This window comes from Castor canadensis, chromosome 1, assembly GCF_047511655.1.
Source record: "Castor canadensis chromosome 1, mCasCan1.hap1v2, whole genome shotgun sequence".
Taxonomy (NCBI): domain Eukaryota; kingdom Metazoa; phylum Chordata; class Mammalia; order Rodentia; family Castoridae; genus Castor; species Castor canadensis.
The window spans coordinates 144,667,539-144,739,627 of NC_133386.1; the positions used below are offsets into that span (position 1 = coordinate 144,667,539).

The 72,089-nt window shown below is 39.1% G+C and overlaps 2 long non-coding RNA genes across 2 annotated transcripts; one reads left to right on the top strand and one right to left on the bottom strand.

The window, feature by feature from the left end:
* The first annotated feature begins 19,566 nt into the window (after positions 1-19,566).
* Positions 19,567-44,093, top strand: LOC141421389 (uncharacterized). The gene is made up of 3 exons (XR_012445978.1): positions 19,567-19,687; positions 20,670-20,826; positions 43,281-44,093. It is a non-coding gene; the product is annotated as an uncharacterized lncRNA (long non-coding RNA).
* LOC141421391 (uncharacterized) lies at positions 20,509-21,512 on the bottom strand. Its single transcript, XR_012445979.1, has 3 exons — positions 21,454-21,512; positions 21,207-21,257; positions 20,509-20,867 (listed from the first exon to the last, which is right to left on the bottom strand). It is a non-coding gene; the product is annotated as an uncharacterized lncRNA (long non-coding RNA).
* Positions 44,094-72,089: the final 27,996 nt, after the last annotated feature.

A 72,089-nucleotide genomic window follows, 5' to 3' on the forward strand; every position in this document is an offset into this window, starting at 1 on the left:
GACTTTCTCTACTTTATTTTAGGACTCAACAAACCAGCACCCTCTTCAATCAGTTGCCAAATTTACCCAGAATCAATGACAGTGCTGGACTGATGAGTCAGGTCCCAGGAATTCACCTTACTGGCTTAGGACCTATTTCCCCTAATGCCAGACTTGATCCTAGAACAGACTGCCTTTCTTCCTTTCATCTACAGACACAGTCAAACATCAAAAGTCCAGGAGACTTATAGGGGAACTTCTCCCCTGAGAGTCTCAAACTCATAATCAATCTCTGTGGATTCACGTCTTGGTGAGTGCAAAGCCAAAACAAGTGCTGCCAAGAAATAAAAGAGCAGAGAAAGATTTAAGACAGGTTAGAAGAACAGAGGAGTGATTTGCAGAGCAATGTATTCCCTAAACAAAGGACGTTTGGGAAATTTATTTAAGGGGCCTTTACATATTCATATGGGAAATCACTGAGAAATAAGCACATCCTTGCGTATACTCAGTAAGGAGTATGCTCAGTTTAAAGCTATAATTTAAGAAAGAAAGATGGTAGACATATTTGAGCATGCTTAGCTCAAGGTATGGAGCATATTTTCAAAAGTTTATAATGTGGAAAGGAATGCTTCTGAGCATTTTCAGCTTGTTCTATCAAATGTTAGCTGTAAATATAGGAAATGACACTTTGACGGTGTGTTAATGTAGGGGTTCCCCTGACAGTTCTTAACTCACTTTGTGGCTCATAAGATCACTGATTCTCTCTGGCCTGGGCTTCACCTTTAAGTCTTCCTTTAAGCTGGCTCAAAGGTTGACTAAGAAGACATGTCATTTAAAGAACTTGGTTAAGTTCTGAAATCTTGCCAAAAACAAAAATAGCAGAAGGAAGAAAAAAAATGTGATAACCAGGAAAAGACACAGACCACTAGTTGTTCTTTTGTGAGCTTCTCTCCCTACCTCTCAAGGAAGTGCTAGCTGCATTTGCTAGGGCTGTGCCTGCTAGAGGAAGTAGGAGTATCCTTTTTCTTCTTGGAACCTTGAATATTTCCTGATTCAACTGTCTGTTCATATTTCCACACTGCTCATTTAAAAACACATGAATTTCTGAGTGAATATCCAGGTGGCATTATCTTAACAGAGTACAGGAAATGAGAATTTGTGGTGATTTGGCTAGTTAAGAGAGAGCTATTGTCATTAGTTCCCATCAAGTAATGAATTTACATGGAAAGGGACTTAGAGTCCGTTCTCCTTATTCTTTTGTATCTGCCTACTCTTAATCCACCATGGCAATCACTTTTATCCTTCTTAAATAATGATGTTACTGAACCAGGCCTGTTTTCTAGCTGTGCAGTATACCAATACCTGAAACAATGAGTTTTGTAAGAGAAAACAGTCTATTACTGAGTCAGGAAATTCTGTGGAGATAGAAATGTAGTCAGAAACCTGCTTTCTGAAGATATTTGCTCCCTAGGTTTTAGGGGTATTTATGGGATAAGGGTTGGGGATATGGAGCAATGTGATTAGAAGTAAGGAAATACAAAGTAATTGGTAGTGATCACCTGGCTAACCACATTTCCTGGATCTTCATAGGATGCCTGTTCAGAAAATGGCAGTTTTGTCATACTCTAAGGAAGGACTTGTGGCCCTCTGAGGTTAGAGATCACCTGTTGCACATTATGGGTGTCAGGTCTCTATGAGCACTACAGATAGGCCAAAGGAAACTAAAATGGAAAATTGCTCAAGGTCCCTGAGACAAAAGCACTGTAATGAAACTTCCCAGCCTTAGTTAATAACAAAATAGCTCACCAAGGCCATGTGATAGCACAAGATGCTTCTGAGTCTGCTGCTCACCTTAAGGTGGATCAACTACAAACAGTTCCTGGAACAATAGATCTTTAGCTTAACAAAACTCAGGATCCTAAACCTACCCTCTGGGTCAGGTGGACTCACTAATCATTTGTACTTGCCCTATCCACCTGATCTTCACCATGATTGGGAGGGACTTAATGTTCTAAACCCCTTATTCTTCAATAAAACTTATGCCAGGACAAAAAATACTTGTCATTTTCACCTTAGAAATGAACTTCTTTCAGTCTTTTCCAAGTGTATTCCTAGCCTAATAAACTTTGTTATACTTTACCCACATTTCTGTGTCTTGCCTAAGTTTTTCTCTCACCAGACTCAAGAACCTAGATAGTTGCACTGACCCTTCCAGTAACAGAAACATGCACAAGCCAAAGTGAAGGGTCAGTGGTATCAACTGGTTTAACATACCTCCAAATTCCTGGAAAACAATTTTAGTCTTAGCATTGTGATCCATATGTCAGAAGTATTATCTGTAGTAAAGCTAATAGAAGTATATTGTTTAGCTATATGATCTGCAGAGCTAGAAGCAATAGAAAATCTCTAAGAGCAAGTGAAAATGGATGATTTATTCAGGTTTTTCATCAGTTTCATTGATCAAGTGACAGTATTCACTGGCAAGCCTGAATTAGCAGCTCAAAAATTAATTATTTTTATTTCTTCTTGCCAATCAAAAAAGTGGACCCTCTACTCTTAATTCCATCCCTTCTCTTTGTGCATATTTTGAAACTATTTTGCAAAATGAAAGCTGGACCTGAAGCTAGCTTCCACCACCAAGTCATGGGGAGAGCCTCCTATACTTCTTTAGATATATGGCACTTCTTATAAACTATCATAATAACCATTCTAAAATATAGAATAAATATCCACTAGTGTATATCTGGAATAGAAAGTGTAGAGAATTAGTATATAAAGAAAAGTAGATAGTGTGTGTGGATTCAGGATAAGTTCCCTTGCTGAGAGTCCTGAGAGACTTTGGACATGGTAAGCTTCAATATACTTGGCTACCTTGAAAGTGTTATACAACATGCAAACATCAAAACAATGAAAGTCAAAATGAAAAACAGGTTATGCTAAGGAGAGACAGGATGGTGTGGTTAAATGAAAGAAGTAAAGAAGGTAAATATGGGTTATGTACTTTCTATACAAGAATGGATATAGAATTTTTAAACATGTTAAAATCACCTCAAGAATAGGACTAATGTAGAAAGTAGAAAAATGGAGGGGGATAACCAATTTGGGATACAATACATATATACATGGAAATGTTATAATGAAACTCTATAGATATCTTAAACAAAAAGTCTCTTCTTTTGCAAAAATAGAGGACAAGAAGGTAAAACATTCTGTGTGGAGGTTAGTAACTATGTGGGGGAAGGATATAAGAAAAGTTTGTAGGAGAGTGAATAGTGTGGAAATATAATATACTTATATACTTATGTATGAAAATGAAAAAATTAGAAATGTTGAAACTATTCTAAAATGGGGGACAGAGGATAAATGAGAATGATGAGGGGGAGGTAAATTTAAGATATATTGTAAGCACTTTTGTAAATGTCACAATGTACTCCCAGTACCACAATAATATGATAATAAAAAAATTTTAAAAAGTGGCATAAATATGCTTGATGAGAAAATGTAGTGACATGGCAGCAGCTATGGATTTTGCTGGCCCTCCAGGGTAGTAAATTGATTTCTGACAGTTGGTGATTATTGAAAGCATGAGAAGATATTAATAAAACCCCAATATCCCCTGGAATTTGAGGAGGAAGCTAATACAGAGTTGGTTCATTTGGTCAAAGAAGATTTGTAGGTGACATAATGTGGGATACTAGTTTGTAAAATACTCTGATCTTTCAAACTATAAATGTACATATTTGATCATATTTCAGCTTAAGCATATCTTGTTGAACCCATAATCAAAACAGTGCCACATTATATTAATATTCTGCATCACAATATATCCAGATTCAGACAACTTGTACAATTGTAAGAAAAATGATCTTTTTTATCAAAGTATTTGTTACCCCCTTAGATTACTTAAAAATTCCTCAGGTCACCATCTTAGGTGACTTACATGTTTAAGGGGTCCTTGCTTCTTCTTCCCGATTCCTGTATGACTCCATTGCCCGCCAAACTGCATGCCCTAACCCATCCCCCAAGCCTTTCAGCCAATCAGGAAAGACTGTGAATCTTTGACCTGGACAAATCCCAAGTGAGGGGCAGGTACAACTGTGTCAGGGATATAAGGAGGAGCCACTGTCATCCATTTTGTGCTTGTGTGTCTGCTTAGCTGGAGTGGGCACATATTTGCAGCTTTTTAATCAAAAAAATTGCCTTGACAAGATTTTCTGTCTCTTGTGTGTCTGTTTTCAGCACCAGAGGGTCTTTAATTCCAACACCATGTACAGCAGTGATACTATCCTCACCCAAACTGTTATAGTACCTTTCCTGGCTTATATTCATATTTTCTTTCTCAATTTTCTATTTTTTCCATTCTTCTATACCCTACTCCACTGTCACTTTATTCTTCACACAGCAGCCAAAGTGATTTTTTTAAATTGGAAGTAGGATGTCATTCTGGTTAGACACAGCTCCAAGATCTTTCCAACTCACTCTGAGCTAAAGTAATAATCCTAATAATGTCCCAGATGGCCTAACTACCCTGAGGAAGGAAGATCAGAGGATCCCAAAAGGCACCAATGGGGTCCCATAACCAGCAAGAAATAAAACCCTATTCAAATCCATAAATAGAGAACAAACTAAACACAAAAAGAATGGGAAGAGCTACTTGCAGCTCAACACTCCCGATCCCCTGTGCCTGAAGGCACACGTGGGAACTCAGGGCTCCACACTCCAACCAAATACATGACCTGCTACCTTCACCCCAACGCCAGGGAAACTGGCAAACCTGTATAAGCAGGACCCAGTGCTCCTGCTGCTCCAAGGGTAACAGAAGGCACAGACCAGCAGGCTTTGTTCCTGGTGCTAGCAGCAGCTGCTATTAACCAGCTAATAGAAAAGACAGAAAAAAACCCCAATGTATCAGATAAACTCCATCTACTTCAGGAATGAAAGAATAAAAGGAAGAGACAGTAATGATTAAAACTAAGGGGTCTGTGAATTTCTGAGGACTGTACCACAGAGGTGACAGGTGAATGGCATTGTATGTAAGTGGAGCATAATGAGGCTGGTCTGAGGCTCTCAGGGAAACTGACTTCATTCAGCAGGACTTCCCAAACACTAGACCACTAAAAACTCTTAATGGAGTATGGGCATATTTACTTAAAATAAACTAATAAAGATAAACACTGTGATTTTGTATGCCAATGTTTCTTTAATTTAAAATGTTATCTATGTCTTTTATATCATGTCTATATTTTCTTTTTACTAGTCTGTTTTGTCACTAAAGAAACCATTTTGATAACTGATGCTATTTTCAATGTGCTCCCTTGGTAAAACTAAAAAGTTGGGCTGTATGATCATCCTTAGCATTTTTTCCCAGGATTATAAAATAAAAATTAAAAAGTCTGAGAAACAGCAAAAAGTTTTCAGTTTCCTAACTTAGTACCACTTGAAACAATCTGACCTTATATAATACATTGAAGAAAAAGACTTACTCAAGGATACTGAGAGAAAGTGAAAAGCCCAGACACCAACCAGGGTTGGCAATAGAATGGGACAAGAGAGGTACTATGGCTCAAGGTTCCATCCATCTACCTGCAAACAACATAATTTCATTCTTCTTTATGGCTGAATAAAACTCCATTGTGTATATATACCATATTTTCTTAATCCATTCATCAGTTGTGGGGCATCTGGACTGCTTCTGAAGCCTGGCTATTATAATTAGTGCTGCAATAAACATGGGTGTGAAAGTGGTTCTATAATATCCTGGAGTACTTCTTTCAGATATATGTCCAGGAATGGTATCATTGCATTGGGTGGTAGCTCTACTTTTAGTTTTTTGAGAAACCTCCATTTTGCTTTCCATAGCAGTTGCACAAATTTACATTCCCACAACAGTGTTGAAGTATTCCTTTTCCCCCACATTCTCGCCACCATTTGTTGTTGTTTGTGTTATTGATAACAGCCATTCTGATTGGGTGAGGTAGAATCTAAATGTTGTTTGTTTTGTATTTCCTTTTTGTCCAAAGATCTTGAACATTTCTTCATGTTTTTATTGGCCATTTGCACTTCTTCTTTTGAAAACTGTCTCTTCAGCTCATTTGCCCATTTATTCAGTGAGTTGTTGATTCTTTGAGAGGTTAGTTTTTTAGCTCTTTATATATTCTGGTTATTAATCCCTTGCCAAATGTATAGCTTGCAAAGATTTTCTTCTATTCTGTAAACTGTTTATTCAGTCTAGTGACTGTCTCCTTTGCTGTGCAGAAGATTTTTAGTTTTATGCAGTCCCATGTGTCAATACTTTCTCTTAATTGCTGAGCTATGGGAGTTTCATTCATAAAGTTATTACTTACTCCTCTGTGGCCCAATGCACTCCTTATTTTTTCCTGGATTAATTTCATTGTTTCAGAGCTTACATTAAGATCTTTAATCCATTTTAAATTGATGTTTGTACAAGATGAGAGGCTGGGATCTAGTTTCAGTCTTCTACAGGTGGAAATCCAGCATTACCAGCAACATTTGTTGAAGTTTCTGTTTTCTCTTCAGTGAATATTTTGGGCACCTTTGTCAAAATTCAATGACTGGAGGTGATTCTAAGATGGTGGCTAGAGGGAGGAAGCAGAAAGCATGCCTCCTACAGTGAAATCTTGGAGAAATGCTGGAGACACACCTTGCAGGCAAGGCCACTAAGAAGAGGCAAAACTTTGACTCCTCCACACCTCCAGCCTGCGCAGAGCATCTCACTTCATGTTAAACAGTTGCCCGTGCCCACACGGCTTGGGAAGACGCGGACAAGTTTATGGTTGATTAGTACACTGTCTCTCCCTGTTTATATCTTTGAAACTTTATTTGTTTGTTTCTTTGTTTTTTTCTACTTGATTATTTGTTTTTCCCTTTTCCTTTGACTTCTTTGCTTTCTATCCCCTCTCACCCTTACATTCTAAATATCAAAGTGCTATTATTACAAGCCAGAAAATACTTAATTGCACACAGTACAGGGACAATAACAATATCAAGGGCAATGATGGGAAGACAGATAAAACAGAGAAACCAGTTTCCCCACAGCAAAAAATTAGTACAGGAAACAGAGGAAAATGAAGAAAACATAAACTATACCAAAGAACCCAATGAAACCCACAAGAATAATTTAAAAGAAGACATACTGCAGGTACTCAATGAGAATTTTATAGAGATGATACTGGATATGGTCAACCAAAATGTACAGGAGACACTCAAGAAACTCCAAGGCAAGGATGCAGGGAAAAAGGAACCCTCTTACACTGTTGGTGGGAATGTAAACTAGTACAATCACTCTGGAAAAAAATTTGGAGGCTACTTAAAAAGCTAAACATTGATCTACCATATGATCCAGCAATACCACTCTTGGGGATATACCCAAAAGACTGTGACACAGGTTACTCCAGAGGCACCTGCACACCCATGTTTATTGCAGCACTATTCACAATAGCCAAGTTATGGAAACAGCCAAGATGCCCCACCACTGATGAATGGATTAAGAAAATGTGGTATCTATATACAATGGAATTTTATGCAGCCATGAAGAAGAATGAAATGTTATCATTCGCTGGTAATGGATGGAATTGGAGAACATCATTCTGAGTGAGGTTAGCCTGGCTCAAAAGACCAAAAATCATATGTTCTCCCTCATATGTGGACATTAGATCAAGGGCAAGCATAACAAGGGGATTGGACTTTGAGCACATGATAAAAGCGAGAGCACACAAGGGAGGGATGAGGATAGGTAAGACACCTAAAAAATTAGCTAGCATTTGTTGCCCTTAATGCAGAGAAAGTAAAGCAGATACCTTAAAAGCAACTGAGGCCAATAGGAGAAGGGGACCAGGAACTAGAGAAAAGGTGAGATCAAAAAGAATTAACCTAGAAGGTAACACACACGCATAGGAAATTAATGTGAGCCAACTCCCTGTATAGTTATCCTTATCTCAACCAGCAAAAACACTTTTTCCGTCCTATTATTGCTTATACTCGCTCTTCAACAAAACTAGAGATAAGGGCAAAATAGTTTCTGCTGGGTATTGAGGGGATGGGGGAGAGGGAGGGGCAGAGTGGGTGGTAAGGAAGGGGGTGGGGGCAGGGGGGAGAAATGACCCAAGGATTGTATGCACATATGAATAATAAAACAATAAAAATTTTAAAAAATCAATGACTATAGTTGTATGGGTTTGTGTCAGGGTCTTCTATTCTATTCCACTGGTCTTCATGTCTGTTTTTTTGTGCCAGTTCTGTACTGTTTTTATTACTATGGATCTGTAGTATAGTTTGAAGTAAGGTATTGTTACCTCCAGAGTTCCTCATTTGGCTCATTGCTTTGACTATTCAAGGTGTTTTGTGCTTCCATATGAACTTTAAGATTGACTTTTCTATCCCAGTGAAGAATGTTGGGATTTTGATAGGGATTGCATTGAACATATAGATTGCTTTCAGCACTACAGACATTTCCATAATATTGATTCTGCTAATCCATGAGCAGGGGATGTCTTTCCATTTCTGATGTCTTTATTGATTTCTTTCTTTAGTGACTTGTAGTTTTCATTGTATAGGTTGGTCACCTCCTTTGTTAAATATATTTTTAGGTATTTTAATTTTTTGAAGCTATTGTGAATGGTATTGTTTTCCTAGTTTCTTTCTCAGACTGTTCATTGTTAGTATATAGAAGTGCTACTGATTTTTTGTATTAAATTTGTATATTGCAACTTTGGTGAAAGTGTTTATGAGATCTAAGAGTGTTTTTGGTCTTTCAGGTAATATCATCTGCGAACAGGGAAAATTTGACTTCTTCCTTCCCTATTTGAATGTCTTGTATTTCTTTCTCCTGCTTTATTGCTCCAGCTAGGAATTCACTATGTTGAATAAGAGTGCAGAGACTGGACATCCTTGTCTAATTCATGATTTTAGAGGAAAATGTTTCAGTTTTTCACATTAAGTATACTGTTGGCATATATAGTCTTTATAATGTTAAGAAATGTGCTTTCTATTTCCAATTTTTTCAGAGTTTATCGTGAAAGGATGTTGAATTTTGTCAAAGGCTTTATCTGCATCTACTGATATGATGATGTGGTTTTTGTCCTTGATTCTGTTTATGTGTTGTACTATGTTTATTGATTTGCAATTGTTCTACCATCTTGCATCCCTGGAATGAAACCTACTTGATCATGGTAAATGATCTTTTTAATGTGCTGTTGGATTTTATTAGCAAGTATTTTATTGAGGATTTTCGCATCTGTGTTTATCAAGGATATTGGCCTGTAACTGCCTGTTTTTGATGTGTCTTTACCTGGCTTTGGTATTAAGGTAATACTGGCTTCCTAGAATATGTTTGATAGTATCCCTTCCTTTTGTACTTTATGGAATAATTTGAGGGTTATACTTATCCATCTTCCTTTTAATGTATATTTGGTACACAATGTCTTTCCAACTTACTCTTTTTTAATCTCCCTTTATTCTCACATCTTTTTTACCTACTAGCTGGTGTTCCTTATATTTTCCCTTCACAGGTCTATATTGGATTGCTATAGTGTCATCCTATTTGGTACGGTTTAAATATTTTTCTCATGAAATACTTACGTGGAAATTTTTTGCAATTTAACAATATGAAGGTATGATATGTTTGAGAAATAATTAGGCCAAGAAGATTGCCCCCTCATGGTATTGCCAGTGGTGAGGGCTGGGAAATCTTAAGAAGAGATAATGAGATCTCTACTCAGTGTTTCCAGGTTCTTGTCACCATCAGAGAAAAATGATACAAAGTAAGAGTAACAAGAAAATTGGGGTTTCTCAACAAAAATACACATTTGAGAGGGATTGTGGGCTACTCAGAGAGTTAAATTCTACAGGCTTTCTCTTGGTGGAATTTATATAAATTGTAGGGCATGTTATGCAAGGTTACATATTTGCTTTATAGGTTGTTTTTGAGTAGGGCTTTTTGACAAAGAACATTTCATTTTTTGTCATATCAGGATGTGGGTTAGTAGGTTAGACATGATGTCTGCCATTGAGGTTGTTTCTCTTACAACCCCATGCATGTCCCAGTTGGATGATTATTGATCTTGTGCCTGGATATTCTGTGGCTTTTAGGTTATAAGTACAATTTTTACATGACTTGTTTTTCTTTAAATTCTTCCCACTGACCCCTGCTTGCTCCCCAGTCAGTCACTATATTATTGGATGGAATTAGTGCCATTATAAGAGGATAAAATCAACCTCCTTTCACCTCTTTCTGCTACTGAAAGTTCCATCCCTGAACTCAGTGCTGATTCACAAATAATGAGAGTGAGAACTTGAAGAAAAGGAGAATAAAGCTTACTAATTTGACAGGTGAAGGAGGAAAGCTATAGACTCATGCCTACAGGGCTGTTCTCCTTCCTTTGAGGTAGAATTGATTATTTTTCATTGAAAGTACAGGAAGTGATCTCTGGGTATACATGTTAGGAGTGGACTTAGTTCTAGATACTTGCCTTAGGGTCACTTATCTTCCAGTTTACTGGTACTAGTTTTTGAAGTTGTATGTCTTGCTGACATTAGTTTCCTCTTTCCTATGGTCAGGAAGACAGGGAACTAGGGAGTATGATGAGCCAGCCTGGGGATAAAGAATATTAATTTTGGATTCTCCCCACCCACCTCCAACCTACACAGGCAGAGGGAATGGGAAGGAGAAAGAAAGACAAAGAATAATGTTTCTGTTTTAAACTTGAACAATCAAGCAAAACAGGCTGGCTAGTAAAATGAGTTAGTTACCAGGTTAAATTACAAGTGTGAGCATATTTAGGTTGTGCCCAGTACATTTGCCCTTCTGCTTTCTGTATGTGATGGTGCAGCAAAAGGCTGTCTTCAGATGCTTGTGCCTTGATCTTGGACTTCCTAGCCTCTGGAACTATGAGCCAATGGCAACACAAAACAGAATAAGACAAATTCATAGTGAAGTGGAATGTCGCTATGACAAATACCTAAAAATATGAAAGCAGTGTTGGAACTGAATATTGAATAAAAGCCAAAAGAACACAGAGGAATATGGTAGACAGTGCCTGCATTTCCATGAATAGAATGTTATGGGAAATTGTGGTGAGTGCTCAGACAAAGAAAAGTAGGGAATATCTGAAACTTTTCAGAGATTACTTACGTGGTCATGATAAGAATGTTGGTAGAAATAAGAATGGTGAAGGCAATTCTGTGCAGTTTTCCATGGAGATGAGGAAAAAGTATTAGAAACCAGAGGAAAGATTATTCTTGTCATAAAGATGTAAAGAATTAGGCTGAATTATGTCCATTCATGAAGAAGGCAGAATTTAGGATTGATGAGCCTTCATATTAAGCAGAAGAAATCTCTAAGTGGCAAAGCACACAGGGTGCTGCAAATCTTAACTATATAGAGTAAAATCCAAGAACAGAGCAAAAAAGAAGCAGAATGGAAAGATTTAGAAACTTCTTAGCCAGGCCATGTAAAATTAAAGAAGTGTAGGGCTAGGATTGTAAGTCAGTGGTAGAGCACATGCCTAACATGCACAAGGTCCTGGGTTCTATCTTCAGCAGATAAGAAAACAAACAAAAAGAATGAAGTGTGTTTAGAAAAGAAACTAAAGATGTGTCCATGTGACCAGTTGTTAGAGATTAGTGAGAATAAGAGGAAGTTAGTGCTATTTGTCAAAACAATGTGAGAATGACCCCAAAGGCATTTCAGAGATTTTTCCAGGTTGCTCTCCCATCATGAGCCCATAATGCTAGGGCCTTGAGTGCAGAAAGACTTCTAAAGGGGAACCAAGTAACTCACAGGACCTTGGAATTTGCAGTTGTGCTCACCTCAGATCCCACATTCTGGTATAGTATCTCTTGACGGCCCCAGCTGTAGTTCAGTTTGGTTCAGGTTTGTTTCTGGTCACCTATCTGGAAGGTGCAATCCTTGGTGGCATCCACAGAGTGCTAGTTCTGTAGGCATGTACAGTGCATGAACTATGGAGGCACGTCTTCCTGAATCTTAGTTTCAAAGGGCACTTCAGAGACTTGCTACAGCGGCAGAGCTACCACAATCTCCACTAGTTTTAATAGAGCCTTGGGGGCAGAATTTCTCTACCACTGACTCCCCAGGGCTGTAGGGCTATCACAGTGTAATGCTAGCCTAGGGTTGCTTCAGGGCTGAACCCAACAAAGTCATAGGCTCAGGGATGCTTAAAGCCTTGGGAAGTCAACCTCACTTAGTATAGCCAGAGCAGGGCATAGAGTCAAAATTATTCCCAATTCTTTGGATTTAGCATTATTCAGTTATTGTATAATACTATCCAACAGAACTTACTTAGGACTTGTTACTCCTTTCTTCTTTCCTATTGTTGCCATTTGGAATGGCAATGTCTATCTTTGCCTGTACTGCCATTGCATTTTGAAAGTTGATTACTTGTTTGATTTTAGAGGCTCAGTTGAGAATTTGCCTCAGCATAAATTGTGCTTAAATTCTCTCCCAAATCTGGTTAAGATGAGACTCTGCACTTGGGATTTTTGAGTTGCTGCTAGAATGAATTAAGACCTTTTGGAGATATTGGAATGAAATTATGAATTTTGTGTGTGGGGAGAACATGAGTTGTGAGAGGCCATTGGTGGAATGCTACTGGAAGAAGTACTTAAACTCCTGAAAAGCACTGACTTTGGGCCCACAAATTAACTAAAATTTGATTTTGATTTAGTATGATAACTTGTGTGGCTCTGCCTTTGACAAGTTAAGTCTATATAAGTTAACAGCATTGAAAAAAAAGTACAGCATTAAACTTACACGTTTAGGAAACAACACAAGTGACCACAGATAGTCTTATTACCTTATGTACAAAAGTATCCCATATATACAAAACATTTGTTTTGCCAATGTGAACAGATTAAGACTAGACTTTAGATGCGGGGCTACCCAAATGGCATTTTATCCCCCCCACCCTATTTGAATGGTACTAAAAACAAATAGCAGAAATGCTTAAGGTTCACTGACTATTTTGTTAAGGTCCTTAGGCAATTCAGATTGTACAAGAGATAGCACTTATCATGTATTTTGCATGTACTAAACCTACATAGTTTTTTTCTTTATTCATTTATTCATATGTACATACATTGGGCCATTTCTCCCCCGTCTCCCTACCTCTCTGTCCCCTCCTCGCTCCCCTAAACCTACATAGTTTTAACTTTATAAACTTTTGCGTAACATTTGGGCAAATCCCAGATTCATAGCATACTTAACTCTCAGACATCTCTAGTCACAAATATATGGGGTCAACTATACTATACCAACCTAAAATAATTGTTTGTTTACTGGAGTTTTACAGTGATCATTTAAAAGACTTTAAAACAGATGCTTAAACAAACATTGATTCTTTTAAGACATAGTTTACCTAGTTAATGAAAAGCTAATACACAGAAGGAAGCATGAGAAGTTTTCTTTTTTTTAATTGGTGGTATGGGGGTTTGAACTCAGGGCTTCATGCTTGCTAGGCAGGTAACTTTCCAACTTGAGCCATGCCTCCAACATGAGAAATTTTCTTTATAAAACACAAAAGTTTCATGTATATCCATGATTTCTGGTTTCACTTGTATTTTTCTCTAAATTTGGGTTAGTGATTGGGATTTATTTCATTTTATTATTCTATCAGTTTGGATGTAATCACCCTGTTTTGTGTGTATCATGGCTAATTTAAAACTTATTTGCAATCAACTTTGTGTGTATTCACTCTGAAAACATACCACTACCCTCATCCATATAAGAGCATCTCATAAATATATGAAGCACTTTGACATTGCTCTTTCTCTAGTGAATATAAAACCTACTCATTTTATTTTGTCTTATAATCAAAAGTGGTATCAGAATGATTACAAAATGAAGCATCCAAATGACTTATAGATCATAGTTTTTCTTAGAAACATATCAAAGTTTTGCCAATTCCTGTCAAGGAACATTGTCTTAAGAAAGTCTTCTGATCCATTTCATTGCTTCACAGGGTATAGCACAGCCTACTCAGTGTAAAGTGAACCTGATAGGGTAATGAGATCTCCAGTGGCTCCTCAAATCTCAGAGAAAGAACAATGTCTCTCCAAATACAAAACAGGTTGTCCATGGGAGCCAAGTGTCATCAAAGATTCTGCTGTCCTTGTTGCAAACCCTGGTGTATCACATGAGGGAAGAGATCTAAGAATTCTAGCTCAATAGAAGCCTTAGGAGGAAGAATCTGCTGCTGGTTGTATCCTATGATCTTGGTCCCTGCCTAATCTAAGGAGAAAAATATAGCAAAGTAAAGGTACAAAGGGTACAGAGCATGGAGGATTACTACTTAATATTGTTTCATCAGGGCACACTTTGGAGGTGGGGAGTATATATATGGTGAATTCTGAAGAAAGTGAGGAAGTGAACCACAAGAAAAACTGTAAAAATAGTTTTAAAAACACTCCCAAAATGAGACTGTGCCTAGCATGACTGAGGACAGCAAGAAAGCTTGTGTAGTTAATTACAACAGCAAGACAGACAGGGTCAGACTTAAGGTTTCACAAGCAGCAGTGTAGGATGGGACATTGTAAGAATTATTAATTAAGTTATCGGAAGTAGGTCTTAGTAGAAGAATAACATCCTACTTCTAATTTACAAGAGTCACTCTGGGCTAGACATGCTAGTGCACACCTATAATTCCAGTTACTCAGCATATGGAAACAGGAGGATAGTGATTCGCAGCCAGTAGAGGTCCTAACAAAAAAAAAAGAAAGAAAAGAAAAGGCAGGATGATGTCACATAGCTGTGGTCCCATCACCTTGGGAGGTAGATGTTGGAGGAATGCTATCCATGGCCAGCCTAGGTATGATTAGTATGGGATGATATCTGAAAAAATAATCTCAAAGCAAAAAGACTAGGGGGCAGGTACAGCACTTGCCAAGAAAGTTCAAGGCCCTAAAAGAATTACTCTGGCTACTGTATGACGAATAGAGTGAGAGAGCAGTGTGATAGAAAAGAATACAAACAACATTCATTAGCCAACAAACATCCATATCTCTGGAGTTAAAAATAACATTTCTGGGAATTGTGGTAATGCTGGGAAATGAAACTGAAAGTCTGTGCTCAGTGTTAGGTGTGGGCCTGAGTTACAGGAAGCAGCTGTGTGGTGAAAGCAAGGCTTTACCCAGTTCTTAACTTATACAGCTTTTACTTAGATCCCCTATATTCAGGCAATGTGTTCTCACTGTGACAAAATCTCAAGCGAATCAGACACATATATCATCTGTGGACTTACAGAATAGAAATAGAGAACATGTTGGCTCTAATACAAGGGTCAGCACATAGATATGAAAATATTCCCCCAAGAACTTGTAGGGGCAAAGGAAATTTTTCCTCTATATACTCAAGATTTACCTAAATGAACTAACAAAGGTTAAACAGGAGAAAAAAGCACATAAATTCATGAATATGCACAACTGGAAAACCAGAGCATGGGGAAAATAAAAGAAAAAAAATCCCATTGTTTTAACATTATGAACAAATTTACATCCCATTTTCCAAAGGGGATGGAGACAGTGATGAATATAGACAGTTTTATGTGTTTATAAATAGTTACTGAAGCAGTGAATGATCTCAGGAACAGTCTCTTTGGAATTTAAATGAGCACAAGGGACAGCATCAGGCACAGGAAGTCCATCCAGGTGTTCCTTCTGAGATAGATAATGGGATTTCAAGGAGTGCATAGAAGTAATTTTGTTCCCTTCTGTAGCCTAGTTTAAATTCAGGCAAGGAGAATTCCAGGGAAAGCGTCCCCCAATCATGTTTCTTAGCATGCCAAAAGAAAAATGCTATATGTTGAGGATATTATTCTCTTAGCCCCTATAACTGTAGATGGTGGCAGTCATAGAGAAAAATCTCACAAGTTCAGATTCAACCCTAGGCCATTGCAGTAGAGAGATTCTCCCTAATGCTCATTCTGACACACTTGATCTTCATAGTCAATTATGTGCTAGGAGGAAGAATTCCTAGTTTAACATTACTGCTGGCCATAATTCATCTCATTTTATCTTCAGGATTATTCCTGAGATAAACACTACTACCGCTAAAAAAAAAAAAAAAGTACGCCCACTATTTAGCTACCTCTCATTGCTCAGATTGCCCTTTTCATACCAAAGACTTGAGGACATATAAAAAGTTTAGGGAAGTTTTAAATATAGACTCTTCCTTCTGCATGTTTAATAATTTTGGCCTATGAAATGAACTGACATTATATAATCAACAGAGAAAAAGTCTTACAAATTTATTCAGGTCCCTGAATTTGATTGCCTTGATAGTATGAAATTCAAAAGAGGCAAGATAGTAAAAAGTTTATATAGAAAAAAAACAAAGAGATAGGTGAAAGGATTTCTGGGGGCAGGGGTTGAGGGAAAGTGAGCAGAATAAGCTCTGGAAGGCTGGTGGTGAAAAAGATGCACATCGAACGAGCCTCATCTTGTTGGGCAGAGTCAGTTTCACAGGTAGAAGCCACATATGCTGATCTCTTTCTGGGCCAGGAGGCAGACATTAATTTCCTTCTGTGAAAAAAAATTTGTGTCTAAAGGGGTATAGCAGAGAAAAAGGCCTCTCTCTGCCTGTGTCCACTGATTACTTTTCTAATATAGATAGATAAAAATGTCTTTTCATGAAAGAACAATTTCAAACCAATAATAAAAGCCACATTCATCAATATATTGGGGTCTGCTGCACTGGCTAGGGCACAGCTCATTTTAGCTCAGAGGCTGAGGGTTGTAGATTCACGCAGAATTTTTTCTCTCATGAATGCAAAGAATGCAGTCCATGAACAACACAGATAGTGAGTGTATAGGCAAGAAGTTTGTTAAGAAAAAAGACAAAGTTCCCACATGAGACAAGGAGGGATCCTGAATGGGTTGCCAGAGAAGTGTCATGGCCTAAGATTTTTATCCATTTACCTTAGAGCATTACTGAATTGCTATGCTAATTAGATGTACAGAAAACCCTTCCAGTTGACTGTGCCCACAATGTTCTGATTACTGGTGCTCTTTAATTTGGGTGGGGGGTGGGGGTGGAGGGGGTGATGAGGAGGTGAGGGAATGTTGAAATTCCTATTAGTCCTTGTAGTGTCTTCATTCTGGTCCTCATCATGGTCTATCCTGCTTTTTCTTTTTCCACCTTTTAAGATCACAGGGGTTCATAATTAGCTGTACTTATTTTAGCTAACTGCTAGCCTACTTGCTAATTTATATAGAGGACATCTTTGTATCTTTGATTCTAAATATTGGTGTCTTCTTTGCATGTTAAGTGTATTGTGTTCCCCAATATACAAGCCTTCAAAAATGCAAAGCTTAGGGCATGAACTAATCCAGGTTATAATACATACATGTATGTGTGTGTGTGTGTGTGTGTGTGTGTAAATGTCACAATGAAACTCCCTCTATAACTATCTTAAACAAACAAAAATGCCCTTTTTTTCAAAAATGGAGAACAGGGAGATAAAACAGTTCCCATCCAGGGCTTGGTACCAGTGGGAAGGGGCAGGATATAAAGAAAGCAGGTAGGAGGGTGAATGTAGTGGAAATATGTACTCATTTATGAAAATGGAAAAATAAGACATATTGAAACCATTCCAAGAATGGAGGGAGGGAAGACAAAGGCGAATGATGGAGGGGATGAATTTAACTATGATATATTGTAGGAACTTTTGTAAATGTCACAATGTACCCCAGCACAACAATAATATGATAACAAACAATATTAAAAATGTAAAAATATTTTGGCCCAAAAGAAGCTTTGAAAAAAAAGAAAATGCAAAACTTAGGAGGTCGCTGGAGGAGGGATGAAGAAGAACCCCACAGCTTCCCAATTTTCCATGCAAATCACAGGTACTTGAAATTCATGTGTGAAAAGCATTTTGAGGTGTCTCACAAAAAAAAGCGTCTCATGAAATCAGTTTAAGCAAGGATTTATTTTAGTTTAACAGGACAAAATAGGGAGAAGTGGGGGAATATAAAGGGAGAAATCTTTCCTGATCTCCATGCAAGAATTCAGAGTAAAAGACTCAAAATGATGGTTCCTATCTGTAGTCTTACACTTTTTGAGTTGGGGGAATACATGTGATCAAGTCAAATTCTATTGACCTCAATCATTAGACAGTGGTTCTGGCACAAGATTCAGCATTGTTTATTATTTTATAATATGGAGATGTAATCAGGGCCTACCCAAAACACAGCAACAATAGGTAAGTTTCAGGACTTCCCTTTGCTAGTCATGTTTTTCCTTCTTTTAGTCCCTCTAGCCATTTAAGGAGCTTTGCAAGCTTGTCAACATCTCAAAAAAGGAAGACAAATGCAGATAGTCTTTATGTCTCCTTCTTCCTATAATTTAACATCTAAAAGGAATGAAAGTAGGGCACAGGTTGCTCTGGCTTTTTAGTTTTTACTTCTATTTTCTAATGTGTGAGTCTGGCCCTTTTAATATTTAATAAAAATAATATAATTTCCCTGTCTCCTCATCTCAAGTACCTCAAGAAAAGCACTTTACCAAGCTAGTTTTCTCCAAACCAAAATTGTTAGACATGCTAGCATTGTTCAAGCCTATGTTTATGAGCTCCTAGTTGTACCATGACTATCATCCTTGACAGAAGACAATTAGACATGCCCAAACACGTGACACTCTAAGTGCCACTGTGATAATTAAAATATTGGGCATTGGTGGACTTGGCAATATATGCATTAAATTTAAAAAACCAAGTCTGCCTCATTTTTAAAGAATTTCATTTTTTAAGACATAAAAATAACAAATTGAGGTCCAGATTTACATATGTCATTTAACATTTTGTAATTGTTTAATCTATTAAAAATAAGTTATATATAAAAATGACCTTATTCTTTGCACTGGGGTAGAAATTTAAATGTATTTATGGAGTGAAAATAAGAAGAGCCTGATCTAGTTAAAGGTTTGCAGTGTGAGAACATGGAAATGTTTTGCTACTTTTTCCACAAAGGAAAAAGGAAACTGACAGCTCTTTTAGCCTTTGTGTTTGATTCATGATTCAGATATGATGTTAATGTAGCAGAGAGGAAGATCAAAAGAAAACAGACTAGGCCTGAGTCCTAAGAAAGTAGCAGGGAGGTAGGGATGGCATAGCAGAAAGATAAAACCTGAGAAATCTGAAGATGAGGAAGGTCATGTATCACCAGGGAGGGGAAAGTCACATAGCTCTAGGATAAAGTAGCCAATAAAATTAAATATAACCATATATGGATTAGACCTTGCTTTTTGCTACTGTAACCTGCTTGCAAGGGTATATAAGGTGAGACCCCTTTGTTCTCAGGGCTCAGCCTTTGGACATGAGTCTGCTGAGTCTGTGCTGGCACAATAATATGTTGCTTCCTGCTAATGCCTCAGGAGTCCTGTATCTCAGCTAGCAAACTCTGCAACAATGTTATCTTGTTAACTGATCTTAAATAGACTCAGGAAATAATGTGAGAATTGTGTTTTATTTTCAGCCTCTTTCTCTATCTTTGAGTTAGTTTCACTTTGTGCCTAGGGTTGGCCTGGACCCTAATCCTCTTATTTGTGCTTCTGCCGATAGCTGGGGTGACAGGCACATGCCACAATGTCAAACCATTGATTGAGATGGGAGACTTGTGGAATTTTTGCCTCAAACCATGATCCTCCTGATCTGCATCTCTCAAGTAGCTAGGATTACAGGTAGGAGTCACTGTGCCTGGCCTTTGTTTTCTTATATTCCTAGTAGAATGGTATTGAGAGATGAGACAAAGATTAAAACTGGAGTTTTGGACCCAAGGCCCAAAATCCTGGACTTCCACATGTCAGGTCTCACCACTCACTCTTACATACCAAATAAAGAGACATGGCGAATAGCAGAGAAAGGAGATTTATTATGTGGCCTGGGATATGCTGTGGGAAGAGGCAGAGTAAACACTTAGCCCATCTTCAGGGTACAGACATGCATTTAGCTTTAAACACATAAAGAATTAGGGGTAGGGTTGCGGAAGGAGATGTGCATAAACACTCCTAGTCACAGCTTGAACTGGTTGGACATTATCTCAGTTCTGGCTCTCCTTAGGGTTCCAGAGAACTTGCTATTACTGTCATCACTTGAGGGGAACAGTTTGGTTCCAATCAGATGATTACTCTTAGTCTAGGGTGCAGCCTCATCATTATAGGCAATTGTCTTCATTTAGGGCATGGTCTGACTGCAAGGTTCTGCTGTTCCTTAGGGGTAGTTCCAGTCCCTTGTTATCAATCATTCCTGTCTTTCCTTGATTCCAAGGTGACTGAAGGAGAGAATGTCTCAGAGCAAAGGCACAAAATGGAGACAGAGATTCCAAGCTTTTCACCTTTTTTTAGTTAATTTGTAGGCCCAAGTAAGAACTCAGTGGTTTCAGCAAAAGCAGTTGAAGCAGCTCTTACAGGATTAGCTTCAAACGTGAAAACTTTAGGATTTTCAAAAGGTTAGTCTCACCTAACACTAAGATAGGTGGTACACACTTCCAAGATGACCAAAAAAATGGCCTAAAAGGGCCAGGGCTATGTGCAGGCTATTTGCTGCACAAACCACGCCCGATGCGTGTCCAAGGACAAGGCCATTAAGAAGGTTGTCATTCTGAATACAGTAGAGGCCACAGCTGTCAGGGACATTTCTGAGTGAGTGTCTTTGATGTTTTAGTGCTTCCCAAGCTCTGTGTGAAACAGCATTACTGTCTGAGATGTGCCATTCACAGCAAGGTGGTCAGGAATCGATCTCATGAAGCCTGGAAGGACCAAACACCCCCATCCTGATTTAGACCTGCTGGTGCTGCACCATGACCTCCATCAAAGCCCACGTAAGGAGATGGATCCTTAAGGGTTGAAGAAAAACTGTCTTCTAGAATAAAATAATATGGAAATTATACTTAAAAAAAATTAAGATAAATTACATAGCATTTATTTTATATTTTTGGTCAAAGTAAAATTTAGTTGACTTTGAGGGGAAAAAAGAATGACTATGGGTCCAAAATATGAGAATGAGAGAACTAGTATAGAACTAAATGTTTGGACAAGTAGTGAAAAGTTTCAGAACCATAGCAAAAGGTTTTTGGTTTTGGTTTTGTTTTTTTAAAAGGAACTGACTTTAAAAGAAAGGACAACTGTCCTGTAGTCTCACTTCATATCTCAAAGTGATTCCTATCTGGAGAAAATTGCAAAAGTTAAAATTAATACTTACTATTCCTGTAACAAGAAAGTTTACTGCTGGTGTATTCCTCAGTTCTTGTGTCTAGTGAGACAAGGGAAAAAAGTGAAAATGATAGTAAAATTTATTAGGAAAGGAGTATACTTTCAATAGACTGAACACAGATCATATCTAGAGTGAGAAGAATGGCATCAGAATTTGGATCTGAAATATTTATTAAGGAATTATCATCCTGTTAGGAAAAACACCACTCTCAAAGAAAGCTCACGAGAAAACTCACGTCCATAGAGCAAAGTTTAATGGCAGGCCCAAACTGCCAGGCTGGCCAGGGAAAAGATGGCGCAGCCCCGAGCTTGGGCGAGCAGTGGCTTTTATAGAAGGGGGAGGGTAAGGAAGTTAGTACAGGTGCAGTAGTCTCTGGTAGGGGTGGGGCTGTCTTAGAGCACGGGAATTTGTTTAAGGGAAGGGCTGCCAATTTGGCTGATTCACAAAATGGCGACATTATTGTTCTATCATTCCCCCATTTTTTCTTTTATAATGATTAGGGTAGGGGCTGAGGATCAGGAATTGGGGTGAAGCATTGGTCTCTTTAGCTGCTTCCTGCTGGCAGGGGGCGTTGGATGGGGCAAGGTCCTCAGGCCCCTGTGTCCTGGTGGGGGCCCTCAGAGCAGTCTCCTGGACAGTTTTGGAGAGGTTGGTATCCCTGGAGGTACAACTGGTTAAAGTTTTGATTAGCAATAGCAGACATGCAGTATGATACAAGGGAGGAAGCTTAAGAATAGGAGAGCAGAACATAGGCATTAGGATGGGCATTGGCCAGGAGAACCACTGTGAAATGTTCTTCCCTAGACAATTTCAAGAGTCCTCCAACTACAGAGAGAGAAATGGGTGGCCATACATTATCTAAGACCCAAATAGGAATATTAGGAAGAGCAAAAAAAGGTGTCTGTTCAGGGACTACATACCTAGGGATCTAAATTCTGCAAAATCCTATAACTGCCAGGAAAGCTGTAAGCTGTCTTATGGTATGGGGGTTGGGAAACAGAAGATTGGGTTGATGCATTTATGACTCAGGGAGTGAGTCTGTCCCTTTAAGGCCACACCTAGGTAGGTGACGTGTGGGAGGCAGGGGCTGTCAGGATTTAAATGTAACACTCTTGGATAAAAGAGAGCTTTAGCTCATTATTTTATATAAATTGACACTTTTAACTTTTTAAATGTTTGTACCGTATTTAGATAAAGTATAAAGTAACACTGTTACAAGGTGGTCATTTAAGACACATAAGCAAATATGTAAATGAACTCTGATTTAGTAGTACTTAAAGCTTGACAAGATCAGCAGAAAACACTAATAATTTCTTTGATAAAATCTTTCTCTGTAATGGTTTTTTGTAGATGTTACTCAGAGCAGAACAATATTAAGATAACCTTGTTATTTCTTTCATAGACAGAGGATTTGATTTTAGTTTGACATGACCCTAAAAATCTTTTAGGCAACTCTTAGATTGTATTCAACTTTAACTGTATCACACACTGAAGTTTCTTATTATGCACTTTTAAAACTTACTTAGATCTTTATATAACATACTAAACCCTTTGATGGCTTGTTTTTATCCCTCCTATTTGAAACGATTTTTAGGATAAAACCCTTTTTTAAAAATCCCTTCTCATCCAAAAAAAAAAAACATTCCTTTTTCCTTTAACTTTTCAAAAAAATACATTTATTACCTATCTATATCCTTTCCAGTTGTTTACTTTGTAACTTGTATTTTAAAATTAACTTTTATAAGAATTTTAGATTTATTGTAGGGGCTGGAGCAACTAATTAGTAGCCCTTATTGTTTTTAGAATAGGCATAGGCCTCATCATCCCTCAGGCTTGAGGGGATATTGTTGTAGGTGTGGAAACTGTGAGGGATTTTTGAGTTTTATTTGAATAGGGAGGGCCATCCTGGCTCACCCTACACTCATCTCATCAGTCCACACTGTGGAATCTCTTTGTTCCTGAAGGAGGGGGCAGCAGAGATAGCTGCCTGGGGCGAGGAGAATTTGAGCCTTTAATTGAGACAGTAAATCCCATCCCAGCAGGGACACTGGTACTATGGGGAAAAAATGACAGAAGAGGAGGTCTCCCCAAGAGCAGACCAGAGGCCAGGTAAACTAGTGCTCTAGGGGCTAGCCAGATTTGCCTTGAATGATAACTTTTGTCATTGGACTGGGGACCAGGAGAAAAAGGTAAAACAGAGAAACGGGCTCCACAGTCTAGGAGGAAAATGGCCTTTTGTTTTTCTGCCATTATGGCTCCTCAACATTGATGCCAGGAAGTGGAGTGTGGCCAGGAGGCTTGGACCCATCAATCCATAGGAAGGTGGCACCTCATCTTCCATCTGGTGACAGGGGCACTTAGACCTCCAGTGGTTACCCTTGCAGAGGGCAGGGGCCCGGTTGGGGGCAGGGCTGTCTCCCGGGCTGTCCCCCCTTAAGCATTCTCTGCAGAAGTGCCCCTCCTGTCCACCACATTAGCAAGTTCAGGATACAGGCCCCAGTTGGGTGGGGCCCTCTCTGAGAGCAGCAATGAGGCCATGGTGTCTCTTATCTTTTTTCTCTCCTGTTAGTAAGGTCCCGGACATAAGACATAGCCATAAATACAAACATGGCTAGCTGTGTTACTTGGTTCAATGACTTTTCCCTTCAGCCACAGTCTGAGTTTTTTACAAATATCTGGGGCTGACTGCTGGGAATTTATCTTTGAGGAGAACCTCTCTCACCTGTGACTCTGAGTCCACTGTGGTATGCTTTCTGATAGGTTGTTGCTGTAAAGCAAAGTTGTTATTTTACATTGACACCTGACACTCTGGAGAGCAAGTCTCTGAACTGTTCTGGGCCTCAGTTTCCTCACTTGAAGAATGAGGGATCTGGTCTAGGTTAAACTACATTTTTCTACGAGATGGCTGAAGTGACATTAATGCCACTTATCTTCTTTACCATTATTTATTTATTTATATTTATTTTAGTAATGCTGGGGAATTGAACCCAGGGCTTTGCACATGCTGGGCAGACATTCTCCCACTGAGCTACTTCCACAGCCCCAAATATTATTGTTATTTCTTACTTTGGCTGTACTGGGCTTGAACTCAGGACTTTATGCTTGTAAAGCTGCACTCTACTGCTTGAGGCACATAATCATTTCCAACCTGAGTGGCCTAGGCCCGAACCCATTGCTTTTCTAATGAGATAAGAGTCTGGTCTAGTCACAGAGATAAAGGCTTGAATGTATTTGGGCATCAGTACAGCTGTTTAGATGTTTTTAAATTTCCCTTAGATCTGATAACTGGAAGGGGACATACATTTGTCCTCTTCTTACCATTGCCTGTTGAAGAAGGAAGCACTCATTAAGAGGTTCTGAGTATTGGAGTGACTTAGAAGGTAGAAATTTGTATAGGGCACCTCAGTTTACTTTTTTACTTTTATAGAGAAGGTCTATTGTAATTTAAGGAGCCCTGTGAAAGCCACTTCTCTTGGTCACCCAAGGCATACTGAGGCCGACCTCAGTACAAAGCTTCCAACATCTACCAGCCAAAGACTAGAAGATGCAGGTCCCATCTAGAAAGAACAAAACATTAGGATCCTGTCATTTAGCTAACAACAGGCAGCCTCTTTAATAAAGTCTACCTTTTTAACAAAGAAATCATTTGTAAAGTTAGAGGAGGGCATTCAGAGGGCATTTCAGGCCAATAACAGTGCCATACGGGACAACTAGTGTTAATATTTGGAGGGAAAAATTTATGTTGAGGCCAAAGGTATAGAAAATTCTAAATGAGAAGTTTAGAGACCACAGTAATGTCTATCTTGTTATTTCTGGAACTATAACCTTGAGCTAACAATTGGCTTACAAGGGTCTGATGCCCTGAGGTGTGAGGTGGGGCTAGGAGCAGGACTTGTGCAAGGCACCACTCCCTCTGCACACACCTGGGACAAAAGACCCTGACTGCCTAGGCCTGATCCTGTGGCCTGTTGCCCTTCCCCCTTCCTGTGTACTCTGCACACGTTTATTCCAGGGGAAGTGGTGGCGGGTCACAGCCATCGCCACATGTTGCTGGTGGCCCAGGATGTACTGGTCCTCTCTATGGATTTTCTTAGCTATGGCAGGCGTTTTTGCTATGTCCAGGAAGTCGGCATCCTGTGCACAGGTGTGCTGTTTGCTTTCCCTCCTCCTCTTGTGGGGGTGGAGTTAAAGCATAAGCATGGCAGCTGTAGGTTTTTGTAAGTGTTTTTGTAAAGCAGCTGATTTAAAGTTACTTTAGACTTAGAGGCCTGGCAAACTAGTTGGAGTAACTTAAGTCATAAGGTACCATGCTACAGGTTTTTCATGGGAGGCGGGGTCCCAGTAAGCCCAGGGAGGGGAAGGCAGACAGAGACAAAGGACACATGGTGAGAGGAGGAGGCAGAAAGGTGTGCTGACATCTTAGGTAAGGGAGGGGAGAGCAGAGCCTGGAGGCATGACACATGCTTAAGGGATTAGCCATCACCTGTGTCTCTAGATTGCTCCCATTGATTGGTATTGGCATGCTTTCAGCAAAATGAAACCTCCACTCTCCAGTAGCCAAATAAATCTGGGGCTTTGTCTCACCCCAGAGGAAAGGAGCATGAGCTCTCCCAGAGTTGGCACCTCATTAAGGCCAGAATTGGCAAGGAGTGGTTTGCTTAACTCCATGACGGGGAAAGTTTTTCAGGAAGATAGGAGGAGATAGGTATGGTAAGCAGTGCAAGAAGTCTGCTTACATGGGGAAGGAGGAGGTTTGGGAGAGGAATTCGCTGATTTAGAAACTGGTTTACAGGCTGATAGAATCTGCACAGGGGAACAGAAAGTACAGAGGGAGGGTTTGATGCAGAGATAGGGAAAGGATTGGATGTAGGAAAGTTCCTTCCATTTACCAGCATGCTCACAGAGATTGCATAGATCCCTTAAAATATTGGAATTGAAAGTGCTATTAAGTGGCCATTTGAAGGCATTGTCCAATGGATATTGGGGCCAGGCCTGATTACAGAGAAAAATGAGCTTTCATGGCTTAAGATCAGGCGTTAGGCAGAGGGGCCCAAGGTTGGCCAGGAGACATCCCACTGGGGAGTCTGAAGGAATTTGGGATGGTCCAACTCCCATGGTGAAGGCCTGACCTGAGGAGAGATATGGCGGGTGTCCCCGAAATATCAGGTCCTCAGGAGAGAGAGAGAGAAATGTGGAAAACAACCCCCAGAAGGAATGTCTTCACTACTGGGGGGTCCACAGTCCCAAGTGGGGAACCCAGTTCCCGGGATGAGAGAGAGCTGTGATCTAGTGCTAGGGTTTTCAAGGAAATGAGAGAGAGACCACAGCTGTGCGTACGAGGAGGACTCACCGAGGGAGAGAGGACCTTAAGGGGAGATTGGCCGGTGGTGGATGGCGGTTGGAGGCACGCTGGGGTGGAGGAACTTCCCTGTGAGCTAGTGAGAGAGTGGTGCTTTTCTAGGATGGGGGGTCCTGGTAAAGCAGCTCAGATCCCAGAGGAAAGCCGAGAGAGCAAGGTCAGTGCCAGGAACTCAACCTGATCCTGGGTTTCAGCACCAAATGTTAGGAAAAACACTGCTCTCAAAGAAAGCTCATGAGAAAACTCACGTCCATAGAGCAAAGCTTAATGGCAGGCCCAAACTGCCAGGCTGGCCAGGGAAAAGATGGCGCAGCCCCGAGCTTGGGCGAGCAGTGGCTTTTATAGAAGGGGGAGGGTAAGGAAGTTAGTACAGGTGCAGTAGTCTCTGGTAGGGGTGGGGCTGTCTTAGAGCACAGGAATTTGTTTAAGGGCGGGACTGCCATTTTGGCTGATTCACAAAATGGCGACATTATTGTTCTATCAATCCCAGGTCCATTTGGCCCCTAGGATAGGCTCCTGGGCCTGGGTCTTTAGATTACTCATGTAAAATTCTCAGTCCTTGATCTGTGTGAAACTCTCATCCCCTGGTCTATTTGTGTGAAACTTCCAGGTCTATCTGATAGAGATTACCCTTGTGAAATTCTCAGTCCCTTAGTCTATCAGATACCTAGGGTGCAGCTCTTGAGCCTGGGTTTTTGTCTTGTTAATTTAAACAGAATACCTGTGTGAAACTCCCAGCCTCAGGCCTAGTTGATGTTTTGGGTGTGACTCACTCAGGAGTAAATAAAGGAGTAAGACTAGTCACCTGTGGAGCTGGGAATCTTAATTACAATGATTTGCTAGACCACAATCTTCCACAGAGGATTCCATAAATTTATACAGTCCTTCTATCAGAATATTTGCTGTTACCATCTCCCCAATATGAGACTGAGACACTTTTGCTGTTAATTATTGTAGCCAAGAATTATGGCTATTTTGATATTTTGGCAGGTACAGACAGGTCCATCATCATATCCCATCATTATTTTTATTTAATGATCTTAGTTATAAGGTAATATATGTATTTTTAGTTCCTTTCAGCACTTGCTTCTCCACAGGGTCACTTTGGAGCCCAGGCTGCAAAAGGTAACAAAAATACCTTCCATCCCCACTCTGTAATCACATTATCTATCTTACAATAGGGAACTTAAATGTCCCTTGATCTCATTCAAATTTCACAGTGGCTTTTCCCAGCACCATTCATTCACCTAATAATAGAATATTATCCCTGAGAATTGTCTGCTTGCCCTGCTTTCTCCATCCACTAAAGTAAAGCATATATGCCTTTGTGAATAATGTGGTAGTCTTATTCCTGATTTTCCCCCCATGTTGTTTTTTTTCTATTTTGCAGACAAATAAATTTGTATGTCTCTTCTCCTATTTAATCTTTGTCAATTCATTATAGTGAACTTTGAGAGGTAGAAGCAAAACCCTTTGCCCTCCACAGTTTCAAGGGAAATTCTTTTTGGCAGTCTGTGCTGTCATATATTGGTGCCTGTGTGTTCTCTAGTTCTATGCTATGTGTTCACAGACATGAGTCTGTGTCTGACCCACCCAAGATTTTGTTGCAGTGACAGCACATTTGTTAAAGGTGCTGGTGCAACCTGTGATCAGATGACCTCCAAACTCTTTGTGTCCCATGGGCAAGAATCTATCACAGGACACATGGGTATAAATGGATTTTATTAAAAGTTAGGGAAGGGAAATACAAAGGATTGTAACTGACCATGATGGAGCCCATGTGGAATCTGGAGGCTGAGAGAGCATGCTTCTTTTCTTCAGGCGCTTTTAAAACTTATGCTAACCAATGGGTAGGGAGGAACCAGGTAATTCCCATCCATCAATCAATGAGTGGAGAGGGGCATGTGTGGTTTCTGGCCAGGTGAGGGCTGTCCCTGAGTCAGAAGGTTAATCTTAGATGTAATATTTTTTTATGAGTCCCAAACGTTCCCTAATTTTAGCCTGCCTCACATTGACTGTACATGATGTGATTTCAGTATATTTAGCATAAATTAATTAACTGGGTAAATGACTTCTTCCACCATATAACTGCCTCCTATAACTCAAGGCCACTCCCAATACTGAGCACAGACTTTCAGTTTCATTTCCCAGCATCACCACAGTTCCCAGAAATGCTTGTATTTAACACCAGTGTAGAGGCAAGAGGACCAGAAAAGAAGCAGGCAAGCCTGTGTTCTGATATTGCAGCAGGGGGAAGGGATGGTATAGCAGAGTTATAAAACTTGAAGACTCTAAACATGAAGGTCATGTAGCACTGGGGTGAAGTAGCCTATAGATTTTTGTTTTAGATTTTAATAGGGGAAGGAGACTTGGGGGCAGGGAGTGAAAGATATGCATAATTATTCAATTATACAAGTCACAGGTATGTTCTAGTGGTCATACCTAGTGGTCACAAGTGGTCTGGTTTCTCATTATCTCAGGATTGGTCAGGTGGGACTTTGTTACCATAAGAGAGTCATTGCTGGCTGGTGGAAGGTAATTTGTCTCCTGACACAGGATTTTTATCCATTGGTCCTGTCTTTTCTGGATTCCAAGGTGGCTTCAAAATGACTTTTGGAGAGAATGGCTCAGAGTAAAGGGCACAATGCCAAATGGAGTCAGAGATTCCAAGCTTTTAGTTAGCCTTTGGATATTTGCAGGCTTTAATGTGGAGTCAGTGGGTTTTTTGTTGTTGTTTGTCTTTTAAGCAAAAGTAAATTTTAAGTAATGTGACATCCTAATGCTTTCCCCTCAAGCAGTCTCAAACATTGGCTAAGGGGAGATGTCTTTTCAGGAATTCCAATAGCCTATTTTGAAATCTAGTGAGAGATACTTGTCAACAAAGAAAGGAAAAAGAAGAGGAAGAATTATCAGATAACTCAGGGAAAGACCTTCAGACTTAAGTTCCTGCATTCTGTAGGCTTCTCTCCCCACCTCTCAGGGCAGTGCTAACTGTAATTGGTTGGCTTGACTTGCAGAGGAGGTAGAGAGTATTAGAAATGAAAGAAGTGTAGAATTGATAGTAGGGAGACTGCTCATGTGCCAGCAGAGTTTATTGTTTAGGAGTTCTTAGGAGGGGGATCACACCAAGAGAGCTGGAGACCACTACCCCTTTCAGACAGGGTATAGATAAAAGATACAGGTGAAGATAACCCAGGAAAGTCATTAGATGGAATAATCCTCAATGTCCCTTCTGACCTTCCTGAGATAATAGCTGAAGGGCAGGTCATTCTTTCTGGACCATGTGGGGAGTTTCTAGTACATGGCTAAAGGTGCTATTTTTCTTCAGCGCTAGATGGAAAGATTTCAGTAAGTCACTTCAGGGGGGAGGGGTTCCAGTACTAACATGATTTCCTTGTGTTCACTCACATTCCTGCCTTTTCATATATATAAAAGAATGGGGTTCCTATGTTTCTCTATCTACTTCCTGCTGAACAGGAGTGTCAAGGTCTCTTAAGGTGAAGAGGTATTGGCAGGGTCTTTTTGCTTTAGGTGACTGTAGTGGGCCTGTTGGAGGAACAGAACTGAGTTGATCTGTTTATGAGTATTGTCATGAAAAAAGCCTGAAGGCCCTGGGAAACAAAGCAAGAAAAGGTTTGATCAGGGCAAGGTCTGATAGTCAGCAGAATGAGGAAAAAATAAGGGGCCCCATCAGAGAGTTTACTCATGGCATCCACTTAGCCCAGGAAGACCATTGTCCCCAGATGTCCACTGTTTGTTGTTGGAGGTTGGCAGCACATTCCTAAGTCTCTTAATGGCATCATGACTGGTCCCAGACTGGTTGATGTAAAAGTAACATTCCTTCTGTAAGAAGAGGCACATTCCCTCCTTCTCAACAGTTAGGCGTTCAAGAGCCAGATGGTTTTGGAGGACTACTCCCGCCGAAGAATCAAATTTGTTTTGGTGGGTGGAGATGGACTAACTTAACATCTGTGATGTTGGTGAAACTACTTGAGAGTTGCTGAAAATAAGGTGAGGAAGTAGTTACTCCTATTATCCTGGTCTTCAAGGAAGCCAAGATTCCTAGGCCAATAAGGAGAGGAATTATCTGTATGGTCCTTTTGGTGAGGGCCCTTATGAGCATGGAAGTTAAAAGGGGGACCTAAATTGATTGATTATTAAGCAGTATTTCTATATCAGGGATTTGGTGTATGAGAGTACAAGTGCCAGACCAGTTAGCAGGTAAACAGCAATAGGATGAAGTGCGTAGGAAAAAGAGGCCTGGTGTGGACAGACAGAAGTGGTAAGTGGAAGCTGCCAGCCAGGAGAGCATCTCTTTGGCCTTGTACCTGGTGTATGCCCCAAAGAGGAAGTCTTTTTCTGATTCCCAGACTGAAAAAGAGTCAGACAGTGTATCCCCTGAGAGGTTGGGCCACTAGATCAATTCCCATCTTTGGGATAAGGGAAAAATGGGTTAAATCATTAAGTGTTTCTAAGGGGTGGGAATTGTTGAAGAAAGTAAGGGTAATGCAGATAAGAGTGTCTGAGCATTGTTTCCAAGGTTGGGCTCTGTTTTGGGAACAGTCAAAATGCTTTTGGTAGCTGGTGGGGGAAGTAGCACTGGATATTTTGGGGGGGCTTAAAAGGAATAAGGGATTAATCCAGCTGGTTAGCTGTTGATATGGGTACCTGGAAGCTTTGATGGTCTGAAGAGGGACGGATGGTAAGGGTTTTGTTGCAGAGCCTGCTGGGGACTTTTTCAATGGGGTAGGCAAAGCTGGTGTCAGAAAAGTCTTGCCTGGAGGGTCAGCATCATCTGCATGGAATGGGTCTTCTGATCCTGGCATGGGGTGGAGGCGAGGGATGGTTTGGAATGGTATAGCCATTTTTGAAAATTAATAAGTTCTTTGTATATGGAGTAAAAAAGAGCAAACTGCAAGTTGCTATTGGGGAGAGGAGATGGGCTGAAGTGAATGATGGGGTGAGGTTCTGGGAATGGGGCTGCTGAAGATGGAATTTGAAGTGTAATAGAAGAGCTGAGCCAGTGTTTGAGGTCAGCATGAAGAGAAGTGGGGCGCTAGGTCTGTGTGGAGATGCAGATACAGTCCAGTAATCCCATTCCTGGGGATATACCCAAAGGAATGCAACACAGTTTACTCCAGAGCCACCTGCACACCCATGTGACCTTAGTATCAGAAGTATTGGCCACTTACCATGGGGCCTTATTAGAAATTGTCAGTTTTGAAGTCATTAATGCAGCCAATTTATCAGCTTTGTCATTATTGGCATGGGTAGGGTCAGTTTTGGATATGTGAGCATCCACGTGGTGACATAAATTTTAATTTGTTTGGAGGCCTCTGCTATAGCCATCCAATCTTTCCATGACCAAATATCTTTACCATTAATTTCCAATCTGATTGTTGCCATTTAGGAGGCCAAATGGCAATACCATTGCAAAGGCACCAAGAATCAGAATAGATTCGAACAATTTTATGACCCTCCTTCAGGGAATGGCATATAGCTAATCTAGCTGCATAGACCTCAGCATGTTGCATGGATTTACTAGTGCCTTGATCCTGCAGGATATGGCCATCTGAGGGTCTCCAGGCTGCTGATTTCTAGTGCGGCTTACCTCCTTTAACAGCCGATGAGCCATTGGTGAACCAAGTGTTCATTTGGGTGGGCAACCAGAGGGCTGTCCCCCAACTTCCAATAGGTGACACCTTTCAAGGAGGGGCAATAGTAACAGGATATGGAATGATCAGAGCATTAGCTATGTCCTCGATCCATGCAGGTGTTTGCCCCTTAGCTGACGCCTTGTGATTTTTAAATTGTTCTTGCAGATACCACTTCCACTTCAGAACCTTTGGTTCTATGGGTGTACTCACAAATTGTTCACCTGGCATATTGATCCAATCTAGGAGGGGTAGTGGTTTTCGGATGATAATGCATTGATTCTGCAGTATTAAGCATATAGTCCTCAGCGATTCATATAGCGTCCATGTCAGTTTTTCAAATAAGCTATATTTTTCTGAGAGTAAGGGAAGTGTTTGCAATAGAATGCCACAGGTCTATTAGCACCACCTGGTGGTTTAGCAAAAACTGACCAGTTACCATACCTGTTGACAAATAAAATGTCTGATGGGCTAATAACCGTGTCTGATGGGCCAATAACATAAAATTGACTAAATTCTGAAATAAATTTTATAGCAGTTTGGAAGGCTAACTTTTGCTCTTCACCCCAAAGTCTGAGGCCTTCCTAGTTACTTTATATAGAGGTTGTAAGATAATTTGGAGATATGGAGTATGTATTTTCTAGAATCCAAACAAGCCAATTAAATGTTGCATATGGGTCATATTTTCTGGTGGTTTTAAGTTAGCAATTTTGTTTATTACTGGCTCCAGAACCTTAGGACCAGTTGACATCCAGATAATACCTAAGAATTTAACCTGTTGGGCAGGTTTTTGGATTTTATCTGGATTGATAGTCTAGCCACTTTTGGTTAGAGTCTCTACCAGTGCATTCAATGATAGTTCAACCTCCTTAGCCTCATTACCTGCTATAATTCTATCATCCACATATAACAATACTAATATTTTGGGATGCAGTTTTCACTGGTCAATAGACCACCGCAATGTTACATGAGCAATGATAGGACTATTCTTATATCCTTGTGGGACTCTTTTAAATTGATATTGTTTATTATCCCACATGAACGTGGTATGTTCTCTCGATTCCTCATCTAGTGGGATAGCGAAAAACATGTCTGAGAGGTCAGTAGTTGAAAACCATGCTTATGCCCTGGCCTGTAATTTATTAAATAACTCGGCAATTTCCAGTAGGTTACCTGGCATTTGGGGTGTTAACTCATTAATTTTCCTATAATCAACTGTGAATCTATAAGTTCCATTAGGTTTCTTCACTAGCCATACTGGGCTATTATAGTTAAAGGAGGGTGACCTTTCAATAATGTCCTCCTCAAGTAATCTCTGGACACACAAAGAAATATCATCATGACCACCTTCTATAGGTTATTGTTTGGTGAAAGAAGGTGGGATTGCTACTCCTGCTGTTTGGATATTCTTAAGTCATTTATAAGGTATCCATAATGGAAACAAAATGGAATAACATCCATTCCTAAAATGTCCATAGGGCCTGGCATAAAAGCTGCTAAAACTGGGATAGGGTGTTTATCATACAATAAGATTTCAATAGTTTTCCTGGGAGCCCTTGTCATACCGTTTACCCCTTGGATATCTATATTAATGCCCATGGGTTTCGGCGGTACGTAAGATATAATTGTTATTTGGCTCCCTGTATCAACCAAGAAGGTTAGCGCATGTGTTTTCCCCTGGACACGTGTTGATAATTGTATGTAGGGCCTGTTTGGGTTTGGAGGGGCTTTGAATTGGGTATTTCCAAACGGTCTTATGTTTGGAAGTCTCCACTGTCTGTTTTTGTTGTTTGGCCTCAACTGTGGGTTCCTCCTCATCATATTGGAACTTCCTGCCCCCTGACACCAGAATGGGCTGGGGGGTGTTCTCCCATTTTTTTGCCTGGCACTTACAATTACGCCATGGGCTGTCACATCTTCCACACCATTTTAATGGTTTTCGCGAGGTAGAGGCCTGAAAGGATACCAGTTGTAGTAGAGGCCAATGCTTACCTTCAGTAGGGGCCTTAGTAGGAGCCTTAGTGGAAGCAGTGAGGGAGACTACCTTAGAGGTTCCTAAATTCCTGACTTCCTTAAGGAAATCAACTATGTCCTGAAGAATTTGGGCATGCACCAAGGAAGTGGTTAAAGAGAGTCTCATATGGGCTGGAGCCCCATTAATAATTATCTTTTTCATTTCTGTTGTAGTGGCACCGCCAGCGGCGTCAGGTATTCATTATGATACATCTTATATAAAATTCCTAATTTTCTGGCACGCTTGATAGCATCATCCAGGTTTTTCCATGAGACGTCCACCTCAAGGGCAGAAAAGTCTAAGTCTCTTATGGCTACACGCCATAATTTTGATAACCATCTAAAGAGAGGCATGACTGCCTAGAGCGCACTTCCACAGCTGCAAGTAATCCCTCACAGATGTGGGCATTTTCAATTATCCCTGAAAGCTGTTTCATATCATTGCCTGAGAGTTTGAGTGAGTCTGACCCTGAAGACCAGACTCACTCATAGTAAGTAACATCCTTTTCTCCTTTTTGTGAATATTCTTGTCTATATTGTTGAATTTCTGGTCTAGTAAGAGCTTCATGTTCTACAATAGTATTTTCAAGTTTATGTCCTTCTAGTCCTTCCTCATCATCTATGCTTTCCTACTCATGTCCAAGCACACCCTTGGAGGGCATATATGTCATTCTCCTAGTAGTACATGGGCAGGACTGTTGGGGTTTTTCAATATCTTGCAAGAATGGATTATTGCTGGATTGAATGATCTTAGTAGCTAGCTATTTGCCTTAGCACCTGTCCAAATCGATATCATCTATAATTTTACATAAAACAGCTGGTACCTCTGATTTGTCTGCTTGAGCAAAAATAGGTTTCACAGTGTGTGGTTTAGATAGGGGAATCTGAAAGTCTGTCCCCTTTTCATATCCACGTTTAAACTTAGTTTGTACCACTTTCTCTAACAATTTCCAGGGGGACCCCGGCTCTAATTCCACCCTGTCAGGTACCTTGCCACATTTAGACTTTAGTTTAACCCACCACTGACAAGTCCCTCTGGTGCCAGCACCAGCTACCCAGTCTTCACCAGATACAAAAAGTCCTGTGAGGTGCAGTGTGCCTGGTTTGCCTTTGTTACAAACGTTACAGCATGATGGAGGTAGTCAATAGAGGCTAATCACGAAAGTATGTCTAGATTCCTTTACAAGGATGGGTGGCGGGTTTTCTAATCCTTCTTTGAGGAATAAAAATATAGCCAATTTATTTTCAATTTGGTATGGACTTCCGCTATCTCTAAAATAGCCTGCCGACTATGCCAACTGTCACAAGCAGACGATGGTGTAAAGTTGACCGTCAGGTGCTAAATAGATTAACTTAGGCAGGAACTAATTTGCTCACACACACACTTTATTGCAGGAGGTTACAACCTTACCCAATAGTGCCTCAGCCTTACTCAAGCTGTGCTCACCTTGCAACCTGATGTTAGTCCACCAGCAGCGGGCTCCAAACCAGTCCTGGCTAGTTCTCAGTCTCCATATACCTCCAGGATGCCCAGGGAATCCTACGGGCCATGCTGAGTGTCTGGTCCACCTCATCCGGGGCTGCTCTCAACCAGCGTGATGCGTGTTGCGGATGGGGAGGAAGTGGCATTGGTGTAGGGGCGAGTGGAGTTTAAATATTCCTAAAGGAATGGTTTATCGGGGTCAGTTTAGGGTTGCTTCATTTGCATATCGGCACCAGTTTAGGGTTAGCTGATCTGCATATTGGCAACAGCTTAGGGTTGGCTGATTTGCATATCAGACACTACATGGTATGTGTTTACATCATAGGGCTTTCAAGTGCACACAATATTATTTTCATATAGTTTTTACAGCATATTATATTTTTATATAATTTTCAATATGCTTAAATGCAAACTAAACACAATATTCATAATAGAGATGAAATCTGTGGGTCTCAGTGGCCCTGACAATGCATGAAGGCTACTTGCCTAAGCAATTTGAGAGCCTCTAGTAATTGATAGATCTGGGGGCCATTAATGGAGGGTCTGGAGATCTGGGTATGATGTAATGGCATATTTTAAATCTGTGTACAAATTGATCTCTGTCTTTAGCTAAAATTAATGCCCTAGTAAGGGCAGTTAATTTTGCCTATTGGGAATGTGTTGTTTAGGGGGAAGGGCCATTGCTTCTAGTGGTCCTTCTAGTGGTAACGTGGTATCCATAATGGCATATCCTGATGCTGGCTGAGGGTTTTTAAAGGAGCTGCCATCTACAGTCCAGGAGGATTTGGAGAGATGTGGGCATATGTGGGAGGAGGAGATTCTATGAGGTCTAGGTATGAATGGCTAGGTGGTGGGACCTCCTCCTCAGATGTGGTGTCTGAGGGAAAAGAGGTGCAGTTAAGGAGTCTACAGCACTGAAAGGAGATAAGGGGATGTAAGACAAAGTACATGGAGCTGTTGTATATGGGTAGAAGGAGTTAAGAGAGCAATGGCTGGTGAGTTCCTTGAGGTTGTGGGTAGATATATGCTGATTTGGCATAAATTTTCGTGCTTTAGATGTTAAGATGCCTGCAGCCCCCAGGGTGTTTAGACAAGGGGCCCATCCTTGTGTGACTGAGTCTAATTGTTTTGATAGATATGCTACAGTTGGGGTGCATGGCCATAATCCTGAGACAGGGGACACAGAGTGATGTTTTGGTTTGTGTGTAGGTACAAACTAAAAGCCAGGAATAGTAACAAAATCCAAGTGCTGGTGCCCTCAGCAAAGTCTCCTTGAGTTTGATGAAGGGGGCTTTGATTGGCTTAAAAGGGCCTAGGGACTCTTTGAGGTCACACTGTGATGTTATGTATAGGGGCTTGGCAAGGAGGCCAAAATTAGGAATCCACAAATGAAAATAGCAGCCAGACCCAAAAAGGACAGAAGGTTCCTTTTTGTGTCGGGGCATGGTAAATCCTGGATTATTTGTTTACAGGACTGTGGCCCTAAAGTGTGGGTAATGGTAAGACAAAGGTAAGTGACTTTTGAGGTTGATATTTGGGCTTTAGAGTGGGTGACTCCATATCTCTTGCTGTGTAAGAAATTGAGGAGTTGTATGGTGTGTTTGAGGGACAGATCCAATGAGGGGCTACAAAGGAGTAGATCATCTACATACTGTAAGAGTTTGCTTGGAGAGAGAAAGAAAGAGAGATGAGGTCACTGGCCAAGTCTTGGTCAAACAGGTGGGATCTGACTTGAAAGCCTTGAGAAAGGACTGTCCAGGTTAACTGGGTGGAAGTATGTAAGGGTCTGTCTATGTGAAGGCAAACAGATCCTGGCTAGAGGGCCTACCGGGATGTTGAAGAAAGCATCTTTGAAGTCCAGCACAGAGAAATGAGTGGTAGAGGTGGAATATGAGTGAGAAAGGTGTAGGGATTGGGGACAATGGAGCATATGGAACACTGCCTGGTTGACAAAGTGGAGATCTTGAACCTGGCAGTAGTTATTAGATCAATTTTTCACTGCTAAGATGGGAGTATTGTGTGGGGAGTTTGGTGAACTGAGGACTCCTGCTTACCATCTGAGGTAAGAGATGGGTTTTAAGCCTTGTAGTCATTGTATTTCCAAGGAACATTGAGCTTGTATAGGTCAGGAGTCTTTACCCTAACAGAGAGGAAGAATGACTTCTTTCTCCTTTGAAACTTGAATGCTTCCTGCTTCATCCAATCATACTTCCATTCTGCGCATTTCATAAAGCCTGAAGTTCTGAGCAAATTATCAGGTGACATTACCCTAGTACAGCATAGGGGTATTAGATTTTTTTCTACTTTAACTTGTTTATGTTAGTTGTTATATCATAGTGACAAAAAAGCTAACACAAAAGTTTCCCAGTTATAAAAGTATGGACAAATTATCTAACTCTAACAAGTCCTTCTGTGTATATAATAGCATTCACAACTTTGGGACATTTTTGTCTCATTTTGCTCCTTCTCTTACATGTACCTATAACTGACATTTGTATTTCTTTAAACAGTTCTAGCACCTGCTCTGAGGCATTCAAAACTATAAAGAATAGTTTGTTATCTCTGGAAATGATAAGAAAAACTGTGTGACACTCAATTCTTAGATGTATACATAAGTTTATACACATTTTTCCTAGACAGTAAGAGTAAAAAGAGAAAACATGACCCTGTGATCATTATCAGATCTTTCTGGGACTGACAAAGTTGACTTATGAGGTTGTAAATATTTACCTTCCTGATAATTCCTTAAATGTAAAATTAACTGCCATCTGAGAAAAATACTAAGGTGTGTTCTAGATTGCCTAGAAAACATCTTTCATTAATCCAAAATAAGATCATCATAGTAGGCTCCATAGCTACCAAGGTCTCAGTCTTCAACAAGAGCTAAATATATGAAGTATTTTGCACATTTTTTCTATCAATATAAAAACTTAGTCATTTTATTTTGCCTGATGATCAAAAGTGGTATTCATTAGGATACAAGATGAGGCTCCAAAATCAGCTCACATCAGGGAATGTTGTCTTAAGACAGTCTTCTGATCCAATTCATTATTTCATAGTGCCCAGTATAGTTACTCAATGCTGAGTGAAGAATGAGCGGAACCTGACAGTGTTATGAGACCCACAGAGACTCTCAGATACCAGAGAAAGAATAATGCTTGTCAAAATATAAACTAGGTTATCTATGGGAGCCAAGTGTCATTGAGACTTTGTCATCCTCTCTGCATATCCTGGTTGATCACATGAGGTAAGAGCTCTGTGAATTCTAGCTCAATAGAAGCCTTACCTGAAAAAATCAGTTGCAACTAGTGTCATACTTCTTGGCTCCTTCTTAATTTAAGGAGAAAAATAAAGTGAAGGTAGAGACAATAGGTACGGACATGGTGGATTACTACTTGATGCTGCATCATCAGGACAGACTTTTCTGGTGTCTGGGCAGGAGAGGGGGGTGATGTCCAAGGAGAAGTCTGGAAAAAAGCAAAAGAATGAATCACAGGAATGCTGTGAAAAGTGGTTTTCAAACACTTCCAAAATGGGAGTGTGCCTAGGTGGTTGAGGGCAGCAAGTAAGCAAGTGTATCTGCAGCACAACAAACAAGGGAGGTCAGAGATACAGGGGCAGAGAGAGCAAGGTGGGACGGTATAAAATGTTGAGGGACATTGTAAGGATTACCACTTTAAAGTATAATGAGTTGGGAAGTTCTTAGAGGTGTACTTTTGTAGAGGAATGACATCCTACTTCCAATTTAAAAGGATTACTCTGGCTATCGGGTGAAGAACAGACTAACAGAGGAGTATGAATAGAGCAGAAAGGAAAATGAAAACAGAAGTAAGTAGGAAGAAACTAATGCTACAATCCAGGAACGAGTCTATGAGATATGAATGAGGGTGGTAGTTAGTTCTGTACATGGTACCAGTAGTCTGAATCATGATGTTTTTTGATATAGCATATATACCAATTTGATGATAGTGCCAACAGGATTGTCTTTGTCTCTCTACATCTTTCTTTTTTTTATTTGTCTATTTGCTTTTTCCTTGAGAGTATAAGTAAAATTTTAAATATTAAGTGTTAGTATATTTTTCTTTCTTGGTTTTTATTTTAATTAGCACATAATAATTGTACAAAGGAGTTTCTTTGCAATACTTTCATACATTCATATAGTGTACTTTGGTCAAATTTCTCCCCTCTATTACTTTTTATTTAATTTATTATTTTATTTTAGGCTTTTAACTGTCTGAAGGCAAAACCAAAGTCCTTAGTTTCCATTCCTGGTTGATAAGAAAATAGGAAGGTAGAAAGTGACTTTCAGAAAATAACTTCTCTGGGACAATACCCAGGGTAAGATACTCAGTGCCCCCTTTTCACTCTTTCAAATAAAATCTTTACAATGATTTATGTTTCTTGGTGTCTAAAATACATATGAATATTTTCTTAGCATGCTCCTGAAGGTATTGAGTAGCATCCTGTTGTTTGACCTTATAGATTGTTACTGAAAATACATAGGGTGACTTTCTTTATGCACGAGCTTCTTGATCATTTGCTTAATGTGCCTCATTTGACTGCTGAGGGTCTAGGGAAGGAGAAAACAAATCTGCAAGAAATGAAATACATAAGAGGTGCTTGCATCAGTAACACTTTATTCTTAACAGTACTCACCCTGGAACTACATATGTTTCATACAAAGAAGTCATATTTATCCTAGAGAAATGTATCTGACTCCAATTAATAGGCTGGATGTGGAAATAATAAATGCTCACATTTACATGGAAGGTCCACAGCTATGTACTAATAGGAAGGAAAGGAGTTTTATTATTCTCTAAATGAGTTACTTGAGGTTTCATGAAATATTTTAACTTTTTTGTTTTCATTTCCTTTTAATTCAACCATATTATCAAGCCCAGAATCTCCAAGATATTTGAACTCAGAATCTACTTCCAATTCTAAACACTCTGAGAAATTCTCACTTTTCATTCTAAATATCCTGAAAAAATCAGCAATACTACCATATGTCTCCCAAATCACAGTACTGGTGACTTCTCACTTAGAGGATCTCTCTCTATTTTCCACAGATCTAGGATTATCATCTATCACTATACTTCTTTCATTTCCTATCCCACACTCTTGGGACTTGCACCTATCACTTAAAGCATCTTATTCTGAAACCTACTGAAGAATCTCAGGGTAGAGAACAAGATAGCTGAATAGAGGTGCCCAGTACTCACCTCCTCCTTCTCAATGAGAACCAATGTAACAGATGCATAACTACATTTTTAGGAGAGTGACCATAAGGGAACACTGGGATTCAGGAAGAGAAAGAATGGAAATTTGTGCAATGCAAAGACCTGGAACAACAGCATAGTATGAGAAATAAAATACCCTAGCATCTGTCACCCTGTTTCCACAGCCAGGAAATGGAGATTCTCCCCATTGTTGAGGTACAGGTAAAAGATACAGTCTCAGAAAACTCTATCAGTGTGGATACTGGCAATCCTAGTTACCAGAAAGTTTCACAATCCTTACAGGTTTGCAACCTACTCAGGTAAGTAACCAGAAATCTACACAATAGTTTTACTTTGAAAAAGGCACTCACATCATTTCCCTGTGAACCCCAGGGTGCTACAGTCAGAAACCATCTTGAGAAGGGAGATATTTTCTGATTTTGAACTATTTTAGGTCTCAGAAACTCCTGCATATTCCCAACCCTATGGCTCCACAGACATTCCACTGCCCTGAAGAGGTATGTGGCTCCCTAGCAAAGAACTTGGCTCAATAGAGTGACATGGAGCTAAATCTACTGTTTGCACTGTACTGTAGAATTGTGACATGGAGGGAACCAACAATGCCCTCAAGAACCAGGAGACCTTCACCCCTGAGAACAAGGGTGTGATCAGTCACATTTGAGTTCATGCCAGTGCCAGGGCTAAACACTAATTCCTACTCAGTTCCTGCTGCCCTCTCCCCTTTTGGGTGCTGAGGAGCCTATTGCCGACAGGGAAGAGAGATAACAACATGATTCCTATTACTTCTTTGCCCGTAAGGGTGTGCTGAGAGACTCTTGATGGGCTCCATGGCTCTGCATATTACCTCACTTCTGAACACATATGACTGGTTAGGTTGACTGCAATACTGCCAGGCTCTAACCTATGTCTCAGTCCAAGATAGACACCATCACAATGACAGCAGAGAGTAACAACACACTTCCTGCTGCCACCCTTGCTGCTATAGCTAGGTTCCTGACAACAGCTACTGCTTTACCTGATGAAAACACACTGCTACCAGGAGTGCCACAGAGGAGGTGCTACAGTATCTGCCACTGTCTCATCCATGCAACATCTGGTACCATACCAATGATAGTTTACATAGCACATGATTTAGGCCTATTGCCACTATGGTGACACCAGTGCTAAAGGCCCTTGCTAGTAGCACAGATAACATCAGCAGGGCCAGAGAAAACCCCATCACCTAACACTGGCCACCACTTTCATTGTAAGAATAGCTACATAGTGAATACCTCATATCAACTGCTGTTTACACCACTCCTGCCTAAACTACTAGAATGTTCCCATTTTTGCATTGCTTACAGAGATAGTGGGTCTCTCCAACTCCAACATGGTATGTACTATACCCAAATTCACTCATCACAACTAAAGAAACTATAGGAAGATTACATTATCGTTCCCAGTTAGAGTAAAACCTAACATAGCATAACAAGCCAACACCATATGCCACATCTTCAGGAGAAAGGCATTTATTAAGGTCACTCCATAAAGGTGATTCTCATGAAAGCATCTTGGCACAACTTTGATTACAATTGCAGTAATGTTACAGAATAATTACAAGAGAAATGGTGTGATTATCAATTATGTTTGTACATTTAAAGAAACTAAATATGAGGAAAAGAAAATAAAGAGTTGTAACTTTTCAAAATAAATAAATAAATAAATAAATAAAAGCACCCTCATTAGACTAACAGCAAAAACTACAGGTCAGGAGGGAATGGAATAATATATTACAAGATCTGAAAGAAAATAACTGCCAATCAGATTACCATATACACAGCAAGGCTATTCTTCAGAAATGACAAAGAAGTAAAGATCTTCAAAAATAAGGCAGACACAGAAAGACAAGTGGCACATGATCTCTCTTATATATGAAAACTAAAAAAGCATCAACCCGAAAGTACAATAGTGATCATTAGGGATTGCGGACAGTGTTGAGGATGTGGGAAGTGTTTAAAAAATGAGTCTGGATTTTATCAGTACACACTGTTTGCACTGTATGAAAATATCACATTGAATCCCAGTGTGTACAATTAATATGTGTTAGTTTAAAAGTGAATTTTAGGATATACTGGCCAAAGGTATTACAGGAACCCTGACCTAGACTTATCCCCACAATAGTTTAAACTCAATGTGCTTATCATCATTTTTGACTACCCATTATCATAATTAGATTATATAGATAGTACTGATTTGCTAGATTATATAAATAGTTCCAGGTTGCCTGTCCTCAGGAACTCTTTTCCTCATCTCTTTCCCATGTCTTCCCTCCAGAATCTCAGACGAGTCACTGGAAAAGAAATGAAAAGGGAATACTATAACCATGCTCTCTCTAGAGGAGTGGATAAAGGTAAGGTTTATAGAAACAAATTTTCACTTCCCCTAAAGTCATTTTCTCTGTTTTTTTCTTTTCCCATTATCTTAACATTCATCATGTTTGTTTCTGGGGTTTCAGGCCAAGAGTGCAGAGATAACTGGTATGTTCCAATCTTCCTTGCTTCAGCTTGCTTCCTGCTCCATTTTTCATTTCTGTTTTCAATAAAAAGAACATTTTCTCAAATGGGGTGGTTAAAATAAACAACTCTTTTCTAAAAACTTCAACAGATTTTTATTGAGCATCTAACATCTATTTACTGAAGCATAATATAACAGGAAGTTTGTGATGAATATATTGGTCATTGCTTACACAAACCACATCTTCCCGTCTATGAGTGAGGAAACAAATATGCAAGGAAACAATGAAGTTCAAAGATAGTGAGTGTAAGAGTCAAGGAACATACCTCACACAAAATGTTGAGAAAAGAACTACTAACTCTACCATCTCATTTTTCTAAGATCAGTAGAAAAGCAGCCTTTCTGTAAAGAACTCCTGAATAACCAGTTAGTGATTATCTCTACTTTGACTAGATGGCCAACTTTGCCACTTCCTAACTTCTGTGTTACTTACCACATTGTCTTGTCACCTACTTTTGGGTTACAAAGTCCTTCAGGATAAGATGCATGTTTATGCCTATATATATATATGTATATATAGCTGGACTTACTTTTCTAACATATCACTTAGGATTTTTGCATCCCATGAGTCAATTTGGTCTGTTTTCTTTTCCTATAATGTCCTTGTCCTTGTCCAATTTTTGTATCCTGGATAAACTCTGGAAGATATTTTTAAACATCCAGAAAGGACAGATATTTACATTTATCATTTACATATACATGAATATGAATATATTCCAAATTTATTTTCCAAAAATAAATTGATACATTCTATTTGCTAGACAATAGGCTGACCAAGGGATAGGCATAATTCAGAATCCACCCATCAAGGGCTTAAAACTTAACAATGAGAGTTTTAAACAAGTGTCATTATTCATACTGCACTATTATGCATGCTAAGATTTAATCACAGAAAGTTCAAAATGCACTGACTATCCATGTGAGACATGATTAGATCTTTCTAGGATGCAAAGATCAAGAAAGACTACTGAACTGAGAAAGCAGATAAAATGAAAAGTTCACAATGAGAAAATAGAGTCTAAAAATAAATAGAAATGAATGCATACAACAGAAGTATTTGTACCTGTTATATTATAGAATGCACGGCACTTTCTCAGGCAAAATTGCAGAAAAGGGCAGCATTCCTAGATAAAGAGAACACAAAAGCTAAGGCAAAGATCTGTGAGTGTATATTATTGTAACAGAAAGGAATACATACATATAAGCGAAACCAAAAATGCTACTATTGATGAAAACTGAAAGAAAATAAGTTATATATAGTAATATTCAATTTTCATAATGCTCACATTGTTATAATTGTTATTATCCCCATTTTGGAGAAAAATAACTTACAAACGTCAAGCAGTATACTACAAAAAGCAATCTACATGTTTAATGCAATTCCCATCAAAATCCTAATGACTTTCATCACAGAGATTGAAAAATCTACCCTAAAGTTCATTTGAAAACACAAGAGATCATGAATAGTCAAGGCAATACTCAGCAAAAAGAACATTGCTGGAGGTATCACAAACTCAACTTCAAACTATATTACAAAACAATAGCAATAAAAACAGCATGGTACTGGCACAAAAACAGACATGAAGACCAGTGGAACAGAATAGAGGACCCGGATATGAATCCACAGAGTTATGTCCACCTTATTTTCGACAAAGCTGCCAAGAACATATAATGGAATAAAAACAGCCTCTTCAACAAATGTTGCTGGAAAAAGTGGTTATCTGTCTGCAAAAAACTGAAATTAGATCCATGTTTATCATCCTATACTAGTATCAACTCAAAATGGATCAAGGACCTTAATATCAGACCTGAAACTCTGAAGTTAGTACAGGAAAGAGCAGGGAATATTGTGGAAGTAATAGGTATAGGTAAGGACATCCTCGGTAGAACCCCAGCAGCTCAGCAACTAAGAGAAAGGATGAACAAATGGGACTACATAAAATTAAAAAGCTTCTGCACAACAAAAGAAGTGGTCTCTAAACTAAAAAGACCACCCACAGAGTGGGAGAAAATATTTGCCAGCTATACATCAGACAAGGGACTGATAACCAGAATATACAGGGAACTTAAAAAACTAAACTCTCCCCAAATCAATGAACCAATAAAGAAATGGGCAACTGAACTAAACAGAACTTTCTCAAAAGAAGAAATTCAAATGGCCAAAAAACACATGAAAAAATGCTCACCATCTCTGGCCATAAAGGAAATGCAAATTAAAACCACACTAAGATTCCACCTCATCCCTGTTAGAATATGTATCATAAAAAACACCAGCAACAACAGATGTTGGTGAGGAAATGGGGAAACAGGAACCCTCGTACACTGTTGGTGGAAATGCAAGCTGGTGCAACCACTCTGGAAAAAAAATTTGGGGACTTCTTAAAAATCTAAACATAGACCTGTCATTTGTTCCAGCAGTCCCACTCCTGGGGATATACCCAAAGGAATGCAACACAAGTTACTCCAAAGGCACCTGCACACCCATGTTTATTGCAACACTATTCACAATAGCCAAGTTATGGAAATAGCCAAGATGCCTCACTACTGATGAATGGATCAAGAAAATGTGGTACTTATACACAATGGAGTTTTACTCAGCCATGAAGAAGCTTGAAATCTTATCATTCTCAAGTAAATGGATGGAACTGAAGAACATCATTCTGAGCGAGGTTAGCCAGACTCAGAAGACCAAAAATCATATGTTCTCCCTCATATGTGGACTTTAGATCTAGGGCAAATGCAGTAATGTTGTTGGACTTGGGTCACACACTAAGGGGAGAACACATACAGGAGGTATGGGGATAGGTAGGAAACCCAAAACATGAAAAGTGTTTGATGTCCCCACTGCAGAGGAACTAATACAGAAACTTTATAGCGACAGAGTTCAATATGGGAAGGGGATCAGGAACTAGAGAAAAGGTCAGGTAGAGATGAATCAACTTGGGTTGTGACACATTTGTACATGGAAGCAATGTAAGGAATCTGTATAGCTATCCTTATCTCAACTAGCAAAAACGCTTTGTCTTTCTTATTATCGCTTATGTCTTCTCTTCAACAAAATTGGAGAAAAGGGCAGAGCAGTTTCTGCCTGGAAGCGATGGGGGTTGGGGGAGAAGGAGGGGTCTGGGGGCAAAGGGGAGAAATGGCCCAAACAATTTATACACATATGAATAAATGAATAAATAAAAAAATCAAGCAATGTGCCATGGCCACAGAAATGAACAGAGAGCTGGCTGACTCTGGGAACTTGCTCTTGTCCAGAACACCTTGGAGGCATGTTGGTGCTGACATGGAAAGACAGATTCACAGTAGGATAAAAGGAGCCAGTAAGCCTCTAGATTTTGAGTAGCACTATGACCTTGACTCTCAAATCAAGGGCAAAATAATTGCCCCAGAAGTCATTAATAGCTTTGATACCATTAGATGCCATTTGTCTTAATCCGACCTTTCTTCATGCTTGCTCTTGTCTTTTTTAGCAATTTTTCCAGTTGAAGATACAACTATGGAGACTTGTTGAAAGGAAACACACTCCATTGCTCTTCTTGGTATTTAAAACATACCAATTTACATGCAAGAAAACATCTCAACTCACCCATGTATATGTCAGCCATGAGATTGTTGGCACTTCCTACACAATTAACTGATCTTGGTACAACTGTTGTGACTATCCTGAGCAGTTTTTTGTTGTTGTTCATTTATTCACATGTGCATACATTGTTTGGGTCATTTCTCCACCCTACCCCCCTCCCCCACCCTTCTCCCTCCCCCGCTCAATTCCAGGTAGGTCCCATTCTGCCCTTATCACTGATTTTGTTGAAGAAAAGACATATGCATAATAAGAAAGACAAAGCATTTTTGCTAGTTGAGATAAGGATAGCTAAACAGAAAGATTCCTTTTATTGCTTTCATGTACCCATGTGTTATGAGCCATGTTGATTCAACTCTAACTGATCTTTACATTGGTTCCTGATCCCCTGCTAGTGATAACCTGTTGTTTTAAGGTTTCTGTATTAGTTCCTCTGGAGTGGAGACATCAAACGCTTTCATGTTTTGGGTTTTCTACCTATTCCTGTCTCCCATATGTGCTCTCCCCTTGTCTTGTGACCCAAGTCCAACAACATTACTGCCTTTGCCCTAGATCTAAAGTCTGCATATGAGGGAGAACAAACGATTTTTGGTCTTCTGAGCCTGGCTGACCTTGCTCAGAATGATGTTCTCCAGTTCCATCCATTTACCTGCAAATGATAAGATTTCATTCTTTTCTACCACTTTTTTCCCAGAAAGTTGTGCAGTGTATATGTTTTGAAGCTGTTTGCAGGTCTCTCTCTCTCTCTGTTTCTCTCTCTGTCTCCCTCTCCCTCCCCCCACCCGTGTGTGTGTGTGTGTGTGTGTGTGTGTGTGTTTGAGCTGTTTCAACATGGCCCATATACATGTAAGCTGCTGCTGTTCCTCAGCATTGGAGTTCTCTGAAGCAAGTTTCTTTAAGTTTATCAAAACTTGCTGGCATCAAGCCTCAGAGATATGCTCTTTCTGATCATTAGAGTTTACAACTTCCTTGGATCTTAAGCATCCAGACAGGGATTGGTGTTTCTCATTCACTAACAGCCACCTCCTCTTCTTATCTTTGCATTCCTCATGAATATCACAAGAGAAGTAGAAGTCAAGAGACTAGCTGAGCCTGAGCTCAGTCTAGGTCGAAAGGACCCAGCTCTTAAAAAATTCTGCATCCTCAGAATTTACAGCATACGCATTAGTTCTGAAATCAGGGATATAGAAGTTCCAGCAAATCCAACATATAAAATTGGACTGTTTGTGTCCTCTTTATGCCTGTGAGAGCTTTTCTTTCTTGCTCATAGTAGAGTCTCCTTTCACAGAAAAATCTTGAACCATTTTTTCAGAGGATTATTTTGTGAACAGACAAACATCTTTCGTCTCTTCTTCCTACCTTCTTATTTTGTTCAACTCTTTTTCTCTCCTACTCCCTCTTCTTCTGGACTTTAGAGTTCCTTTTTATTGATTTTCTCATTCTTTTTCATTTCATAATTTCAGAAAAGAATGGGAAGCATGCCAGCATGGATGAGTTCTGGAATCTGAGACCAGACTTCACTTGGGATTTTTTGATATCAACAATATGGAATGCAAGATCTTACTCTACTCTGGCTAGGTGTCAAAATATAATTAGATTTCAAAAAGCCAAAATAAGTTTCAGAAGCATGTGATTAGACAGTCCTGATTTAATATTAGCTAATAATTATTTTTAAAAGACCTAAGATTTCAGTCCAAAGCAGCTCTGTGTGAGCCAAAGTCAGATGGTTCCCTTGAGTGAACATGAGTTGATCTTAATGTACAACACTGATGGTCAAAGACCCAAATAATGGAGTAATCTCCTTCTGGAGTGACCAGAACACTCTTCTAATGTTTTGATCCCTGCTAACATAACACTACTTCACTCTGACTTATTTTGCAGAGACCAATTCTTTGATTCACTAGGGTAGGCATGGAGGCAGAGCATTAAGGTAAGTTCCTTTCTAAGGTAAGTCAGGTGTTTTTGATAACATTGAACAGCAGGAGACAACCTAAAATCATTACCAATGGGAATATAGAAATTAAGGCAGCAAAAATTCCTGAGAAGTCGATGAAGGGCTTTTCAGAGGTATGCTTTTATGATGCTGAGGATGAGAAGAGTTGATTTGTGGCCTAGGAATATTAACTTTAATGATTCAAAAACAAAATAAATACTAATTGTCAATAGTTTGTGAAGAGTAATGTTTAACATCCTCTCAAGTTTACAGGCCAATTATCTTGTGTTTCCTTCAAGAGCATGTAACATGGGGTCTGTTGTTTTTGTTATCCCTTCTAGAAATTCGAACTACTTCTATAGATTGCTGTGCAAATTTAATCAATATTTCAAAGAAAGTTAGGAAAAATATTGAAAAATATTAAACTTATTATTTTCTGTACGTAAAGCATCTCCTGTTTTAGGATATATAGGTGGATTCACCTGAGCAATTGAGGAGAAAATCAGCCAGATTAGGAGAGAAACAACAGTCTTGGTAGAAGTAGAAGGGTCCAACATCAGATTCATCATGCAGAAACTCTTGCAATTGAAAAGATACTAAAAAAGACAGAGCGGTCGAATAATAATTTGTAGTTACCATTTGTTGTACATCTACTCTGTGGAGGGAAGGACATATATGTTTACTATATAGAGCATCATATAGGATGGGTATTATTCAAGGTAATAAAACAACAGTTGGTGGTACACACCTGTTATCCCAGACTTGGGAGGCAGAGGCAGGAGGATCATGAGATCAATGCCAGCCTGGGCTAGATAGCAAACCCCAACCTCAAAAGAATCTTTCAAAAACATTAAAAATAAAGCAGAAGAAAAGAGAAAAATATTTGTCCAAGTTCACAGAGCTGGGAAGCATCCAGGCCACATAGGATTTCACCTCAAATGTGTCTATCCATTGTGAACATCCTAACTCACTGTTCCTGCTGCAAATGACTGCCTGTGTTGGGAGTCCTAGAGATAAGCAGAAAATGTGTTCTCTCATAGAATTAGCAGCTTTACTAGGCTTTATCTTGAGGAAGGAGCTATGTTGGAGAAAAATAATAACAATTTACTTCTGGTGCTGACTGCATTGAAACAGATTTCCCTTCGCATTTCATTGCTTATCCATGCAGTATCACCTGCTTCCCAAACTGAAATTTTCTGACCTGAGAGATGACTATCTGCCACCACAAGACCATAGGCATTCAAAAGGGCTTAAGCATTCATCCTTGTGAAATTTGGGAAGAAAAAACAAATCAGTATCATCCTTGACTCCTTTTTTTTGTAAATACTGGATCAAATTTATCAGCAAATCTTCTCAAAATATATCCAAAATCCAAACCTCTACTGCTACCACACTCTGTTCTGTGTCACTACCATCTGTAAATTGTATCATGCACTAGCCTCAAGAGAGGTCTATCCTTTATATATATATATATACATACACATATATGTATTATATACACATCTATCTATCATCTAGCTAGCTAGCTCTCTATCTGTCATCTATCTATCATATTTGGTGGCACTGGGCTTTGACTCAGGGCCTTGCACTTGCTAGGCAATTGCTCTCTCTCTCTTGAGCCAAACCTCCAGTCCTCTGCAGATATTTAACTAGTGTTTTAGAACTAATACCCCAATCATTTCATTTTACTCCTCTAAATGATTTTACAGTCTGAACACTTGGCACATGCCTATAATCCCAGCTACTTGGCAACAGAATTAAAAGAGTTTGAGGCCAGCCATTGCAAGGTTAGCAAGGCCCTATTTCAAAAACAAAATAAAAAACAAAAGGGCTGGGGATGTAGCTCAAGTAGTAGAGCACTTGTCTAGCACGCATGAAGCCCACAGTTCAATCCCCAGTACTGAAAGAAACATGTTCCTAGAAACCAAGAACTTTATAACTGGTTTTCCATTGCAATATTTTATTAATTATTAATCAAATTTATTTCATCCATTCATTTAATAAATGGTTATTGAAATTCCTCCATGTGTCAAACATTGTTATTCCATTAATAGAGAATTAGGATGCTATAAAAGTCATAGTAAATGTTAGAATGTGTATGTGTTTTAGTTTCACACAACTGCTATAAAAATTACACAAACTTCACAGCTTAAAGTGATGCAAACTTATTCCCTTATAGTCTGGAGGCCAGAAGTGCAAAATTAGTTTTATGGATATAAAGTCCTTGTGTCAGAAGACTGATTTCTTCTGGAGGCTCTGGAAGATGTTTTGCTTCCAGAGTCCTCCTACATACTTTGGCTTATCACCTCTTCTCACATCTTCAAAACCAACAATACAGGATTATTAATGTTATCTATTTCTTCTTGAAAAAGTGATGGTAATTTGGACCTTGAACTGAATTTGTATATATCATCTAAGTTGTCAAATTTATTGGCATAATGTTCTCATAAGAGTGCTTTTTTAGAGTTTATATTTACAGAATCTGAAGTAATAGATCCTCATTTTTTTCTAAGATTTCATTTGTTTCCTTGATTTTCTTTTTTGACACAGGTTTTCACTGTGAAGCCCAGGTTGGTCTTGAACTTTTGGTCCTCCTGTCTCAGTCTTAGGAATGCTTGTATTACAAGGATGCACCACCACCCTAGGCTTCCCATTTCTGATAATGGTAATTTATGACTTCTCTAGTATTTTCCTGATTTGTCTGGCTAGGTGTTTATAATAGGTTTTTGCTACTTCTCTTTTTATACTTAATTTGGGTTAGTTTGATCTTAGGTTGAAAGCTAATTACTGATTTGATATCTCACCTCTGTTTATAATACTATTATAATCATTTGATGCTATAAATTTACTCCTAAAAACTTCTTTAGAAGCATTCTACAAAATTTCATAGTCTGTTGTTTTTTTTTTCACTTCTTTTTAGTCTTTCTTTATCTTTTTTGACTGATGTTTTGTTCCTATGTACTGTTGGTTGATTTATAATTATGTTGTTTACTTTCCAAATATTGAATGGTTTTTACAGATTTCTTTTTTTCCTTTTTTCTTTCTTGTGTTTTTTTGAAACAGAATCTTGCTATGTTGCCCAGGCTGGCATCAAACAGGTTCCTTCTGCCTTGGGATTGGGAACACCCATCTCCTGAGGCTGAGAATTCAGACATAAGCCACTGTGCCCCAGTCCAAATATCTTTCTGTTTTGATTTCTATTTGAGTTCCATTATAAACTGAGATAACACTTTGTGTGATTTTAATACTCTCCAACATTTTTCTCAAAGTCCATGAATTGTTGTTCTACTTACCGGTCTCCACAGACAGCAGGAACAGCAGCTGCACTTGTTGGATGCCTCCCTTTGCAGACATGGCCAGTGGGCAGTAAGACCAACAATTCATCTTGCAGAAAGTGCGTTTGCCTGTGTAGGAGTCATCCAGGTGCAGGATACTCCTGTGAAGGAGGAGCAGTTGGGATGATGGCAAGCTGCAGTGATGGCTAGAGTCCCAAGACAGCTGTGCACAGGTTTGCTAGGTCATGGATTTGGCATGATCGAATTCTTTTAACCTTTGTGGGCTTGTTTTATGACCCAGATTGTGTTTAACTTGGAGGACTGCTCCATGTACACCTGAAAACAATGTGTTTTCTGCTTTCATTGAATGAAATGTTCTATAAAAGCCAATTGGAGGATAAAGGAGAGTAATGGAAGGGTGAATTCAAGTATGATACATTGTAAAATCTTTTGTAAGTGCCACAATGTACCCCATACCCAACCTCAAAATAAAAAAGCCAATAAAGTAAAGACATTTATTGTGTTTTCAGACCTTTTTTTTATCTTTACTCATTTTCAGGATCATTATTTTATGAATTATTTGAAAAAGGAATAGAATATCTCACTATAGTTGAGATTTTGTTCCTTTTGTCAGTTCCATCATTTTTTCTTTCAGTGCTTGGAAACTCTGCTATGTGCACACACATTTAGAATTGTTATAGCTTCCACCTTTCTCCTTATGTAATGTCCTTCTTTATCATTGGTCACTTTCCTTGTTCTAAATTCAACTTTGATATTAATTTGGTCTTTCTATCTTTCTTTTTCTGATGTCTGCATGATATATCTTTTCCTCATTTTACTTTTAACCTAACTATGTCTTTGCATTTGAAATGAGTCTCTTATGGCCAGTGTATAGTACAGTTAACTTTTTTATCCAGTCTGATAATCTATGACTTTTTAATTGATCTACTTACCATTTATATTTAGCACAACCCTGTTTTGTGATAAAAGTAATAGTAAGTTTATTAGGAAAGGAGTTTTTATATAGCAGGATAAAAATGAGGAGAAAAGGGGGAGGGAGGAACATTTCCTACTCCCTTTTCATGTAGGAACTGGGAGTACAGGCTCTTAGATACGATTAGATAAAAATGATCATTTCCTTTTTTGTATCATCGGCTCTTCCTTTTTCTTCATTTTTGCCTCCATTTGAATTGAATGAATATTTTCTGATTCTGTTTTATATGCCATCTTGACTTTTTATTTATATTTTTAAATGCATGACTGCTCTGTGGCTTACAATATATATCTTAATTAATTGTTATTTGTCTTCAAATAACGTACTGCTTTACATATTGTATAAGAACCCTAGAAAAACAAATTTACGATTATTTTCTCTCATCCGTGTTCATAATTTTATATTCCTCCACTACAAAGACAAAATATATTGCTATAATCTCTCCTATATGCATCTAATGAACTTTTATTGATATTAATAATTTTTAAATATCAATTTTATAATTACCCTCATTTTAACATTTTTAGCACTCTAATTTCTTTGTGTGGACCACAATTTCTGTATGGTTTCATGCTCATTCTGCTTAAAAAGCTTACAGTAACATATGTTGTAGTTAAAGAGAATTCAGATAATGAATTCCATGATTTATTCAGTTTGTCTACAAACTTCATTTTTGTTTATTTTTAGAAGATGTTTTTAAAGATTATAGAATTCAGGGTTAACAGTTACATTTTTTTCTTCATTTAATGCTGTGATTACATTGTCTTCTGCGTGTACAGTTTCTGAAAAGAAGTCTATTCCATTTCTTGTCTTTCATCCTTTGCATGTTGTTTCTTTCTTCTCTTGCTATGTTCGTGAATTTTCTATCTCTTTTTTGGTTTTCAGAAATTTAAATATAAAATTCCATTTTGTATAAACTGCACATTTTCCTAATCCATTCATCAGTAGTGGAGCATCTTGACTATTTCCATTGCTTAGCTATTGTGAATAAACATGAGTGTGCAGGTGCCTTTATTGTAACCTGACTTAATTCCTTCAAGTATATCCCCTAGAGTCGTGTTAATGGATCATATGGAAGTTCTATTTTTATTAAGCCATAAAGAAGAATGGAATTTTGTCATTTGCAGGTAAATGGATGGAATTAGAGAACATCATCTTAAGTGAAGATAGCCAGGCCCAAGAAACCAAAGACCAGAATTTTTCTCTCATATGTGGAGTATTGACCCAATACAAATACAACTGATATTATGAAAAACTGGTCATGCTTAGGGGAGGCCACTAACAAGAGAGAAAAGGTTAAAAAAGAAGGGGAAGGTAAAAAGGTGAATATGGTTGATGAACTCTCTATATAAGGATGAATATAGAATTTTAAAATCTGTTGAAATCATCATAAGAAGGTGCCAGTGGTTTATGCCTGCAATCCTAGCTACTCAAGAGGAAAAAATCAGGAGGATTGCAGTTCAAAGCCAGCTTAGGCAAATTGTTGGGAAGACCCTATCTCAAAAAAATTCATCATAAAAAAGGGGTGGTAGAGTGGCTCAAGGTGTAGGCCCCAGTACCACAAAAAAAAAAAAAAGAAAGAAAAAGAAAAAGAAATAAAAGGGCAACTAAGGTAGAAAAGAGAAAAATAGAGGGAATGAACAATTTGGGTTATAATCCATGATGTCATTATTATTATTATTATTTACAAAGTCAGAGAACAGGAAGGAGAATCAGGCCTTGTCTGGGATGTTGGTACCAGTGGGAAGAAGGAAGAAGTGAGAAAAGAGTGTTGGAGGGTGAATATAGTGCAAATACTGTGTACACATGGATGTAAATAGGAAAAAATATCTGTTGAAACTATTTCCAGAAGGGGGCAGGAGGGATAAAAGAGAATAACGGAGGGGGTGAATTAAAGTATGATATATCTGTTATATTGTAAGAACTTTTGTGGATGCCACAATATATCCCCTCTAAGCACTACAATAAAAAAAGGTGAATATGGTTGATGTACTTTTTTCTAGAAGAATGAAAATAGGAATTTTAATCCTGTTTAAATCACCATAAGAAGGCAACTAAAGTAGAAAGGACAATAATGGAGGGGATGAACAAATTCAGGTTATAATGTATATATATACATGGAAATGTCACAATGGAACATCCTGTATAGCCACCTTAAACTAACAAAAATGCCACTTTTTTCCAAAAACAGAGCAGGAAAACCAAACATATCTTTTCTGGAGGTTGGTATCAGTGGGAGGGATATAAGGAAGAGTATAGGAAGATGAATATGGTAGAAATATTATGTACTTGTGTATGTAAATGGAAAAATGAGAGCTGTTGAAACTATTCCAAGAATGGGGAAGGGGAATAAGGGAAAATGATAGAGGGTTTGAATTCAGCTATGATATAATGGTGAGAATTTTGTAAATGTCAAAATGTACCCCTAGTGCAATAATAATGAAAAAAATTTGAATATGGCATGCATACATATTATATTTGTTTTGTATTGGTATTTATTCAGATTTGTATTCTCTGAGATTTTTTGGATCTGTAGCTCTATAACTTTCATTTTAGAACAGTCTTAACCATTATATCTTCAAATATTTCACTGGTCCATTTGTTCTTATTTTCTTCTATATTCCAATTGCATATTAGATGTTCTAATATTATTCCACAGCTCTTTGATGTTTTTTATTGATCTGTTTTATTCCTAAAACTTGTGATTTTATTCTTTCTTTCTCTGAATATTTCACTTTTGATAATTTTCTATTGATCTATCTTTAAGTCCTATTATTCCTTCCTCTAACTGAAGGCATCCTTTACTTTTGCTATAGTATTTTAAAAATGTCTAACATTTCCATTAGATTCTCTTACATTACTCCCATCTCTCTGCTGAAATTCTCCCTCAGTTCATGCGTGGTGTCCACCTTTTCCACCAGAGCCTCTATTGTGGCTTCCTGGTCTTCCTCCAATGTTCTCCCACAGATAAGTCAGTGATCTCTTCTTGGAGGTTCCAACTTTTATTTAGTATTTGACTAATTAGTTGCCCTTTGATTTCATTCATCTGATTGGTTCATAACAAGTTGTAGTTTTATTTATTTTTATTGTCATCCTGATGTAAAGGACACTTCTCGAGTTTCTTCACCTAGGATGAAGTCAAAAGTTCAACTATTTTGATACTCGATACACTTGCAACTTAACAGTTTTAAACAAGACAGCTTACTGACAGTATTCACTGGATGAATTGTTAATAACAGAAAATTTTATTTTCAATTTTTTAGTGTAAAATATATAGTACCTATTATTTTTAGACACAAAAATCACTTATCACCACAAATATTTTCAAGTATCCATTTAAAAAACCATCTATTCTTACCATTCCTTTATTTATAGGATGTTTCACTTTTTTCTACTTTGTTAAAACATTGTTTCAGTTAATAATCTGGCAGAAACTTACATTTTCATGAAACTAATGAAGAGGCTGCCTATAAGAGTAATGACAAAATTAAGGGAACCACCAAGGAATTTTTGAGACCCTCCCCCCCAAAAAAAAGATTACTAACTGCAGGAAAATTTTACAACCCTGAGGCTGATGGGGGAGGGAAGTGTGTGAATAATGTATTACTGTATTCCTGGATGCAGGAAGGATTTCCTGTAATAGTTGTAGACACAAAGATACTATTAGAAAACAGGTTCCAGATTACGGAGCCAAAAGGAAAACAACACTTTATTTGTACACTTTTTTAAATTTATTTTTTATTATCATATTACTGTTGAGCTAGGGGTACATTGTGACATTTACCAAAGTTCTTATATCATTGTTGAATTCAACCCCTCCACCATTCTCCTTTATCATCCCCCTATTCCTAGAAAAGTTCAACATGTCTCATTTTTCCACTTTCATACATGATTACATAATATTTCTGCTACATTCACCCTCCTAAAAATCCTTTCCTTATATCCTCCCCCAGTCCCCTGGTACCAATCCCCAGACATGTTTTTACTTTCCTGTTCCCCATTTTTGAAAAGAGCATTTTTGTTAGTTTAAGATAGCTACATATAGTGTTTCATTGTGACATTTCCATATATATAATATACATATATAGTAACCTGAATTGGTTTAAAAAAATAACCAATTTTCTCCTCTCTACTTAGTCACCTTCTTATGGTGATTTCAACAGGTTTAAAAATTCTATATTGTTTTCCTTAGTGCTTATACTAATTTACATTCCCACCAGCAGTATATGAGGATTCCTTTTTCCCCACATACTTTCTAACATTTGTTTGTTTGTATTGTTGATGATAGCCATTCTAACAGGAGTGAGGTGGAATCTCAAGATGGTTTTGATATGCATTTCCTTTATGGCCAGGGTGTTAAGCATCTCTTCATGTGTCTTTTGGCTATTTGGACTTCCTTTGAAAAGCTTTGCATCTTTCTTCATTGGTCCATTGGTATTTTGAAAGTTAGTTTTTTTTATTTTTTGTTTTTTGTTTTTGAGCTCCTTGTATATTCTGGGTATCAATCCTTTGTCAGATATGAGACTGGCAAAGATTTTCTCCCATTCTGCGGGCTGTCTCTTCAATCCAGGGACCATTTCTTTCATTGTGCAAAAGCTTTTTAGTTTCTTATAGTCCCATTTGTCAATCCTTTCTCTTAATTGCTGTATAATTTGAGTTATCCTTAGAAAATTATTACCTATGCCTATTAGATCTAGTGCATTCTCTGCTTTTTCTTGCACTTCCTTCAAAGTTTCAGGTCTTACATTAAGATCCTCAGTCCACTTCGAGTTGATACTTGTACAGGGTGAAACACATGGGTCAAGTTTCAGTACTGCCCATGCAAATATCCAGTTTTCCCAGAAACATTTGTTGAAGAGGTTGCCTTTTGTCCATCCTACCTTTGGGTGTATTTGTCAAAAATCATGTAGATGTAGCTGTGTGGATTCATATCTACGTCTTCTATTTTATTCCACTGGTCTTCATATATGTTTTTGTGCCAGTGCTATGCTGTTTTTATTGCTATGGCTCTGTATTACAATTTAACGTCAGGTACATTGATACTTACAGCTTTGCTCTTTTTGTTAAGAATTGCCTTTGCTATTTGTGGACTTATGTGCTTCCAAATGAATTTTAGAGTTGATATTTCTGTCTGTGTGATGAATGTTATTGGAATTTCGATGTGAATTCCACTGAATATGTAGATCGATTTGGTAGTATAATCATTTTCATAATATTGATTCTGCTAATCTATGAGCATGGGAGATCTTTCCATGTTCTGTAGTCTTCAATTTGTTTCATCAGTGGTTTATAGTTTTCATTGTAGAGGTCTTTAACTTGCATTGTTAAGTTTTTCCTGGGTATTGTATTTTTTGAGACTATTGTAAATAGAATTGTTTTCCTATATTCTTACTCAGTCTGCTCAGTATTCATAGATAGAAAGATTGCTAATTTCTGTAAATTGTTTTGATGTCTAGGAGTCATTTGCTGAAGTATTTCAAATCTTTTACATGTAAGATCATATCATCTGCAAAGGAGAGGTAGTTTGACTTCTTCCTTTCCTATTCAATTTCTTATTCCTGTCCTATTGCTCTAGATAGGAATGTAAAGATTGTGTTGAATAAGAATGGAGAGAGTGGACACCCTTGTCTCACTTATGACATTAGAAGATATGGTCTCAGTTTTAACCATTTAGTATGATATTGGTTCTAATCTTGACATATATAGCCTTTACTATGTTGAAGTTCATTCCTTCTATTACTAGTTTTATCCGAGCTTTTATCATGAAAAGATGTTGAATTTTGTTGGAGTTTTTTCTGCATCTATTGACATGATCATATGGTTTTTGTCTTTACTTCTGTTAATATGCTATATTATGTTTAATGATTTGTGTATGTTGGACCTTCCCTGCAATGAAACCTACTTGATCATGGTATATGATCTTTTTTTGATATGTTGTTGAATTCAGCTTGCCAGTATTTTATTGATGATTTTTGCATCTAAGTTCATTAAAGAGATTGGCTTACATTCCTCTTTTTTTGTTGTGTCCTTGTCCAGTTTTGGGATGAGTGTAATTCTGGCTTCATAGAATGAATTTTGGTAGTGTTCCATCCCTTCTTATTTCATGCAAAAGTCTGAGGGGTTTTGTATTAGTTCTTTAAAAGTCTGGTAGAATTTAGCAGTGAATCCATCAGGTCCTATACTTTTCTCTCATGGAATATTATTGTGGCTTCAACCACATTGATAGTTATAGATCTACTTAGGTGATGTATATCATTGTGGCTCAATTTTGTATGATTATGTATGTTAAGAAATTTGTCCATGTCTTCTAGATTTTCCAATTTATTTGAATCAGTTTTTCAAAGTAATCCCTAATGATTCCCTGGGTTTCCTTTGTTTTTGTTGTGACCTTTCCTTTTTCATTTCTAATTTTATTAATTTGGGTCTTTTAGTCAGATTTGCTGGAGATTTATTAATCTTATTTATCTTTTCAAAGAACCAGCTTTTTGTTTCATTGATTCTTTGTAGCTCTTTTTGTTTCTATTTTGTTGATTTCAACCCTTAGTTTATTAATTTTCTCCTTCTGTTAGTTTTGGGTTAAGCTTGTTCTTATGTTTCTAGAATCTATGATGTAGCATTAGGTCATTTATTTGAGATATTTCTCTGTCTATAATATATGCATTTATGGTTATAAATTTCTCCTTAGCGCTCCTGTTGTTGTGTCCTATAGGTTCTGATGGGTTGTGCTTTTATGTTCATTCAGTTCCAGGAACTTTTTGATTTCTCCCCTTATTTCTTCAATGACTCACTGATCACACATGTGGTCAGAAAGTATGCAGGGCGGTATTTTAATTTTCTGGCTTACTTTTCTTTCTTCTTCTTCTTCTTTTTATTTATTTATTTATTTATTTGGTGATACTGAGGTTTGAACTCAGGGTCTCACACTTGCCAGGCAGGTGCTGTACCACTGTGCCACTCCACCAGCCTAATTTTCTTATATTTCTTAAGACTTGCTTTGTAATCTAAAATATGGGCTATTTTGGAGAAAGTTCCATGGGCTGCTGAGAAGAATGTACATGATGCTTTTCCAAGATGGATGGAATACTCTGTAGATGTCTGTCAGGTTCATTTGACATATAGTGTCATTCAATTTTAAAGTTTCTTTGTTGATTTTTTGTCTGGATGACCTATGGTGATAAAGGAGCTTTAAAGGCTACCACTATCACTGTGTTAGGATTCACTTATGTTTTTAAGTCCAGTAGTGTATGTTTGATGAAATTGGGTGCCCTCACATTTGGTTAACAATTGTTATTTCCTCTTGATGTATTGCTTCTTTTATTAGTATGAAGTGAATTTCTTTGTCAACTCTGAAGAATTTAGTCTTGTTGTTTACTTTATCTTATGTAAGAATAGCTACTCCTGCCTGTTTTTTGGAGGCCATTAGTATGCTAAATCTTTCTCCACCCTTTCGCCATAAGCCAATGTTTGTTTCATCTGTAAGGTGGGTTTCTTCTAAACAACAAATTGTTGGGTCTTCCTTTTTTTTATTTATTTCTTTTAATTTTATCATTTTTACATTTACTTACATGTGTATACATTATTTGGGCCACTTTCCCCCACGCTGAGTCTTCAATTTTAATTTATTTTGTCAGTTGATGTTTTTTTGATGGGGGAATTGAGGCCATTAAAATTCAGATATGTGGTGATTCCTGTCAGTTATTTTTATTCTGAATTGGATTTTGTGTGCACAATTGATTTTATGGTACTCTCTAATTACTTCTCTTGCCCTCATGAGATCTCATTATCCCCATCCTTTCATGGGAATGTTTATTTTGCTCTTCTGTGTGTAGGATTCCTTTGAGGATCTGCTGGAGTGCTGATTTTGTGATGTAGTATTGTTTTAGTTTCTGTTTATCATGGAAGGTTTTTATTCCTCCTTAAATTTTGAATGAAAGCTTTGCTGGGGAGAGTATTGTAGGATTGAGAATGTTTTCTTTCAGTGCTCAAAATATATCGCTCCATGTCTTTCCTGCTTTTAAGGTTTTTTTTTTTTTTTTTTTGCTGAGAAATCTGTTATGTTGGTGGGTTTACCTTCATTTATTATTTGATTTTACTCTCTTATAGCCTTTAATATTATTTCCTTGTTCTCTTTGCTAATTATTTTAGCTTTTACTATGTCATATAGAGATTGTATTTGGGTCACATCTGTTTGGTGTCCTGGAGGCTTCTTGTGTCTGGATGGTCATCTCTTCCTAGAGATTTGGGAAATTTTCTGCTCTTATTTTGTTGAATATAGTTCCTGTGTTTTTGGATTGCACATCTTCTCCTTCTTTGGTGCCCATGAATCACAGGTTTGGTCTTTTAATGAAGTTGCAGTGTTCTTTCACAGTTCTTCAGTCCTTTGTCCAAGTATTCTTCTGTTTTTTTCTTTAATATCCAATTTGTCTTCAAATCCTCAAATGCTGTATTTCACCTGTTCCAGACTGGTGAAGTGGTTGTTAACTATATTTTTTATTTCACTTAAGGAACTTTTGTTTCCAGGGTTTCTGTTTGAATTTTTTTTGAGATTTTCCATATCTTTTTTAAGCTCCTCTTTCACATCTTGTACAGAATTATTTCATTGATCTCTTTCTTTATATAATTTTCTTGGTTTCATTTCAAAGTTTGTTGAACTCTTCTTTGAGTTTATTTAGTTGTTTCAGTGTATTCTGGAGTTTTTAATCTGTATTCCCATGAGCTTCATTGAGTTGTTTTTTTGTTCGTCCTCTTTGTCCTCATTAACCATTCTTATCATTATTCTTCTAACTTCTGCAAGCGGGGATTTATCCTCTTCACTGTCCAGGAAATCCTCTATTGTGTGATTGTTAACTTTTTGAGGAGTCATATTCCCATGCTGTCTTTTATTCCCCATGTTTCTACTTTAAGCTTTGTTCACGTGTTGCTGATTAGTTAGTTGGGGGTTTTAATCTCCTGTTATCATTCACTTGACTTAATTTCTGTGCTTTGGCTAGTTTAGTTGCTAGCTAGGTTGTTATAACATTTCCATTCACTGGTCTGGAGATATAACAACAATAACAAATTCACAGATTTAATGCTGAACCACTTATTTACATAATATATAAAATCCTTGACAATATTATCTCTAATTGGTGGGTATTGGGGAGTACCAGTTGTTTGCCTATATATTGATATTTAGGTAATTAAAATGAGCTGTAACTCCCCTCTGTTTATAAAACTACCATCTTTGTCCAAGTGGGCCTACAAGCTGCTCTGAACTATGTGTTTTCCTCCACAGGTGATGGTGTGGCTTGTTCACCTGGAATGGTTGTAGTTTTTCTTGTTGGTATCTGGAGTCAGTAGCTCTGGTCACAAGCAGGTACAGTCAGACATTCCATGTCCATGAATCTTGGTGAGTCCAGGATAATACAGGCACTTTCAGAACTCATTCTGCAGGTTCCTGTATTGAACTTTTGCTCTTCCAAGAGTGGGGGACAAAGAGAGGGAGAAGATACTGCTTTCCAGCAGGCCAGCATTGCAGCAGCTACAGGCCCACAGCACCTGGGCTTCCCAGGCCATTATGTACTATAAAAAACAATTTAAAGGTCAGTCATTGTACATTACGTAATCTCTGTATTGGCACTATCTTACTTGGAAAAAGTCACGTTACCTGATCCTTGCTACCACAAATCTGAAGTTTTCTTTCAGACTTATGAGAGCTCACTGCTCCAGCATTTAATGGCTATCCACCATCCTTGTCTCTCTGCATTTGTACTCTTGTTCTCTTGTTCAGCAGTGAACCTCCCACTTTCTGCATCAAATTGGAAATGAGCTAGCAAAGGAGCCCAGTTACATATTCTTAAGAGATCAATACCCAAGAGCACACAGAAGACCACAGAAAGGCTTAGAATGGATCAGTATAAGAAGATGAATGGCAAACACCAGTACAACCATCCTTTCTTTGAAAGGAGAGATTAAAACTATTTTATGGTAAAAATTTTGTATGCCACCCTAGTGGCATCCACATTTCATCAAAGCATAAGCCATCATATGTAGATTTTTGTTTTGGTTTTATTAATTTGCACTGTGTTACCAATGACTCTGTTATATAAATATGTTAAAGTTGATTACTACCACACAAAACTTATAAAAGTGTAATATATTAAAGGCTTTCTATTTATATAAACCTCATATTGGTGACATATTATGGAGCTCTATATACTTCTGACATTAACATCTTTGTTTCAATAACTTTGTTATGAATAATTCCCTGAATTATTCATGAGTTGTTATTTCTATAATCTTACTTATGAATTTCCCTTTTCTTTAAATTAAATTGTTAATTTAAACACTGTTAGTGTTTTAGAAAATAAATTTTAAGTACATATATTTTAAGTAAACTAAAACCCACTGATTTAAAACATGTAAGCACCTAGTAACTAGCTCCACAGTCAAAAATCCAACATTTCTCTTGCATTTGAGTGCCTTATGCCCTTTGCTGTCAATACCCACACTGGTCCCCCATGTCACTACTGATCAGTTCCCTAAAAATTCATAAAAATGAATTTATACAGTATAAAACTATCTTTGTGAGTAGTTTTTTTGCTTAGCACAATGTTTTTAATATTTAAACATTTAATTGCATTTATAAGTAGTTTATTTTTTCTGTTGACTAGTATTCCATTAGATGGATACAGAACAGAGACACACCATGTTGACTTATGCATTCATCTATTGATACATATTTGCTTTCTTACAAGTTTTTGGCTAGTTTGTGTAGCTAATAATAGTAGTATTGCAACTCATCATTTGGACACAGATTTTCATTTCTTTGAATATCTATTAGTAGCATTGCTTGGTTGAAAAATAAATATGTTAAACTTTATGGTATGTTATCAAACTCTTTTTCAAAGTGATAGTATAAATTTTGCCTAGCCATTAGCAATGTATGAAAATCCCAATTGTTCTGTTACATGCCAGTGTGAAATGTTAGGCTGGTGTTGAGGGTTCTTGCCTTCACAGGCCAAAGAATTGGCTTGTGAGGCAGCTGATTGACTCATCAGCCAAGGCTGGTACACAAACTAGGATTTATTAAAGACAAAGAAAAGGCTACAGCTACAGCAGTGTAAGGGAGCCTAGAAACTGGTGGCTCCCTGCTCAGGTGAAGGCTAGTGCTTTTTATGGATGCTGTAACTCTGGGTTAGGGTATGGGTTAGGTGGGTTCTTTCCATTGGCTGTGGATTCCCACGTGCGGGCTCTCTTCAATTAGCTGGACTGTTTGCCCCTTATGGGGGAAAATAACCTTGACAGCATTCTGTTTAACAGCCCTGTGGCAGATTTATGAGACCATTTATCTCATCCTCAGCATTCAGGGCTCATAGTGCTCTCCATGAGGAATGGGATACTCACCTACTCATCTGTCTTTTAGGTCCCCAGATCCAACAGTTCCATGACCTTGTAAACATGGGGACTATTACTATTTTTGCCAGTCTACTTCACGGTGGCACCTCATTGTTTTAATTTCATGTTTTGATAATTTAGTCATAAATAACAAATCTTGTCTAAATTTGGTATGATAAAATAATGTTTCTTATTCATCCAAAATTTGAGCAAGACTCACAGGGGACTTTGTCTCTGTGCCACTTGTTATCCATCTGTGGCATTTGAACGCCTGGGGACCAGACTTATCTGAAGGTTTTACAGTCATACATATGTACTAATTGATGCTAGCTATCCACTGGGGACCTTGGTTCCACTCCATATGGACACTTTTGAAGAGGAAGATAGCCTTGAAACAGGGCCATAAAACATGGTAAACTGTCGATTAAAAGCTGTAACCTCAGACAGAGCTGTAAAGCATGAGGAATTGCCCATTAGAGCCATGCAAAAGTTCAGTACCGAGATGAAAGGCACCATGCAGAGATAAGCACCCATTCCCGCCTTTCTTTGCCTCTACTTGTAAATAAACTTTCCAAAGCAGGCCTCCCCTGCTGACCTTATCTAAACAACATCAGGTCCCTAGCTCACTATCAGCCCAATTAACCTAAACAATCTAACTCACTGGTTAGAGCACATTTTTGTAACCTGATTCCCTGCACTACCTTTTAAATATCTTGTGAATCCTTTGTTCAGTGCTCAGACACAAGTACACGCCTGAGCCCACGGGCGTAAAATTAAAATTTGAGTTCTCCACTCCTCTGAGTGTTGCTTGGATTCTTGTCTGACTATACTGCCACAACACTTTAATGTGGTATGTCTGAAGTACTATTTCTTTTTTTCTGGCAATAATGAGGTTTAAAACTCAGGATCTTACACTTGCTAGGCAGGCACTTACCACTTGACTCATGCCCCCAGCCATTTTTTGCTTTAGTTATTTTTCAAGTAAGATCTTACAATTTTTTAAGTGTACATTAATTATACAAAGGGGTTGTGTTGTGATATTTCCATAGTTGCATACACTTCCTCTTCCTTCCCCCTCTGCCTTCCCACTGATAATTCCTGCCTGATAATCCCCCTTTTATGCTCCTGTCTCATTACTCTCATTCTTATTATCTTCATTATCACCACCATCATTAGTTTGTCTGTAGATTCCACATAGAAGTATAAACTTACAATATTTGGCTTTTTGAGCTTGGCTTATCAGCTTATCAGGATGATCTAGAGTTCTGTCCATTTTCATGCAAACAACATAATTTCAATCTTCATTGGTTGTTTGGCACCAAGACTGATTCCATAGCTTGACTATTGTGAATAGTGCTGCAATAAACATGGGTGTGCAGGTATCCCTTTTCTATGTTGATTTAAACTCCTTTGACTATAGCCCCAGGGTGATATGGCAGAGTCATAATGTAGGTCTACTTTTAGTTTTTTAAGAAACCTGCATATTGATTTCCATAGCAGCTGCACTAAGTTATGCTCCTACCAACAGTGCATAAGGGTTCCTTTTCCTTTGCCTATTGCCAGCATTTGTTGTTATTTGTTTTCTTGTTAATAGTTATCCAGAGTTGAGTTAAATGGAATCTGTGTTGTTTTGATTTGAATTTCCTTTATGCCTAAAAATGGTGAACAGTTCTTCCTATATTAGCCATTTGTACTTCTTTTGAGAACTGTCTGTTCAATTGCCATTTAATAATCAGACTATGTGTTCTTTTGGTGTTTAATTTTTGGGCTTTTTGCATGTTCTGAATTCTGATGAATAGCTTTCCAAATTTTTTTCCCATTCTGTGAGTTGTCATTTCATTCTGGTAATAGTTTTCTTTAATGTGCAGCAGACACTTTTTAATTTGATGCAATCTCATTTATCTGTTCTTGCTCTTATTTTGTGGGCAATTAAGAGTCCTATTCACAAACTAGTTGCCTATGCCTATATCTTCAAATGTTTTCCCTGTAATAGTTTCAAAGTTTTGGTTTACACATTAAGATTTTTGTTCCATTTCGAATTGATTTTTTTTTATATCCAGGGTGATAGATAGGGGTCTATTTTTAATCTTCTCCATGTGGTGGATATCCAGTTTTCCCAAAATTTGTTTATGTCTGTTTTTGTGATAGTACCATGCTTTCTTTGTTGCTATGGTTCTGTAGTATAATTTGCAGCCCAGTAACTGTGATACCTCTAGCATTTCTGTTTTGCTCCAGATTACTTTTGCTATTCTGTGTCTTTTTGTGTTACTATTTGAATTTGAGGATTGATTTTCCTTTTTCTATGAAGAGTGACATTGGGATTTTGATGGGAATTACATTAAATATATTTGTAGATTGATTTCAGTACTACAGCCATTTTCACAATATTAATTCTGCCAATCCATGAACCTAGGAGGTCTTTCCATTGTCTATTTCTTCTTCTATTTCATTTGTTAGTGTTTTACAGTTTTCATTGCAGAAGTCTTCCACCTCCTTAGTTAATTCTCAGGTATTTTATTCTCCTAAGTTTATTCTTAAGTATTTTTATGCTATTCTATTGTTTTCCTGTTTTCTTTCTCAGCCTGATCATGTTGGGGTACTTTAACTTGCAGCCCACCTAGCCTAAAAATCAGCTATAACTGGCATGACCCTTGGGTAACCTCGAGCCCCACTCCCTGGAACAAAGGGAGGTGGAATGGTTTCTGGGAACAGGGAGTGTTTCTGATTGATCTTGCTGAAACGAATGTGAGTCAATATGCTAAGACATCTGGTGTTTTTCAAGTTCCTGACAAGTAAACCTGATAAGTAAACGTCTGGTGTTTTTTCCAGTTCCCAATAAGTAATCTCACCCCACCACCAGGATGTGGGCAATGTCAGAAAAATGTGACCCCAGGGGCATGAGGAATTCCTGTGTGACAATGATTGATGTTTTAAAGAGTATAAAACCTGCTTAAACTTTGCATTCAGGGACCTTGTTGAAACCTGCTGCGTCCGGTGAATACTCGGACCCTAGCTAGCTAGAAATAAACCTCGCCTTGTGACTTACATTGTCTCAAGTGTCTTTTGTCCTCTCAGGGGTGGCCGGCCTCAAAACATCTGGAGGCCCCAGCGAGATTGGCCCCTCCCTGAGAGGAACAAATGGCCTCCGACATGAGGTTTAATTGGGGAAGACCATGGAAGGAGGATTGGCCACCTCCATTTGGAGGGACCTGGAGTCCCCATCTGAGTTTGGTTGGGAATTCTCATTGAGTGGAGGAAAAGGGTTACAGCCCTGGAGGCTTCACTATTGGAAGTTGTGGGAGACATCCCCAACAGTCAGGAACCGCGCCAACATCCTCAGTGGACACCGTTTGGGTGGTCTTTGGGTAAGGATCCTGATCTGGTGTGAATGGAAGTATGCCTGTGAGAGTAGTCTGGTTGACCGGCCGGTACTTGTGTATTTTGGAGAGTCCTGTGCAAATTTGTATGTCTGCTGGAATTGTCTCTTTTGTTGTTTGTTGTCTCCTCTGTCCATCTCTTCTGATCATCATGGGACAGGCTCAGGTAACTCCTAAGACCCTTCTTCTGAGTCATTTTTCAGAAATCCACACTAAGGGACACAATTATGGTGTGGAAATTAAGAAAGGCAAGTTTGATGCCCTTTGCTCAGTGGAATGGCCAACCTTTAATGTAAGCTGGCCCTCTCAGGGTACCTTCTCCTTGGACACGATTAAGAAGGTCCGCAATGTCATTAATAGACCTGGCCTTAATGGCCACCCTGGTCAATATCCCTATGTCCTTATGTGGCAGACTTTAGTAGAGGACCCTCCTTCCTGGCTGCAGCCGTTTATCCATGAGGCACCTACAGACCGGCCCACAATACTGGCCATGTTGGGGAATGCCCCCACTCCTGTTAATTCCCCTAAGAAGACTATTCTGCAGGAAGAACTGACTTCCCATCCGTCCTTGATAGACTTAGATTTTGAGGCAAGTCCCCCACCATATGCTGCTGCCGTGCCACTCCAGCCAGAGGCAGCTGCCCCCCCGAACCTCCCCATTCATCAGCCTCCCCGTCTGCACCCCCCGCTCTAGTCTCTGGACCGGTGAGGGGACTTAGGCCCTGTAGGCAGTGAGAAGAAGTTATGGAGGAGGAGCCTTCCTCCACTTCCACCAGGCCCCCCATCCTTCCAGTGCAGGTTCTGGGCAGTGCTGTTCCTGATGGGGGAATGCGCCTATTAGTATTGGCCTTTTTCAAGTAGTGACCTGTACAACTGGAAAGCCCAGAATCCTTCTTTTTCTGAGGATCCTAGAGGTCTGACTGATCTGTTTGAGTCCATTTTGCATATGCACAGTCCCACATGGGATGAATGTCAGCAGCTCCTTAAGACTCTATTCACCACCGAGGAATGGGAGCAAATTCTCACTGAAGTCAGAAAGAATGTCCCCGGCGACAACGGATGACCGACCACCCTGCCAAACCTGATTGATGATCGTTTTCCCTTGAACAGACCCAACTGGGACTATGGAAACACAGAAGGTAGGGAGCGTCTCCGGGTCTACTGCCAAACTCTTATGGCAGGCCTCCGAGCGGCAGCTTGCCACCCTACCAATCTGGCTAAGGTAAAAACAATAGTGCAGGAGGAGAATGAAAGCCCAGCCACATTCCTTGAGTGCCTTTATGATGCATACAGACAGTATACCCCCTGGATCCACTAGCGGAGGTGAATCAGTCAGCCGTGATAATGTTCCTCATAAATCAGGCTGCCCCCGACATTAGGAAGAAACTATATAAGCAGGAAGGACTTGGGGAAATGACTATCTGGGATCTGATAAAAGTAGCCGAAAGGGTTTTTAACACCCGAGAAACCTCAGAAGAGCGAGAGGATAGAATCAGGAAAGAAAATCAGGAACTACAAGAAAGGATTCAGAGGGAGGACAGGGAACACCAGAGTAAGGAAACCAAAAAACAGCAGAAGGAAATGGCTAAGATATTGATAGCAGGAGTCCAAGGTTTGGCTGGACTGGGCTCTGGACGGACTGGCCCCCCCCAATCCCTGAAGAGATCAACCCCGGTTAGGCCAGGGACAGTGTGCCTATTGTAAGGAATATGGACACTAGAAGAAAAAATGTCCCAAGCTCCAGGGTCACCCAAGGCCAAACAGCAGGCCCAACAATGACACCCGGGTCCTGTTGACTGAAATGGACAGTGACTAGAGGGGACGGAACTCGGATCACCTCCCCAAGTCTTGGGTAACCATATATGTGGAGGGGAAGCCCGTGAGATGCATGGTAGAGACAGGGGCCCAATATTCAGTTCTAAATAAACCTACTGAGCCACTGTCCCAGAAAATTAGTCTCATGCAGGGAGCCACTGGGTCCAAGGCATATCAATTAACTAGCAAGTGTCACGTGGATTTGGGCCGACATCAGGTGACCCATTCTTTTCTGGTCATTCCTGAGTGCCCGGCTCCCCTTCTGGGACATGATCTGCTAACTAAGGTGAGGGCTCACATTCACTTTGAGCCAGATGGTATCAAAGTGACAGATGGACAAGGACAGCCCCTCCAAGTTCTAACCATGTCTCTCAAGGATGAACACTGCTTGTCCTCCTTGCGGGATCATCTCCCGAAACCTATTGAGTGGTCCCCTGAAATGGCTTATTGGATTCAAACCTACCCCCAGGCTTGGGCAGAAATAGCAGGTGTGGGGCTGGTGGAACATCGAGCCCCAGTAATAGTAGAAATCAAGGCTTTGGCTCAGCCCATCCAAGTCCATCAGTATCCCATGTCTTCCAAGGCACAGAAGGGAATTGCCCCTCACATTGACCATCTCCTGGAGGCCGGAATATTATGGCCCTGCCGTTCTGCTTGGAACACTCCACTCCTCCCCATTAAGAAACCCGGGGGAAAAGACTATAGGCCAGTCCAAGATTTAAGGGAAGTAAACAAGAGGGTTGAGGACATCTACCCCACAGTCCCCAACCCCTATACCTTGCTGAGCCATTTGCCCCCCTCCCATGTTTGGTATACCACTTTGGACTTGAAAGATGCTTTTTATAGCATAGCCCTGGCACCCAAAAGTCAACACATTTTTGCCTTCAAATGGCATGATGAAAATACGGGAATCCCTGGACAGCTAACATGGACTAGACTCCCACAAGGTTTCAAAAACTCCCCTACTCTGTTCAATGAGGCTGTTAATCAGGATCTGGACTCATATCGCCGGAGCCACAGTTCCGTCATACTTTTTCAGTATGTAGATGACTTGCTTCTGGCAGCTGCATCTGAAGCTGAGTGCTGGCAAGCCACTGGAGACCTCCTCCAGGAGCTGGGGAAGTTGTATTATCGGGCCAGTACAAAGAAGGCTCAAATTTGTAGACAAATAGTCACTTACCTGGGGTATGAACTAAAAGAGGGAACCAGATGGTTAACGAATACAATGAAAGAAACTATTCTCAGACTCCCTGTCCCCACCTCAGCTCGAGAAGTTCACGAGTTCCTGGGGATGGCGGGCTACTGCCAGCTATGGATACTGGGATATGCTGAACTGGCAAAACCCTTATATGAGGCAACCAAGGACAAGGCCCCTTGGGCCTGGGGGCCAGAGCAACAAAAGGCCTCTGAAGAGCTCAAGACCGTCCTCCTGAGAGCCCTGGCCCTAGCGCTGCCAGACCCTCTAAAGCCCTTCACCCTCTTTGTGGATGAAAGGGGAGGGATAGCGAAAGGGGTACTAATGCAGTGCCTAGGACCCTGGAAGCGTCCAGTTGCTTATCTATCTAAAAGGTTAGATCCAGTTGCAGCGGGCTGGCCCCCATGCCTGAGGATCATAGCAGCAGTTGCCCTCATGGTAAAGGATGCAGATAAGCTCACTTTTGGGCAACATCTAAAGGTGGTAACTCCCCATGCAGTAGAGGGAGTCCTCAAGCACCCTCTAGGTAGATGGATGGCCAACGCTTGACTGACTCATTACCAAGGGCTTTTGCTGGACGCACCTTGCATCCTTTTCTCTGAACCTGCCTCTCTGAACCCGGCCTCCTTGCTGCCAAATCCGGACCTGGAAACTCCCATACATAATTGTCAGGAGATCATAGCTGAAATCACCCAAGTATGCCCCGATCTCCAGGACTCAGCCCTACCCAACAGTGAGCTGGTATGGTATACAGATGGGCGTAGCTTCATCTCGGATGGGGTACGTAAAGCGGGTACAGTGGTGGTGGACCAGGGTGGGAGCATAATCTGGAGTGCCCTGTTACCCCCGGGGACCTTGGCCCAGAAGGCTGAATTGATCGCATTGGCAGAGGCTCTCGAGCGGGCTGAGGGGAAACGAGTGACTGTTTATACCAACAGCCATTAAGCTTTTGGCACCGTCCATGTGCATGGCACCATCTACCGGGAAAGGGGCTTCATTTTGGCAGAAGGAAAGGAGC